This window comes from Thamnophis sirtalis, unplaced genomic scaffold (genome assembly GCF_051295495.1).
Source record: "Thamnophis sirtalis isolate CommonGarterSnake01/CBP01778 unplaced genomic scaffold, rThaSir2_p1.2 scaffold_4, whole genome shotgun sequence".
NCBI lineage: Eukaryota > Metazoa > Chordata > Lepidosauria > Squamata > Natricidae > Thamnophis > Thamnophis sirtalis.
This window is the reverse complement of record NW_028261384.1, coordinates 698,514-769,374: the sequence shown is the minus strand read 5'-3', so window position 1 is coordinate 769,374 and position 70,861 is coordinate 698,514. Positions and strand designations below refer to the sequence as shown.

General features: G+C 46.4%; 3 protein-coding genes and 1 pseudogene across 3 annotated transcripts in view; 2 read left to right on the top strand and 2 right to left on the bottom strand.

Moving 5' to 3' along the window:
* Positions 1–4,740, bottom strand: part of LOC148045692 (uncharacterized) — a 10,001-nt gene extending 5,261 nt beyond the window's left edge. The window contains exons 1-2 of the mRNA XM_087712211.1: positions 4,629–4,740; positions 763–3,983 (exon numbers count right to left, since the gene is read on the bottom strand). Coding sequence (XP_087568337.1) covers positions 763–3,983; positions 4,629–4,725 — 3,318 coding nt within the window. The 5' untranslated portion in view covers positions 4,726–4,740. The remainder of the gene's footprint in view (positions 1–762; positions 3,984–4,628) is intronic.
* Positions 4,741–14,584: 9,844 nt separating this feature from the next.
* Positions 14,585–18,080, top strand: LOC148045691 (GTPase IMAP family member 9-like; annotated as a pseudogene).
* Positions 18,081–41,656: 23,576 nt separating this feature from the next.
* On the top strand, positions 41,657–53,538 carry LOC106554410 (stonustoxin subunit alpha). Its single transcript, XM_087712265.1, is given in 5 exon segments — positions 41,657–41,848; positions 47,759–47,893; positions 50,662–51,469; positions 51,471–53,355; positions 53,357–53,538. Coding segments are annotated over 4 exon segments (2,862 nt in total). The 5' UTR covers positions 41,657–41,848; positions 47,759–47,796; the 3' UTR covers positions 53,429–53,538.
* A 14,071-nt stretch (positions 53,539–67,609) lies between these two features.
* On the bottom strand, positions 67,610–68,389 carry LOC148045690 (GTPase IMAP family member 9-like). The gene is made up of 2 exons (XM_087712210.1): positions 68,359–68,389; positions 67,610–68,223 (listed from the first exon to the last, which is right to left on the bottom strand). The coding sequence occupies exons 1-2, from the start codon at positions 68,387–68,389 to the stop codon at positions 67,610–67,612; spliced, it is 645 nt and encodes a 214-aa protein (XP_087568336.1).
* Positions 68,390–70,861: the final 2,472 nt, after the last annotated feature.

Here is a 70,861-nt window from a genome sequence, read left to right as displayed (position 1 = left end):
CCTCCGAAGACTCCCCTACTTGCATGAATAGGGAAGTTAAGCATGATGATTCCAGGAGGGGAGGGGTCTTATGTAGGTAAAAAAGAGTAACATGCATAACATTCCACCCATTGGTCCAATTTCCAAATGGGAAACAGCTCCCTTTCAAAGAGGGAGTTACCAGGAAGCCAGCTGCTTTTTTTCTCGTGCATCAGACTGAAAATAAAGAGCTGTTTTGGCTATTGACGCAACCTGACTCTTCCCTCAGCCCACTCTTTAACAAATTGGAGGGGGGCTAAGAAGGGCCACCCCTTCCTCAAAGCCCTTGAGGCTGACCCATTGCCACTCTCCTTTCTATGCAGCCCTTCAATTCTTGGGACCCTGCACTTTGGGGGTTTCAGGAACGGGGGGGTTGATGTCAGAAATGGCTGGCAGCTCCCCATAGCCAGCTCCGTGCGTGAAGGGACCCTGTTCTCTTGGACTTTAGCTGCTCCTGTTGCAGTTCCAGATTATCTTTCTCCTGTCGTCGTCCCCCAGCCAACCACTCAGGAACACCCCTGCCCCATGGCTCTTCTCTCTGTGGGGAGTGGGGAACTTTGGGGGTCTTCCCATCTAACCCCCTGCTCAAGGAGGAGACTATATCATTTCAAACAAGTGGCTGTTCAGTCTTTTCTTAAAAAATCTCCAGAGATGAAGCACCTACAACTGGTATCAGGCTATTCTACTCGTACCTCCTCCTCCTTTCCCCTCTTCCTCCCCCTCCTCCTCCCACTCTCAAGTTACCTCAGCAGGCCTCCCTGTGGGACAGATGCAAGTGATTGCCTCGCTCCATTGACCGAGTCCCACTGGAGTCACAGCTGCACATCGGAATTGGTACTGAAGATTTAGGTGGACATCTTCCAGGGTGAATTGATAGTTAGGGTTTTTTGTATCGAGACTTTTCCAATTCTCTTCTGCAATCCGATATTCCACCTGGTAGCTGGAGACTGAAGGCTTCCTGATAGCTGCCGGATCAACACTGATCTGGAAACTATTTGGGTGCACTTGCTCAATCTTAGGAGGGGGAGGTCTTCTGAGAGCAGCTTCCTGCTCCTGTCGTTTCTTGAGCATCTCCATGGTCAAGGTTAAGCTTTTGGTCTCCACCATCTTTAATGAGTCTAAAAAATCCTTCAAGCTGTCAGTGTTCATTTTCCAGAACATTTCAGAAGCAGCATTGTGGCTTCCTCCGTATTCTTGGGGAGCAAAAAGGGCTGAATGGTTGAATCTGAAGTGCAGAGGGATTCCTGACTCATCTTGAGCACACAGCAAGTCAGCCTCCTTGAGGGCCTCCAGGACAGGTGGGGTCCCCCCATCTGAAAAGGTGATCAGGAGTTGGATGTTATCCTTCATGACTTTTCCCAACATGGAGAGCATGGAAGGAAAGATGCCTTTCTGGGCATGAGTTGAATGGGTGAGGAAAGCCTGGGCCACAAAGCAGATGGCATCCACGTGGTCAATTCCCCCTTGGGTGGAGAAAAACTCCAGGAGCTTCTTCTCAACCAGGTTGTCTTGCTCTGCGTCTCTTGGGCCTCCAAATCCTGGAGTGTCAATGATTGTGAGAGAATAGGGAATTCGGAAGCCCTTCTGATGGTTCACCACATAGGCTGTGACTTCAGACGTCCTGCTTCCACTTTCGCTTCTCTGAGTGGTTTCATGAATGAGTTTGAATCTGAAATTATCTTCCCACTGGACACCCAGGATATAATTGATCATCCCATTGATCAGAGTGGTTTTCCCACTCCCTGATGCTCCCATCACCAGGATCACTTTGTTGGGCACTTCCGGGTTCTCCTTTCCAAGTTGGTACAACAGAGAGGAAGTGGAAACATCTGAGGGGACTTTCTCCAGAGGAAGGGCGAACACTAATGGCTGTCTTTCCTCCACTAGGGAGCTTTCCTGAAGGAACTGGTGGGCTATGTGTCCTCCATCTTCCTCCTCCAGTGATGTGGAGACCTCCACCTCCTCACTGGGGACACTCAGAGCTCCATTATCACACACAGCTGACACCCGTATTCTATACGTTGTCTGGGGCTTCAGACCTTCGATGGGATAAAATTCTGTTTCCCTCCTGGTCCTTTTTTCAGTCCATTGGTTCTTCCCAACTCCAGCCTCCACCGTTCTGTACTCCACCTTGTACTCCTTGACCACAACTCCTGAGGCAACGATGCTGGGACTCATCCAGGCCACAGAGATGACAGAAGATGCCGCAGTGACCATTCTCAATTTCTGAGGAGGGCTGGAGGGAAGGGTCTTTATGGGTGGGCTCAGGTCACTGGATTTACTAAGGCCTACCTTGCAACAAGCAGCATACTTGAACTGGTACTCTATGTTTGGAGGCAGATCTTTCAGCAGGAACATCTCCCTGGCGTCCTCTGTCCTCACGGTCTTCCGTTTTTCTTCCCCTGCAATCTTGTACTCTACCACATAGTTAAAGATGGTTGCTCTTCCATATTCTGCTGGCTGAAACTTCAGCTGAATGCTGTCATATCTCAGTTCACTGATCAGGAGAGGGAGAGGTTTTGAGGGCAACTCAAAGTTCTTGCTGACCAGCTCTCCATCTTCGTAAAGGTATATTGAGGGTCCTGGAATGTCCACATCTGGGAGTGAGGCCACAACAAAGCGGACTTTCTCATTGGGTTGGTTGATACTGAAATAGTCCTTGATGGATTTGGCAGCTTGGCGAGCACTGCGGGTCCACTTCTTGTCCTCAAACCAGGCCGTGTCTTCCTCCTGCCCAAGAGTGGATCTTGTGACCTTAGCTGATTCTTGCAGGAATTGCTCCTGAAGCCAGTCCTGTAAGCTCAACAGAAATGGCTCCTTTTTAGATAAAGAAGTGAATATAAAGGCAACCACATATACATTCTGAGGGTCCAAAACTGTTTCTTCCAGCTTGTTCTGAGTTGAGATAACTTCGATATTATTTAGAATAATCAGATAAGATTTGATAAAGTTAATTTCTCTTTTTTTTGTGTTTAGAAATTCATGGAGTTTTTGGCTGTTGAAGGGTGACCGTTTGACGGATATCAAGAGGTCCCCTAGAGTCCCTTCCTCCTTTCTTCCTACCCGGATGGTAGGCAACATTCTGGCCAGCTGTTTCTGGAAAATCTGCCTGTGTTGCTTGCACAAATTTTTGAACTGCTGGATCTTCCTCTTGATCTCAGGGAAGGTCTCAGCAATGGGATTCTTGGCTAGATCATTGCTTTGCATCTGGATTTCATTGAGTTCCTCCAAGATCTTTTCAGCATCAAAGATCAACATTAGGCTGATTTCACGGACTATCTTAGCTGCTCTGGTGTCCAGCTTGGTCAGCGGGTAGAGCCAGACCCTCATAGGCACAGCCTTCTCCCCATGTTCCCCTAACAATTTTGGGAGAGTTTCATAAGCTGTGATGGCATCTTGCAAAGTCACTGGATTTTTCTCCAAAGAAAAGTCTCCGTGGAACTTGCAACTAAACTTCAGAGCATTCTCTTTCTCCTCCTTAGTCAATTTGACCTCTGCTTCTCCTGTGATGGATATCAGCTTCTTAACTGTAAGCTGGAGACTTCCTTGAATATCTTTCACCATCTCCGTTGAAGAAACTTCTCGGTCAAAGACAAAAAAGGCCTGGGCTCCATAGAGGATGGCGGTGACCACATGGGTGGCTGTGCCTTGCTCAAAGACGGCTGGATAAGAGACATTCTGGATTCCCAGGTGGCTCATTGTCAGCTGTTCATACTTGGTGGTAGTTTTGTACTGAACGGTGATTCTGGCCTGTTTTTTGGACTTCTTGGTGTCCTGAAGATACTTGGCTGACCCTCCCACTTCAACCAGCCCTCCCAGGAAACTGGCCTTGAGGGGGGCTGAGATGTCCAGGGCGGAGGCCTTGTCATCTATACTGTCAGATGCAATGATTTCAGATTCTGTCTTGGGCTGAGGCTTGATGGTCAGGTCCTTCTGAAGAGAGCTGTAATCCCAAAGGGTGACACCTGCATGGAACAGAAGAAAACAGAGACATGAATTGAACACCGTCTTCCAAAACATCTGCAGCTGGACAGAGGACTTCCAGCAAAATGGGGCAAAGGAGACATCATTTCCCTTAGAAGGTCCCTTCATTTGTTTTGTCCAGCCATCCCCATAGAAACTTCCCATTTTGCAAAATACAGCAAAGTCCGAAGGCTTTTGACAGAGTAGAGAGGAATGGGAATTGCTCTGCACACCTTGCTCTTGTGGCCTATCTCAACTCCCTGGAGAAACCATGTCCTTCATCAGGGTTTCAGAGGCTTCTTCTCTGTCCAGACCTGCCCCCTTGAGAAAAGCACCAGGACCACAACCTGACAATTACACCCTATCCAGCCCTATGGATTCTCCTTTTTTAAACCATTTTCCAAATCTTTGGTTTGGAAACCTACCCTCTGAATGGTAGTCAAGGCCAGTCCTGCTGTGTGCCTTGCCCACAGCAGTGTTGGTGGGACAGATATGCATTCCCAGTCAAAAGCTTTTACTTAGTTAGCTGCTACTAGTAGGCCAGGTGCCCAGGAACTCAACTCTGTCCCTGGGCTGAGCCTGTGCACCTCTGTCAGTGCCCATCTCCCTCCCTCCTTCCGAGACCCATCAACTTCTCCAGCTCCCACCTGGGATGAGGGCATCCTTGTGACAGTCGTAAAGCATCCCCAGCTGGAAGGGGCGGCCCAGTGCTGGGGTCTCAATGGCATCTTCTCTCTGGGCCATTCTTGGGTCCTGCGTGTCGCTGACTCTTCTACTGACCTGCAAGAGACAAGAACCATCCATAGGAGGCCGTGACTGACCGATGTCTCTATGAGTTGTGCTGGGGACACTACATACTCCTTCTCGAAGTCCCTTCCCCAAGTTTCTCCCCTCCACCTCCAATACTGAAAACAGTTCCAAGAAAGGGCTATTGGGTTCATGGCCTGAAGACCATCCCTGTGAAGAGTTTGGAGAAGGGGATTTCTCTCAAGGAATTGGGCCGCCAGAGTCCAAATGAAGTCAGAGATACTGACACTGAATGTTGTTTCGTGTAAATGAATATCTTGATGGTCAACAAGAGTTGCAAACAGGAGCATTGTTCAGTAAATCAACATAGCAGGAACATCATGAGGTAAATCTCAGAGAGATCTTTTGGGCACCGGGGCCCAGTTTCATGGAAGACAATTTTTCCATGGACCGAGGAAGAGGCGGTAGGAGGATCAGAGGTGGGATTCAGCAGGTTCTGACCAGTCTGGAGAACCGGTAGCAGAAATTTTGTGTAGTTCAAAGAACCAGTAAATACCACCTCTGACTGGCCCTGCCCCCATCTGATTGGGAGAAAATGGGGATTTTGCAGTAACCTTCCCCTGCCATGCCCATCAAGCCATGCCCACAGAACTGGTAGTAAAAAATTTGAATCCCAGAATTGAGAAGGGTGGTTTCACATGCTACATAGTTCCCACAAACGCATAGACGAAACTTTGCTCACAGTTGCTAATAGGCTGCGGACCAGTATCGATACACAGCTGGGGACTGGGGACCACTGTCATACAGGACACACTGGGCATAAAGGCAGGAGGCAAGGAAACTCCCCTTGTTCTGTCCTCACTACACGTTAGTCTGTGCAGCTCGACATGCAGCTAAACCCACCTATCCTCCAATAAAACAGGCCATGTGTGTAGATCTGAATGCTTTATTGGAAGAACAGGATATGGTGAAACTGGGGAAAATAGGGATACATACAATAAGAACCAAGCACAAGATAGACAGTATTGAGTTACTGCTGAACATGACAATTAATAAATACAAGGAATTTAAATCTCACCAGGGATGCTCTGGTGTGGGATGTGGGTTTCTCCTTGGATGACCATGTGCTTCTGCCTTCTCCAAATGCTAAAGGAATGGCTTCCCTACATGCACTTGATTTGAGAGTGTGGGCTCACAGGTAAAAATTGGTTGGATCAGCTTCAAACAATATACTTGGTATTTTGCCTCTCTGGCCACTAGATGGGGATAGAGAGCAACAACAGTGTATAAAGATCATATGTTAGGGCATATTGTCCCTCTGGCCATTAGATGGGGCTAGAGAGCAACAACATTGTATGAAAGTTGTATGTTGGGGCATGACACCTGCTTTTCACACAAGGCAACCAATCATAGCCCAGATTGCCTCATGCAGGAGCCAGCTCCCTTTACTCCAGAGCTCCCCGATTTCTGTTCGCATGGGTCATGCAGGCCCTAGAGATGCCATGTTGTGTTGCCAGGAGCACAACTCTCCAATAGCCTTAGCATTGTGTCATGCCAGCTCTAGTGATGATATGAGAGTTGTGTGGGATCTAGAATCACAGGAGCACACACTCCCCCCTCTTGTGAGCCGAGGTGGCACAGTGGTTAGGGTGCAGTACTGCAGGCCACTTCAGCTGACTGTTATCTGCAGTTCAGCAGTTCTAATCTCACCGGCTCAGGGTTGACTCAGCCTTCCATCCTTCTGAGGTGGGTGAAATGAGGACCCGGATTGTTGTTGGGGGCAATATGCTGACTCTGTAAACCGCTTAGAGAAGGCTGAAAGCCCTATGAAGCGGTATATAAGTCTAACTGCTATTGCTATTGCTATTGTGCCAGTTATCATGGCATCACACGGGCACTTTCATTGTCCCTGTACCCACTCACGCCAGCATCACAATGAAGATGATCAAAGGCCTGGAGACTAAAACATATCAAAAAGAGTTGAAGGATCTGGGCATGGCCAGCCTAGAGCAAAGAAGGACTAGGAGGGACATAGCAGTCTTCCAGTATTGGAGGGGCTGCCCCAAAGAAGAGGGGGGTCCACTTGTTTTCCAAAGCACCCGAGTTGAGAAACAATGGATGGAAACTCATCCAGGAGTGAAGCAACCTGGAATGAAGGAGAAGCTTCCTAACAGGGAGGACAATTAACCAGTGGAACAGCTGGCCACCAGAAGTTCCATCACTGGAGATTTTTAAGAAGAAGAGACTGGACAGTTCTTTGTCTGAACTAGAAGACTGCCAAGGTCCCTTCCGTTGTTCTGTAGTTCTGTAAGTCTCTCCAGCCTGAGAGCAGGGTCCCTCTATTCTGATTGATCGATGCAGTTCCTCTCTTCACCAGAAGAGGGCGAGGCAAGCTTGGGACTCTGCTTCTCCAGGCTGCCTCAGTTCTGGTGTTCAGGATTGTGGGGGGGAGGGCTGGAGAAGGGAGTTCTTCCCTCCCCTAAAATCAAGGCTCCCTACTGAGCATCCCTTAATATTTTTTTAATTGGGGGAATAACTCCCCCCCCTAAAGAATGCACACATGCACAAAGATGTGCACACCTGCAAACTTCTTCCTTTCCCCTTCCTGGATGCCCCCTTCAGCCAAGCCCCACCCTGTCCCCTGTCTGCCCACAAGAGGCTTTCAAGGAAGGAGGGAGGAGAGCGAAGCCCCAATTTCTACCATTCTCCTCTCTCACCCCTTCCCCCTTGCACGGAGGGCAAACCCTGATCCCTCCAGGGGTCTTCCAACAGTTCCTGGGGGAGGGCTTGGGGGGAAGGGGGAGATGGAATTGGGAGTCCTAGGGGTATGGGGGGGGCTTTAGGTCTCCCTTCCCTGCTCCCCGATTCTAGGTCTGCCTGGACAGAACTCCTCAGAAACGTCAGAAAAGGAGCAAGCCCCCTCCCCAAATGACCTGGAATAATCCCCCCCCTAAACAACACAGGTGCTTCTGTGTCACCCTTGTTGCCAAGTCACCTGCTGTTCTCTCCCCCTCCCTCCTTTGCCTTTCCAACAAGGAAGATGTTGATCCTGACGCATCCACCCTGTCCCATTCCTAAAGTTGGGATCTCAGCTGCTCATCTCCTCCGCCCTCCTTTCTCCCTTCTCTGCTTGCCTTTCCTCAAGGAGGGTCTCAGCTCTCCCACCCACCCATTAGCGTCTCCCAGAAAGGAAGGACCACTCGCCCGCAGGTCAAAGGGGCAGCTCTTTAGCCTGCCTCCCACCAGGGGCCCAGAAGAAGCCCTTCCCTCACCCCACTCTACACCTCTGCCCCTAACTTGGGGGGGGGTCTCGTGCTTCCGGGGAGGGCTGTCACCTGGTTGGAAGGATCGGGAATCCCCGGCGGAGGGTAGATCTGCTCCTGCTGCTCTCCTTCGCTGCTTCTCTGCACAATCTCTCCGTCCTTTTAACTGCTGGCAATGGGAACGGAGCCCAAGGGTTGCACGGCTGTGGGAAGCCGCCAAACATTCTTGGCTGCAAGATGGCATTGCTCAAAGTCTGCTGGGGTTTCCTTTCAATCCATCTGCATATCCATCCATCAATCCCTCACGAGCTCCTGAAGAAGGGTCAGTTACAGAATACTGTCTGGTGGGGGGGGGGGGGTGAGTGTGAAATCACACTATCCACAAGGTGTGTGTGTGTGTGTCTGTGTGAGTGAGTGAACCAAAGGGTACTTAGAAACTGTCAGGATGACAAATAGCAACCAAAATTAAACCAGAGTCTGAGCCAAATTATTCCTCAAAGTTCCAACTTATTAACCTCCTGCATTATTATTTTAGGGGACGCACTTTTCTTCTGAGGAGGGGCCACCTGTCAGGCCTGCAAGTTTTATCTGCTTTTGGACCTCCGGCCTCAAACACTTTCTATGATTCTACATTTGCTATTGTAGGAAAATGGGAGAGGACAAAAACTTTATATATGTATAGGTATAGGCATAAGCACAGGAGCGCACACACACACACACACACACACACACACACACACAGCACCTCAGCCAACACTTTATAACCATATAAAGAATTATAGAAAGACAACAGCCAGCCATCAGCCAGCCAGTGTAGACTGGCAACTACTCGGAGGAGAGCCTTCTCGGTGGCTGCTCCGACCCTCTGGAACGAATTCCCCATGGAGATCCGGACCCTCACCACCCTCCAGACCTTCCGCGCCGCACTTAAAATCTGGCTATCCCGGCTGGCCTGGGGTTAAAGATTCTAACCCCTACTCAAATTGTATGACTGTTGAGTTCTTAAATGATGTAATGCTTTTATGTTGTAAATTGTTTGTCCTTCCCCCACCCCTTTTGAACTGTGAGCCACCCTGAGTCCCCCCAGGGAAAAGGGCGGCATACAAATAAAGTGAACTGAACTGAACTGAACTGAACAGCTCCGACTATGCCTTACTTGCACAAGCACGAAGCTGAAAACAGCAGCCTGAAGATGGCGAGTGGGACCTTGCCAAAACGTTGCCAAGACAATCTCAATCTTACATGGGAAAAGACCCGAATACTACAAGACCAGCATGTGTGTGTCTGTGTTTGTGTTTGTGTGTGTGTGTGTGTGTGTGTGTGTGTGTGTGTGTGTGTGTGACGTCAAAGCACCTGGTATGCCCAAATATGGGAGGCAGCATACTGCTTCCCTTTTGCCTTTCCCTCCCATATTTGGGTATATCAGGTGCTTTGACATAACACTTAACTATTTCCTTGGCTCAGCTGATAAGGGAGGAGAGCTTGTGGCTTAGAGGCTAATACAACTGCCTAACATGTAAAAACAGCCCAGGTTCGAATCCCGGTAAGGCTATGGCTAGCTGATGAGAGCTAAATAGTTTTAAATAGATCTATACTAGTCTCCCTTTATTCATTTATCAGCACAAATGCAACGTGTGTGTGTGTGTGTGTGTGTGCATGCATGCATGCGCGTGCGCCTGTGCCTATGCCTATGCCTATACATATATAAAGTTTTTGTCCTCTCCCATTTTCCCACAATAGCAAATATAGAATCATAGAAAGTGTGGGAGGCCGGAGGTCCAAAAGCAGGTAAGACTTGCAGGCCTGACAGGTGGCCCCTCCTCAGAAGAAAAGTGCGTCCTCTAAAGGAATAATGCAGGGGGTTAATAAATTGGAACTTTGAGGAATAATTTGGCTCAGACTCTGATTTAATTTTGGCTGCTATTTGTCATTCTGACAGTTTCTAAGTACCCTTTGGCTCACTCACTCACACAGACACACACACACAGAAACACACACAGAGACACACACACACCTTGTGGACAGTGTGATTTCACACTCCCCCCCCCCACCAGACAGTATTCTGTAACTGACCCTTCTTCAGGAGCTCGTGAGGGATTGATGGATGGATATGCAGATGGATTGAAAGGAAACCCCAGCAGATTTTGAGCAATGCAATCAAGAGCCGAGGTGGCACAGTGGTTAAATGCAGCACTGCAGGCTACTTCAGCTGACTGCAGTTCTGCAGTTCGGCTGTTCAAATCTCACCGGCTCAGGGTAGACTCAGCCTTCCATCCTTCTGAGGTGGGTAAAATGAGGACCCAGATTGTTGTTGGGGGCGATATGCTGACTCTGTAAACCGCTTAGAGAGGGCTGAAAGCCCTATGAAGCGGTATATATGTCTAACGGCTATTGCTATTGCTAATGCCATCTTGCAGCCAAGAATGTTTGGCGGCTTCCCACAGCCGTGCAACCATTGGGCTCCGTTCCCATTGCCAGCAGTTAAAAGGACGGAGAGATGACTCTTGTGTGTTTTAAATTATGTATTGTTGCATGTCGTTTTAATTTTTGTCTGCATCCCTCTCCCTTGGTTGAGTTGTGAGCCGCCCTGAGTCCCCTTCGGGGGAAAAGGGCGGCATATAAATAAAATAAACATTCATTCAAACACATTCAAACATTGTGCAGAGAAGCACCAATCAGCACAAATCTACCAATCATAATACATCCACACAGCCAATCAATCCACTTACTGAAACAAAGCCAGCACTCCACACAACCCCACCAAGATTTATAGAAAGACGGCAGCTCCGACCACGCTTTAAGCCGAAAACATCAGCCTGAAAATGGTGAGTGAGACCTCACCGATAGTTCCTTCAGTTTTCTTGGCAAAATATTTGGTTTGCCATTGGCTCCTTTCTAGGACAAATGTGCACACCATCATCCTGTGACACCCAGCTGCTTGGCGGAGGTCGCACAGGCACTGCAATGGGCCGGTCGCATTATAAACAGTCATGGAACGCAGGCAGGCGGGTGGGGCAAATGAGTTACCATATTGGTACAGTGGCTGCTGCTCCCGGTTACTACAGGTACAGCCGTACCAGGCGGTACCACCCGGAACCCCCCACTGCCCCCACCCCCAGGACAATGTTCCCTCTAATTTTTTTTCAGTGTGAGCAGAAAAGTATAGTGTTTGAGCGGCATATTTTCATCCCTGAGCACCTGAATTTTTTTCACAGGTGTTACCTAAGACAACAACGAAATCAGTATTATTTGAAACTCAAAGTTATGTTTATTCAAGGTACCTGCTTAATTAAAAATGTTATATAATATCAGTATCACTTAACAACAGTCCTGCTTAGCAACCAAAATGTTGGCTCAGAAAGTCTGGCATTTGAAGCACGCAAGTCTTAAAGCTATCAAGTTACAAGACCCTTGCACCACTAACCCTTTAGGGAAAAAAACCCCCAGGGGTCTTCAAACCTGACAGCTTTAAGCCTTGTGGACTTCAACTCCCAGAATTCCTCCTCCAGTCATGTTGCAGCAACGTCATCTACGTTGATCTGCTCCATCTTCGGGTTTTTTCACAGGGGGCAGGGCTGCCGCTGAAGATGCCAATGAGCCCCCGCCGCCACTAGAATAGCTGCTGCTGCCTCCTCCTCCTCCTCCAACAGCACCAACATATTTGCTGCCCAGCGCTGCAGCTGAGGTGAAGCCTCCAAAGCTCCCACAGGTTTCCCCGCCCATGGCAGCGGCGGCAGTGGTCCCCCTTGGGTCGGAGCACCTCAGCTGGGTTCTGGGTTACCCCTGCCCCCGCCTCGTGCTTTTGAGAAGCCATGAGGCCTTTATTTCCTGCTCCCGCCCCCTCCGCTGCCTTCCTACTAGCTCCCACGGCCAAACAGCTTCTCAAAAGCACAGCGGAGGAGGAAGGGGGAGGGATAACATGGGGGACAGCTCAGGTGCTCTGCATGGAGCCTTTGTGCTCCACAAATGTTCTTGCTCACTAGCTCAAAAGGCACCACTGCCACGGGCGGGGGTGCTGATGGAAGCTTTGGCAGCTTCACCTCAGCTGCAGCCTTGGCGGCAAATCCGGCAGGGCTGTTGGAGGAGGAGGAGGAGGAGGCAGCAGATTTTCCCCTCAGTTTCCGGAGCCTGTGACAGAAATCACTGTGCACAGTTAGAAACGGCTGCGCGGTGTTTTCTTGCCACGTGTGCAGCCGCGCAGCCGTGCACCTTAGAGGGAACAGTGCCCCAGGAACACTCTAAGAGCTTCCCAAAGCTCTGCATGCCCCCCCTTTTTTGTTAAAAACCGAGCCCTGCAGAGTGCAAAAACATTTTTTAAAATTTACCTTTTCAAAATTATGCTGCCTCTTATATTCCAGTGTGTCTTATAGTCCAAAAAAATACGGTAGATGAAAAACGTGGGAACCTTCAAAGTTGTTTTTCACCAGAACTGGGCCAATATGATATGCCTAATAAAGCTATTCTTTGAGGAAAGCACCTGCCTCGGAGTTTTGCCTGCTATGGGTATATTAGTTGGAATCCTGACAGCTGGCTTCGGACCTAAAGTGGAACTACAACCTCTGAGTTCCTGGACTGGTGCTTTAACCACTAGACCAAACTGGTTCTCTCAAGAATAAAAGTTGCAGAGTCAAAAAAGAACATGTCAAACTGGGTACTCAGCTTTGCCAGCTCTGAGGACGTTCAGGGTCCAAGCTCTCGGAGAAGTTCAGAAGGTCCAAAAAAGAGCAAATATCTAATTTTATGGAACCGCAGGACTCCTCAAGGCTGACCCCTTTCTCTGACTGCCCCATGGCTGGGAAAACATGTTTATCCCACAGAGCTAGCACCTGTTTGCTGACCCCTGGATCAAGCTACCTTCCTAGTATAACATCCAGCTCTGATTTCGCTTTCCCGGATCAGCGGAGATTTCTCAGAAACGCTTCAGCTGAACCGGAGCTTTCACTTTCGTTTTCAACTTTCCCATTCTGGGTTCCCCTCACGGGAGGAGAGAGGCAGGTGCTCCGGCTGACCTTAGAAAGAAACAAGGCCGAGACACATGAAGGCTGACAGAGGAGTACAAATACAGAGTAGGCCAAAGGTGACTCAAAAACAGGAGCTGGGAGATGGGCCTCGGAGTCCATGGGGACGATCCCTTAAACACAAACCAGCCGTAAAAGCCAAGACGATCTTTGGTTGTATCAAAAGAGGCATAGAACCAAAATCACAGGAAGGGTTAGTACTGCTTTCTAAATCTTTAGTAAGGGCACTGGGACCCTGCATCCCGTTGTGGTCACCGCATTACAGAAAAAAGATGTTGAAACATTGGAAAAAGCGCAGAGAAGAGCAACTAAGATGATCAAAGGCCCAGAGACTAAAATATATGAAGAACGGCTGCAGGAACTGGGTATGTCTAGTTTAATGAAAAGAAGAATGATAGCAGTCTTCCGATATCTCAAGGGCTGCCCCAAAGAAGAGAGGGTCAGCCTATTCTCCAAAGCACCAGAAGGCAGGACAAGAAACAATGGATGGAGACTAATCAAGGAGAGAAGCAACCTGGAACTCAGGAGAAGCTTCTGAACTGGCAGAATAACCAACCAGTGGAACAATTATTAATAGTTCCATTAATTAGTTATTAATTTTAACAATGAAGTAATGTCATTAATTATTAACTGCTAATAATTAATATTCATCCCAAAGGTACTTTTTCAAGAGGCAACTGGACTTTCTGGTTTTTCTTTGAAAGTGTTTCTCTTCTAACCCAAAAAGCTTCTTCAGTTCTCTTAATTAATATCAATAAATAAATAATCATTAGGTCACGAGGCGAGGGCTGGATTAGAACACAGAACAGAAGGGGGGTGGAATGCAGAGCTGTGGCCCTTAGCAGATTTGCCACCTTGGAAAAGAAGCTCAGTTGGAAAAACTCTTTGAAAGAGGAAGACAACAAGGAGGAGGCATTTTAATTTTCTTGGTTCTTTCAATCTGCTTTTAACATCTCTTCTGTGTAATAAGGAGCATCCTCATTCTTATGCACCAGCTCATCAATCATGGTCATCAGTTGGCCACCTGAGCCTCACGTTCGTCTCCTTCGGCCTTTTTGTTGAAAGCAAGGATTCCCATAGTGGGACACTTGATCCCTAAGGAATCTCCCTCAGAGAGGAATCTCTCAACAGCCTTCCCTTTCAGCTCCTCTTTGTGAGCAATAGCAATAGCAGTTAGATTTATATACCGCTTCATGGGGCTTTCAGCCCTCTCTAAGCGGTTTACAGAGTCAGCATATCGCCCCCAACAACAATCCGGGTCCTCATTTTACCCACCTCGGAAGGATGGAAGGCTGAGTCAACCCTGAGCCGGTGAGATTTGAACAGCTGAACTGCAGAACTGCAATCAGCTGAAGTAGCCTGCAGTGCTGCATTTAACCACTGCGCCACCTCGGCTCCTGACGAGAACAAGACGATCGTATAATTATTGCCTTTAAGGCAGGGGTGAAATCAACCTACCTCCGCTACCCGTTTGCAAAGGGGAGCTCGTGCATGCATATGTTTTGCTTGCATGTGCCACTTCCGTGCATGTGCAGGACCTACCACACATGTGCAGAGAGTCAAAAACAGGGCATGATGACATCCGGGTGGTTGGGCGGAGCTTCCCGCCACCAGCGCTACCGATTCACCCGAACCGGTGAGAACCGGCTGAATTTCACCACCACCGCTTTAAAGTTGAAAACCTCTTTGATCAGCTTAGCCGCTGCCTGGTCCTTCTGGGTGGAAGAGCCAAGACGAACGGACGACAGAATAAGGTGGGGACCTGGGCAGCAAAGGTTGACAAAGTCCGTAATTTGGTTTGTCGAATAGAAGTAGTAAAACGCTGAGGACCAAAAGCTAGAGATATTGACAATGCCGGGTGTATTGAGAACCATAATCTGCCTGCCCTTCAGTCACGTTGCCTCCTTTTGGCACATTTTGGTGGCCGAGCCTCATTTAAAGTCTTTGCGTCCCAGAATTGTGTTTCCCATTGCACTTTTCCCACGTCCACTTTTTCCCTTCAGGACGATCCTAAAATAAGAAGAGACCCACAGGTAGGGGACAGACAAGCAGAGCAGAAGAGCTCCTGGTGGTCAAATTGAGGACTCTCAGAATGGGAAGTGTCTCTTGAGGCCATCTAGTCCAGCCCCTGCTCAGATCAAATCCCCATGCTAGAGTCTTGCAGGCTGTCCGACCTTCTCAAGGTCAATGGTCCTCCTGCTCTCCAGCATCTTTTAAGTTTAGGAATCACTCCAAAGAGTTGGGACTACTTTCAAAATCCAAGAAACACGGTTGGTTGCCCACCTGGCTGGGCAAATTGGCTCCCTTTGGGAGAGGGGGGATCTCCCTGGCCTCAAAAGCCTGCAGATCCACTGCCCAAGTCAGCTGTCAATGACCCCATTGGGATAGAGCTCAAAAAGACCTTTCAGGTCTTCTAGTCCAACCCCCTGCCCAAGCAGGAGGTCCTATACATAAGGGTCCCTTCAGATGCAAGTATCCTGTCTGAGGGGGCCCCTGTGGCCCAGCAGACCCTTTCAGAGATCAGGTGTGGCCATGAGGGAAGACATCGGAAGCCCCCCTCCCTCAATGACTGGATCAGGGGCCACTGTTGCTCTATGTCAGGGGTGTCAAACGCAAGGCCCGCAGGCTGGATCTGGCCCATGGGGTGCTTAAATCTGGCCCATGGGGCAGGCTTAGAAATATCAAAGCCCCCCTGGTGCCTCTGGTGGTTAAAATGGGCCATGTATGGTCCCCCCTGTACCTCATTTTCACCCTCCATGGCCTCCTGCAGCGCTCTGCTGGCTGAAAACATGCTGTGAAACAATGCCAAAAACAGGTGGAAAACAGGCCAAAAATGGGCCTCAAAATGAGTAGAAAATGGGCCCCAAAACAAACTGAAAATTGGCCCAAAATGGACTAAAAATGGCTCAAAAACGTGCTGCAGGAGGCCATGGAGGGCCAAAACAAGGGGCAGGGGGACTGTGCATGGACTCCCACACCCCATTTTGGCCTGCAGGGTGCTGCAAGAGGCACCGGTCACTCCCACTCCAGTGCCCCCTCCCGCCACCCTTGTGGAGAACTACAATGCTGATGCAGCCCTCAAAGAAATCCAATTTAACACCCCTGCTCTATGTAGAGTGGGGCAGAAGCCGCTGCAGTCCTGACGGGATGAGGAGGGGTATGCTATGACCTAGCTCACCCTGCCCCCACCTTAACTTTTATCATCATGGCACACCTCAAGAAGGGATACGTGGTCCACTCAATTTGGGGAGAGGGCTGTGGGATGAATAGCTAGGGAAGAAAATTAAGGACTTGGGAGTTCATTTATCCTTCCAACAAAAGGCCAACATCCAGCATTTCAGGGTTTCAGAAACAAACCACTGGCTTAAAAATTGGCCATCCAGGGAACTTTGGTTTCCTAGACCTGGGTCTGGTCTTAAATAAAATTTAAATTTTCTCCAGTAAAAAGTCCCAAAGTGGCCTCCAGGTAGAAATGAAACAGTCAATTTTGTCAAAACATTCAATTTGGCCATCTCTGCCAGTTTCATCCAATTCACCATATATTCTGCAATGTTAGTATTTTTAAGTCCTTTTGCTTTTGTTCATATAATAGATGCTGCTGTATCTCATATATAAAATCCAACTTTTAGAAGATCTCTCAATCTGCTGATTAACCCCTGGATGGTGGCGCAGGCTGTCCAGAACACTAGTTTATTTTGCTAGCACTCTGCCAGTGAAAACTGAGATTGGGAGGTGCACTCCATTTTCAGCTGCAATGACCTCCTGTGGCACTCTGCCTATGAAAACGGCCGCCACCAGGTTGCAGATCAGCACCTGTCGGGCTGGGCTGGGCCAGGGCACTGCTGGCCAGCCCTTTGCTGTTTCCAGGGCAGCCCCGTGGGCCAGATTTAAGCATCCCATGGGCCGGCCCCAGCCCTGGGCCTTGAGTTTGACACCCCTGGTTTAGACAGAAAAGTTCTATGTATCACAGTTCACACCTTTAAATTTGTAACCCCCCAAAGTGCAGGATCCAGAGAGTTGAAGAGATGCATGAAAGGGGGTTGGGTAGGGAGCAGGATCAAGATGGGCCAGCCTCCAGGGCAGTGAGGAGGGGGTGTCCCTCTTTTCGGGCCTCTCCAATTCCTCCCTGTGTCTTCTGGGGAAAGGGAGTTCCTGGCAATCTCTGAGCGAGGCTGCCTTTTCATTGGCTGATTCTGTTTCGCTTTTTATCCAGAAATCCCGAGTTTTGTGCTGTGCGATGTGTCTGGAAATGGCTGGAGGCATCCGAGGTAAAGTCTAAAGGGCCCTGGAAGGGTGGCAGTGTGGGGTGGAAGCAACTGTCCTGGGTGGAGGGACTGGCTGTGATGGCCGTAGGCTGCTGACCTGGTCCCCTTCTTTGTCTCCCCTCACATTTTTGGTTGTAGGGCCTGAACGGAGGATCATCCTGATGGGAGAAAGCAACACGGGAAAAGTGCAACAGGAAACACAATCCTGGGAAGCTAGGATTTGAATACCGTTCGGCCAACAAAGTTTGCCAAAAGGAGGAGACGTGGTTGAAGGGCAGGAAGATTGTGGTCGTTGATACACCTGGCTTGGCTGATACGCCTTTTCCTGTGTTCGATCTTTGGAATTCACTGCTTTACCATAATTATATTACAACTGAAATTACAGAGTTTGTCATCTTCTGCTCCCCAGATCCCCACGTTATTCTCTGGGCCATTCGTCCTTTTTGTTTCATCCACAAGGAAGCAGCTCAGGTGATCAAAGAGATTTCGAGCCCTAAAGGCAAGAATTATGTGATCCTCTTGATCACTCACAAAGAGGACCTGGGACGGAAGGCACTGGGGGAATTCATATCCGAGGGAGATCCCTCTTTTAGGGATCAAGTGCCCCAGAGTGGGAGCCGGGTGCTTGTTTTTGACAACTGGGCCGAAGGAGAAGAACGAGAGGCTCAGGTGGCCCAACTGATGACCATAATTGATGAGCTGGTGCAGAAGAACAGAGATGCTCCTTATCACACAGAAGAGATTTAAAATCAGATTTAAAGAACCAACTAAATAAAAAGCCATCTCCTTCTTGCTTTCCTCTTTGAAATAGAGACCGGAAAAGCTTTCTAACTGAGCTTCTTTCCAAGGTGGCAAATCTGTCAAGGTCAACATCTCTGCGTTTCACTCTTTCTGTTCTGTGTTATAATCCAGCCCTCACCATGTGACCTCCAAAGAACCCAAGTCAGAGATTCGTGGCTGAGCCAATTCCTTCTTCCAGAAACATGGTTTTTCACCTTGGGGTTATAGGACTTTCTTTAAGGCCACCTGAAGATCCCCCACTCCCACCCAAGGATCAGTAATTCTTTTAGAGTCAGGTCCCTTTGGAAGCTCTTTTGGGCTTCCCACCCATCAGTCCTTTGAGGTAGACCAGGCTGGGAAGCCACCAACACAAGAAATACTAGAACTTTATGTTACAGAGGATTATACTAGCAGAATCGTGAAAAGATTCACTCCCTCTGATATCAAAGAGCATCAAGAGATGGCGGTCTTGAGGTATTTTCTCACCCATTCCTGTTTTCCTGGGGCAACTTCATGTTTTCTTAATAGCTGCCACAATTTTCTGCAATGCAGTCCCTGTAGTCCTTCCAGGGGTCAATGTGGACTCACTAGAGGGAGAGCATTGGTGTTTCAACCAGAGGTCTTCTTATTAAATCTCCTCCTTTCTTACAAAAGAGGTTGTGTCTTTTTTTCTGCCTGTGGGGGAGGTCTGGTGTGGTTGGTCCATTCAGCTGAATTTATACCATTCTATAATGTACTCATAAGGCAGAGGTAGTCGAACTCTTAGAATGGGTGTCAGTGTTCCAAATATCATCCAGAAATAAATCCAAGGCAGAACTATCCTTAAACTTCCAATTTAATAAGAGAGACATGTTGGCACATCTGTAGCAATCCCGAATCTGAAACCTCCTGGGTTCCCACCCAGTTGAAAGTTCAATATCTTGCTCCCACACCCACAAGTTCATCACACGGTCCAATCTTCGTCTGCCACACTGGCATTTCCACCCATCTCGTTCTGGTCAGGTGCAAGGGAGCAGAGACAAAGGATGACCTTGGGCTTCTAGAAAGGAATGACAACAACACATTCTACAATTCTACTCCTTACTATTCCCCCTCTCATTTACTACACTAATGAAACAGCATAGAGAAATAATACAGAATGTGGCGGGCCAAAAATCCTAAAATGAATACAACTGCAGGCCTGACAATGGGTTCCTAACCTGAAAAGATGTTGGAGAGCAGGAGGAATGTGGATCTTGAAAAGATCTGACAGCCTGCAAGGATCTGGGTGGGGGGGAGGTAGTTGCTCTGAGCAGGGGATAGACTAGATGGCCTCAAGAGACCCTTCCAGTTCTGAGATTCCCCAATTCATCCACCAGGAGCTCTTCTGCTCTCCTTGTCTGTCCCCAGGGTCCCCATTAACAGTAACAGGGTAGGAAGGGACCTTGAAGGTCATCTAGTCCAATCCCCTGCTTATGCAGGAGACCTGTACTAGGGATTCAAACCACCGAACTGATGACCTTTATAATCAACAAGCTCAGTGATTAAGCCAGTCTGTCCCCTGCTTGTTCGGCGCCCAATCTGCAATCGATCAATTGATCAATCAATCGATCAATCAGAGTAGAGCCGGAGGGGACCTGGGAGGTCTTCTAGTCCAGCCCCCTGCTCAAGCAAGAGATCCTATTCCATTTCAGACAAGTGATTGTCCAGTCTCTCCTTAAAAACCTCCAATGAAAAACTCAAAAACCATAAGGCCTCCCTGCACCTTCCCCTCCCCTCTACAATCCAAGGAACTGAGGAAGCAAAAGCATCTAAACCAGGGATCCTCAACCTCCGGTCCGTGGACTGGAACCAGTCCTCAGTATGCTAGAAACTGGGCTGCACAAACGAGTGAAGCCCCATCCATGGGATACAGGCAGCCCTTGAAACCACGGTCCCTCCAGTCCAGGATAAACCTCTCTCCACAAAACTGGTCTCTGGTGCCCCAAAGGTTGTGGGGCACTGATCTAAACAGCAGGAAAGCGAAAGTGGACTCGTGTGCCTGCACTGCCAGGAGACCAAGTGATTGAGGGGTGGGGGAGAAACTGAAAAAGCCCCCGCCTCATTCAGCCTCAGTAAACAGGCAGGGTGCTCAATGCAAAATGGAGCATTTCTCCCCTTGGTTTTTAAGTCACAAAGGGTGTTTCGGGCTGAGGTCTCCCAGCCCTCCGTCTACAAAAGCCGGCTGCGCTTCTGCTTCTCTCTTCCCCATGCTTTGCAAAGGGCTCCCCCTGCTCCCCCTCCCAGCAATCAAAAAGAGGGGGAGGAAAAGCTGCATTATTAGTAGTGGGTGATGACTGGATACTCCAGGACTCCCCTTTGAAACCCCCACCTGCTGAAACAGGGGCTCTGCTTAAAGCAGCCATGGATTCCCGACAAGGGTCAGGCAAATGGGCTGTGGAGTGTTACCCTTTTTTCCCGAAAATAAGCCCTCACTGAAAATATTGCAACACAGCAGCAGCCATGAGGTGACCCTGCTCACCGCTTCCTGCACCTCAAAACTAATAAGACCTCCCCGAAAATAAGGCCTATTTCAGGAGTCAAAAAAAATAAGACCCTGTCTTATTTTTGGAGAAATAAGGTACCATTATTATCAGGGTTAATAATCATTCATTTTAATTACTAGTAATAATGATTAAGTACTAATATAATTAACTCATTATAAATTAATAATCATTATCAGTATCAACCAAGTGGAAAGAAGTGACTTCTGGTTTGATCGAAGGGTCGTTTTTTTGTCCTCTGGAGTATTCAGGGAAGCTTCCTGAAGGTCCCTGAAGGCTCTGGAGGACTAAAACCAGCCCTACAAGCAAACCGGAAGCCAAACTTCCGGTTTGCCCAAAGGGCCTGTTATTTTCACTCCTGAGGCTTCAGGGAGGATCCTGAAGCCTCCGGAGGGCCTCTGGGGGAGCGGGGTAGACTGTTTTCGCCCTCCCATGCTCCTATAAAGCCTCTGGAGCCTGGGGAGACTGAAAAAAACGTTGGCTTTTCCAGCAAGCCAGCCTGGCCTGAACAAAACAAAATAAATTATTGCTCACTGTTAATTTTAATTTGAATTTTTTTTAAAAAAAAATCTCATTGTCAATTTTAATTGGGTTCTATTTAATTTTTTAAAAATTGTATTTGTATTTCCCTTTATTTGTATGCCGCCCTTTTCCCTGGGGGGACTCAGGGCGGCTCACAGTTCAAAAAACGGGGGGGGGGGAGGACAAACAATTTCTAACATACAGACAATACATCATTATTAAAAACGCAACAGTCACACAATTCGAGTGGGGTTAGAATCTTAACTCCAGGCCAGCCGGGACAGCCAGATCTTTAGAGCGGCGCGGAAGGACTGGAGGGTGGTGAGGGTCCGAATCTCCATGGGGAGTTCGTTCCAGAGGGTCAGAGCAGCCACAGAGAAGGCTCTCCTCCGGGTAGTTGCCAGTCTACACTGGCTAGATGATGGAATTCGGAGGAGGCATAATCTATGCGATCGTATCGGTCTAGTGGAGGTAATTGGCAGTAGGCGGTCTCTCAAGTACCCAGGTCCAATACCATGAAGGGCTTTATAGGTGATAAGTAGCACCTTGAATCGCACCCGGAGATCAACAGGCAGCCAGTGCAGCTCATGGAGGATAGGTGTTACGTGGGTGAAGCGAGGTGCACCCACGATCGCTCGCGCGGCCGCATTCTGGACTAGCTGAAGTCGCCGAATGCTCTTCAAGGGCAGCCCCATGTAGAGCACATTGCAGTATTCCAGCCTAGAGGTCACAAGGGCACGAGTGACTGTTGTGAGGGCCTCCCGGTTCAGGTAGGGACGCAACTGGTGCACCAGGCGAACTTGGGCAAATGCCCCCCTGGTCACAGCTGACAAGTGATGTTCAAAGGTCAGCTGTGGGTCCAGGAGGACTCCCAAGTTGCGAACCCTGTCTGAGGGGCGTACAGTTTGACCCCCCCCAGCCTGAGAGATGGAACACTTGTCCAATTCGTGGGAGGGAAACACAACAGCCACTCGGTCTTTTCTGGATTGAGCACAAGTTTGTTGACCCCCATCCAGTCTTTAACAGCCTCAAGACCCTGGCTCATCACATCCATCGCTTCGTTGAGTTGGCACGGGGTGGACAGATACAACTGAGTATCGTCCGCATACTGGTGGTATTTTATCCCGTGCCATCGAATGATCTCACCCAGCGGTTTCATGTAGATGTTGAAAAGAAGAGGGGACAGGACCAAACCCTGCGGCACCCCATACGTTAGGGGCCTAGGGGTCGATCTCTGCCCCCCAACTAACACCGACTGCGACCTGTCCGAGAGGTAAGAGGAGAACCACTGTAAAACAGCGCCTCCCACCCCCACCTCCCACAGTCATCGCAGAAGGATACCATGGTCGATGGTATCGAAAGCCGCCGAGAGGTCAAGGAGCACCAGGATGGAGGCATGGCCTCCATCCCTGGCTCTCCAGAGATCATCGGTCAACGCGACAAAAACTTTTGTATTATGTGTTTCTTTTAATGTTGTACGCCGCCCTGAGTCCTTGGAGAAGGGCGGCATATAAATCTAATAAACCTGAAACCTGAAACCTGAGAGAGAGGCATGAGGGGAAAGAATGAAGAGGGGCTGAGGGGGAGGGAGAGAGAGAGGCTGAGGGACAGGTAGAGAGAGGCCTGAATGAAAGGTAAAGAGAGGCAGCCACAAGGGAAAGGTTGAGAAGCCTGAGGGAATGGAAGAGAAAGGTAGAGAGAGGCCTGAAGGAAAGGGAGAGAAAGAGGCTGATGGAAAGTTAGAGAGAGAGGCCTGAGGCAGTGGTGGGTTACAAACGGTATGCTTCGTTACGGGTGTACCGGTGCCTGCCGGAAGCATCAGGTACCATTCCGGTACGGTGCTCTGGAGGGCCCACCTGCCCTCCCATGCTCCTTACCGGTATTTGAGCTCTTTGGAGCTTCCGTACGGAACCTACAGCACCAGTGCAATGCTCTGCCAAGCCGCTGGAGTGTCACGGAGGTGTCGCAGAGCATCGCAGGTGGTAAGTACATATGTGCGCTGTGTATGTGTGCGAGTGTGCTGCATGCTTTCATGTGGTGGATGCCGGGCACCATTGCACTGTACCGGTTGCAACGGGATCCAGAATCCACCAATGGCCTGAGGGAATTGGAGAGAGAGGCCTTAGAGAAACGTAGAGAGAGAGGGGCCTGAGGGAACAGGAGAGAGAGAGAGAGCCCTGCAGGAATGGCAGTCAGAGATAGTGGCCTTTTGGAAAGGGAGGGAGAGACGATGAGGAAAACATAGAGAGAGAGAGACAGAAAGAGAGGCCTGAGGGAAAGGTAGAGAGAGACTGAGGACAAGGTAGAGAGAAAGGCCTAAGGGAAAAGTAGAGAGAGAGGCCCAAGAGAAAGACAGAGAGGCCTCAGAGAAAGGCTGAGAGAGAGAGAGCCCTGAGGGAAATGTAGAGAGAAAGACCTGTGGGAACAGTAAAGAGAGGACTGAGGGAAATGGAGAGACATCTTGAGCCACACGTGCCATAGGTCGCACATGGAACCATACCTGCCAGCATGCAAGCCATCAGCTCCAATGCGCATGTAGGCACCAGACAGTTGAATTTCGGCCTTCTGGAAGGCCAGGAAAACCACTGGAGCCTGGGGAAGGAAAAACAATGGGCGCAATGGGCCAACCTGAAGTTTGGAAACAATCTATTTCCGGCTTCTGGAGAGGCTCCAGTGTGGGCCATTTTCACCCTCCCCAGAGTCCAGGAAAGCCTCCAGAACCTGGTGGGGCAAAAAATGGGTCCAATGGGCCAACCAGAAGTTCATAAACATGGGGTTGCTTTGCATTACGAGTTCCAGCACACCCGGGCACTATCGCGTGCGTGCCCTCACTTTTTTGGCACCCAACAACAAAACGGTTAGCCATCACTGATCTAGACTGTTGGCTATTCCTTCCAACTGAATGTCATCCGCAAATTTGAGACTTTGGTAAACAATGTTTGTATCTGTTGCAAACTGACGGGCGGTTGCTTGCAACACGTTTTCTCTAGAATGTTAGTACATCAGGGGGAAGCTCTGATTGGATTTTTGAGGAAAATCTTATGTCATTTTCCTTCTGCTTTAGAGGCTGTTTTAGTTCTCCGAAAGCAAATGTTTTGTATCATTTGTTTTCTCTGCATTATTTGGTGGAGTAAGGGAAGGTCTTCTCAGCTATCCTCTCGTTTTCTTGCTATGCTGCTCCCAGGAGTGTTCGGTTTATCTTCTGCCTAAAACAAAAGTTATCCTGAAATGTTGCCTCACTGCTGGTCAGTGAAGCCTGTGTGCGTTGTCGTTTAAAATCCTGAATGTATCGGGTTTATCATTACATTTTATATGCCTTAACATGGCATTTGATGAGGGTGAAAGAGAGGTTGGTGGGAAAGTATAAGTAGATAATTTTGATAGAGCCTCCATGAATAAGGTGACCAGATTTCAGCAGGACAATCACACTTAACAATTTGTCCCGTGTCCCAGGCCATTTTTAAAAAGTTCCAATTTTCTGGCTTCATGTTGAAAGCCCAGTGGATTTGCTTAAGAAATCCTAACCGGGGCAAGACAAAAGACACCCTGTTTAATCCCTCTCTCAGTCTCAGTACTTTCATTGAAGATATTAAAACGTTAAAGCAACAAAACAGACCTTCCCGCGCCCATTTTACCTCATTTTTAAAAAATGACCAAGTACCATAGAGCTCCAGGAAACACTTGGCTAGAGAGGTCACGAGTGTTACTTCCTGGATTTTCCGGAGGGGAGATTTCTTTGAAAAATATTTCCCTGACTAATTTCACCATTTCAATTTGCTCAGTTCTTTGTATTAACATCTACATCATTCTGGGTTTACTTGGAGTGCAAGCCTGCTGGTAAGTGAGCTGGGTTTTTTTCTTTATTTTTTTTAATGTATTTTAAAATAATATTTTATTTATTGTGCATAGGATTTTAAAATTCTTTGTGGATTCTTTTTTCAAATTGTCTTAGACTATTTAAAAAAACATTCTATCCAAAATAAATTGAAGTGAAACCATGTTTAAAAATTCTATGCACAATACTTTGAAATATATTGTGCATAGAAAGAATAGTTTGAAATGTTTTACTTCAATTTATTCTGTGTGAATTCTTTTTTTAAATTGTCTTAGGCTATTTAAAAAAAGATTCTATCCAAAATACAAAATACCAACTGCAGTTACTCACTTAAGAACTGTGGCAAGAAAGGTGGTATAGTGACCAAAGTTACAATGACATTGAAAAAACTGACTGATGACCATTTTTCACACTTAGTGACCATTTTCACACTTAGTGACCGTTGCAGCATCCTCATGGTCATGCGATCAAAATTTTGATGTTTGGCAACAGATTCGTATTTATGATGGTTTCAGTGTCCTGGGGTCATATAATCACCTTTTGACAAAGTCAAATGGGGAAACCAGATTCCCCGTTACTAACTTATCAGCTGCAGTTATTCACTTAAGAACTGTGGCAAGAAAGGTGGTATAGTGACCAAAGTTATAATGGCATTGAAAAAAGTGACTGATGACCATTTTTCACACTTAGCAACCATTTTCACACTTAGCGACCATTGCAGCATCCTCATGGTCACGTGATCAAAATTTTGATGTTTGGCAACAGTTACAATTTATATTTGTAAATTGTAGTTATGTTGAAATTAAAAAAAAATTACAATACTATTTTTGCGTTGTATGAAAATTTTTGTTGCTCCATATAAAATTTTTAATCAACACCCCCCACCCCCGGTCAAAGGTGTCCCTCTTTACCAATCTGAAAACCTGGTCACCTTATCCATGAACAAATATAGTCTTTGTAACACGCAACAAATTATTTCTTTTTTCTTTCTTTCTTTAAACTTTTGCTATGGAAGCAATCCAGAAAAGGTTACAGAGAGAGGCCGGGGGAATGGAAGAGAAACCTAGGGGAAAGCGGGAGAGAGAGGCCTTAGAGAAAGGTAGAGAGAGAGAAAGCCCTGAGGGAAAGGGAGGGACGTCTGAGGGAAAGGGGGAGAGAGAGGCTGAAAAAATGGTAGAGAGAGAGGCTGAGGTAGAGAGCAAGGCTGAGGTAAACTTAGAGAGGCCTGGGGAAAGATAGAGAGAGAAAGGCCCAAAGGAATGGGAGGGAGGGGGAGGCCTGAGGAAAAGGTAGAGAGGCCTGAAGAAAAGATAGATAGCCCTGAGGGAAAGGAAGAGAAAGAGGCTGAGGAAAATTGTAGTATGAGGGAAAGTTAGAGAGAGGGGCTGAGCAGAAGATAGAGAGAGCCCTGAGTGAATGGTAAAGAGAAAGCACCCAAAGGGATAGAACCCTGAGGGAAAGGGAGAGAGCACGGTTGAGGAAAAAGTAAACAGAGAGGCATGAGGGAAAGGTAGAGAGAGGCTTGAGCGAACGGTAGAGGTAGAGACTAAAGGAAAAGTAGAGAGAGAGGCTAAGGGAAAGGTAAAGAGAAAGAGACTTTTGGGAAAGGGAGAAAGAGAGCCTGAGGGAATGGTAGACAGAGGTTGGGCCTGCGATAAAGTGGGAGAGAGAGGATGAGGGAGAGGCCTGTTTGAAAGGTGGAGAGAGGCTGAAGGCAAGGTAGACAGAAAGGCCTAAGGGAAATGTAGAGAGAGACATGCTAGAAATGTAGAGAGAGAGGCTGAGATACAGAGAGAGGCTGAGGAGGAGGTAGAGAGAGAGGCCTGAGGAAAAGGTAGAGACCTTCTAGAAATGTAGAGAGAGAGGGTGAGGGAAAGGTAGAGAGATAGGCTGATGGGGGGAGAGAGGCTCAGGGAAAGTTAGAGATGCCTGAGGGAAAGGTATAGGGAGAGGCTGAAGAGGAGGTAGAGAGAGAGGCTGTGGGAAATGTAGGGGCTGAGGGCAAGATAGAGAGAAAGGCCTGAGGAAAAGATATAGAGAAAGGCCTTAAAGAAAGGTAGAGAGAGACCTTCTAGAAACATAGAGAGAGAGGCAGAGGGGGAGGGGGGAGGAGACTCAGGGAAAGTTAGAGAGGCCTGAGGAAAAGGGAGAGAGAGAAGGGACTTAAAGAAAGGTAGAGAGAGAGAGAGAGGCCTGAGCAGAAGATAAAGAGAAAGCCCCAAGAGAAAGTGAGAGAGACCTTTGAGAAAGGTGGCCTGAGGGAAATGTAGAGAGAAAGACCTGTGGGAATGGTAAAGAGAGTAACAAGGGAAATGGAGAGACCTTGAGCCTCATGTGCCATAGGTCGCACATTGAACCATATCTGCCAGCACACAAGCCATCAGCTCCAATGCGCATGTAGGCACCAGACAGCTGAATTTCGGCCTTCTGGAAGGCCAGGAAAGCCACTGGAGCCTGGGGAAGGAGAAAAATGGGCCCAATGGGCCAACCTGAAGTTTGGAAACAATCTATTTCCGGCTTCTGGAGAGGCTCCAGTGTGGGCCATTTTCACCCTCCCTGGACTCCAGGAAAGCCTCCAGACCTGGCGGGGCAAAAAACGGGTCCAATGAGCCAAGCAGAAGTTCAGAAACATGGGGTTGCTTTGCATTACGAGTTCTGGAACGCACGGGCACTGTCAGCCTCTGCTTTGCTGCTGCTTCGGCTGCCATTGAAATGGGGAGGGAGGAGGCATGGTATTTGGGAGGGGAATCATTATGTGCTGGAGGAATATTCTAGACGCTGTCCTGACCATCTCATTGCGCATGTGGAGGAAGGGAGTTTCCCTCCAAGGTTAACTGTCCAGCATTCCACCCTGATGATGTTTTTTGAAGATATCTCCCACCTGACAGTTGGATGAATTATAATTGGACCATGGACTGGGGTGCTAAGGGGAGGGGATTGACCTACACATAATATTCTTTGCTTTCGCGCCTAATTAACCAGACTCAGCTTAGCTTTGCTACTATTCATTTGTAATTAGTAAAAGTACACTTAATTTCAAACAAATGGAGTTGAGTGGTTTCTTTCCTGATTATTAAATGAAGCAGTACCTGACAGGCATTATCGCATGCGTGCCCTCACTTTTTTGGCACCCAACAGCAAAACAGTTAGCCATCACTAATCTAGACTGTTGGCTATTCTTTCCAACTGAATGTCATCCGCAAATGTGAGACTTTGGTAAACAATGTTTGTATTTGTTGCAAACTGATGGTGTCACCTAGGTGGTTGCTTGCAACACGTTTTCTCTAGAATGTTAGTACATCAGGGGGAAGCTCTGATTGGATTTTTGAGGAAAATCCTATGTCATTTTCCTTCTGCTTTAGAGGCTGTTTTAGTTCTCCAAAAGCAAATGTTTTGTATCATTTGTTTTCTCTGCATTATTTGGTGGAGTAAGGAAAGGTCTTCTCAGCTATCCTCCCGTTTTCTTGCTATGCTGCTCCCAGGAGTGATCGGTTTATCTTCTGCCTAAAACAAAAGTTATCCTGAAATGTTGCCTCACTGCTGGTCAGTGAAGCCTGTGTGCGTTATTGTTTAAAATCCTGAATGTATCAGGTTTATCATTATATTTTAAATGCCTTAACATGGCATTTGATGAGGGTGAAAGGGAGGTTGGTGGGAAAGTATAAGTTGACAATTTTGATAGGGCCTCCATTAACAAGTATAGTCTTTGTAACACGCAACAAATTAGTTCTTTCTTTTTTTTTCTTTCTTCAACCTTTCGCTATGGAAGCAATCCAGAAAATGTTACAGAGAGAGGCCTGAAGGAGTGGAAGAGAAACCTGGGGGAAAGGGAGAGAGGGCGGCCCTAGAGAAAGGTATAGAGAGAGAGAGCCCTGAGGGAAAGGTAGAGAGAAAGCTCTGAGGGAAAGGGAGGGACGTCTGAGGGAAAGAGAGAGAGGCTGAGGGACAGAGAGAGAGAGAGCCCTGAGGGAAAGGTAGAGAGAGTCATGAGCGAATGGTAGGGGTAGAGGCTAAGGGAAAAGTAGACAAAGAAGCTGAGAGAGGCGTCTGAGGGAAAGTTAAAGAGAAAGAAACCTTTGGGAAAGGGAGACAGAGCCCTGCGGGAAAGGTAGAGAGGTTGGGCCTGCGGTAAAGTGGAGAGAGAGGATGAGGGAGAGGGAGAGGCCTGACTAAAAGGTCAAGAGAGGCTGAAGGCAAGGTAGAGAGAAAGGCCTAAGGGAAATGTAGAGAGAGAGAGGCCCGAGTGAAAGATAGAGAGACAGAGCCCTGAGGGAAAGGTACAGAGGCCTGGTCAAAAGGTAGAGAGGGAGGCGCGAGAGAAAGAGAGAGGCTGAGGTAACTGGCAAAAGAGGCCTGAGGGAAAGGGATGGAGAGGGCCTGTGGGAGATGTAGAGAGAGACATGCTAGAAACAGAGAGAGAGGCTGAGGTACAGAGAGAGGCTGGGGAAAGATAGAGAGAGAGAGGCCTGAGGAAAAGATAGAGAGAGACCTAGAAATTTAGAGAGAGATGCTCAGGGAAGGTTAGAGAGGCCTGAGGGAAAGGGAGAGAGAGAGCCCTAAGGAAAAGATACAGAGGCATGGGGGAAAGTTAGAGAGGGAGAAAGGCCTGATGGAATGTTAGAGAAAAAGACCTCCGGGAACGGTAAAGAGAGGACCGGGGGGGAATGGAGACACATCTTGAGTAGGGTGACCAGACGTCCCGCATTTGGCGGGACAGCCACGCTTTTTCATAAATTTTCCCGCGTCCCGCACGGTTCTTTATTATTATTATTTTGTATTTTTTAAAAAAATCTTTTTTTTTTGAGTTTCAAATATATTTTATTCATTTTCACATTCCATTTTACAGTCACTTATATACTGGATATTTGCTATAAGAAAAGAAATAAAACAAAATAAAAAAGAAAACACAACTCATCATCATTCACAACCCCACCTGACATTTCCATCCTCCATACACCCCATCTTCCCCCTCCAACTTTCCTTTCCTCCCTCTAACACTCCCCTCCTACTTCCCTTTCCCCTCAAACCTTCCTTCTCCCCTTGCTCCCCTTACACCCTCCTTACATTCCCCTTACTCCTTCCTACTCCTCCCTCTTCTTTCCCTCTACCTCTCCCCTTGGTGTGTTCCTTTATTCAACTGTTGTTTATTAATATAATATGATAAAAAAAAATAAACCAAGGAAAAAAAATATAAAGAAAGAAAAAAAAAGAAAGAAAGAACAACCGTATACAAGTGCATTCTTTTTCTTATTGAAACTATATTAACACCCACCCACCCACCCCCCATAAATCCCCATCCCTAATCCCCCCGACTTCCCAGGGCCCACACCTGGCACTGCCCTCTGTCAAACCCCTTCTAAAGTATCTTATGATCGTATGAATTAAAAATAAAAGTAATATATAAAAAAAATAGATAGAAAGAAAATACAAATTATAAAAAGGAAAAGAAAAGAAAAAAAAGAAAAAGAACTCTTTGTATTAAGCTCAGCCCCCCATCTTTATTTATGTTTAAATAGTATAAATCATTCTATATGTATTTTATTCTCGTCTCTTGCTTCTTTGTTATTTACCCCAACCTCCTGTAGACTCTCCAGTTCATCTTCCTTAACCTTATATTCAGATAAACATTCTTTAAAAAACACCCTTTTTTTGGCTCTCACAGCTCCCTCGCTCCCCCACCCATCAGCTGCTAGCTCGCTGGGCTGGCTCATCGTTCCATTCTATCCTACAAATTTAAGCCAGCCCAGCCTGCTGCTCACGGATTGGATTGGCCTGGACTCCAGCCAATCAGTGAGCTGGCTGGGATGGGAAATTTTCAGCATGCCACATGCTGAAAATTTTCCATCCCAACCAGCTCACTGATTGGCTGGACTCCGCTTAGCTGAACACGCCTGCGCGAGTCTCCATTTCATTTCGTCTTTTGGGGTTGCAGCTGCGCTTACTCACTGGTGAGTAATCATGTTATGAATTGGTACCGGTGGGAATCGGGAGGCACTGGGGGGAGGAGACAGCCCTCCTCTCCTCCTTCTCCCCCTTTGCGGAGTTCATTTCACCTCCTCGTGCCCTCCTCTCCTCCTTCTCCCCCTTTGCGGAGTTCATTTCACCTCCTCGCGCCCTCCTCTCCTCCTTCTCCCCCTTTGCGGAGTTCATTTCACCACCTTGCGTCACAGCCAGCCCCTGTGCTGCGCCGCCACGGGCGGCAGAAGCTCCAGAACCGAGTGGAAGTTCTCTGCGCGAGTGAAACAGCTGCCGCCGCTCGCACAGAGAACTTCCACTCGGTCACGGACTCACAGAGATTCTGCTGGCGTGGCGGTGCCTGTGCTGCGTGGTTCCCAGCGACCACACTGCGAGTCCGCGAGGCGTGATCACGTCCCACCGCCCTCCCCTGCGGCTCTCCTGCCGCGGCATCCGTTTCAGTCATGCAGAGAACTTCCACTCGCTTCCGGGGCTTGTGCCACCCAGCAGAAGCCCCAGGACCGAGTGGAAGTTCTCTGCGCGAGGTGAAATGGCACGCCACCGCCCCACTCTCCTGCCGCGGCGTCTGTTTCAGTTGCACAGAGAACTTCCACTTGCTTCCAGGCTTTATTGGATTTATTGGATCAAGATTAAGAGATCTTAATCTTAACAGCATTGTTGGGATCTGCGGGTGAAATTACTTTAATCAGTGGGGTAAAGTTCTTTCTTTCGCTCGCTCGAGCTCTGATGAGGGGGAAAGAGAGGACTTTCCTTACGCCCGCATCAGAGCTGGGGGGGGGAGAAAGGACTTTACCCCATTGATTAAAGTAATTTCACCCGCAGATAGCAACAACGCTGTCAAGATTAAGATCTCTTGAATTAGATTCCACTGATGAGGCGGGCAGTGCGGATTGTAGCAGGGATGACCACCGATTGCAGCCTGGCTACGCTGGCGGGGACAGGCGGGGTGGGATGGGACTCCCCACTCGCCAAGATCATAGGACTCCAAGTCCCATCCCCTCCGCCCGTCCCCGCCAGCGCAGCCCCTGCCGCATCAGCCGGAATCTAATTCAAGAGATCTTAATCTTGACAGCGTTGTTGGGATCTGCAGGTGAAATTACTTTAATCAGTGGGGTAAAGTCCTTTCTCCCCCCCCCCCAGCTCCGATGCGGGCGTAAGAAAAGTCCTCTCCCCCTCATCAGAGCTCGGGCGAGCGAAAGAAAGAACTTTACCCCACTGATTAAAGTAATTTCTTCACCGCAGATCCCAACAACGCTGTCAAGATTAAGATCTCTTGAATTAGATTCCGCAGATGCGGCAGGCGGTGCGGATCGCAGCCCAATTGTGCCAGGGGGTTCCGCTGGTTGGAAGAAAGTCCTTCGCGCCAAGCGTTTTTCCCTCCCAACCGCACCCCTCTCGCGTTCTTCGGCCCGCTGAACCAATGGGGGCCTGCGGTAGGCGGAGCCCAGCAAGCCTCCCGGGCCGAGAAACTGGAAGGAGCAAAGTTGCGAACGCTCCGAGGAGTGAGTAAAGCGCCGCGCTCGGAGGAAGTAGCGGCACATGATTGGAGCGGGAAGAGGGCTGAGCTGGGGCATCCTCGGCATCCCCCGGGTGATCTCCGGGCTCCCGGCTTCCCCATCTCCTCTGCTATGGGGAGACGTGCATCATAATGTTGTAAGCCGCCCGGAGTTACCTGTGTGTGAGGTAGGCTGCCCTATGCATTTGTATGTGTGCGCTGGAGAGAGAGTGAAAAAGAGAGGGAGAAATAATTATATTAATTAGATAGATCAGTGTTTCTCCACCTTGGAGACTTGAAAGTGTGTGGACTTCAACTCCCAGAGTTCTGGGAGTTGAAGTCCACATACTTTCAAGTCTTCAAGGTGGAGAAACACTGAGATAGATGATAATGAGATGAGGGAGGGAGAGGGAGAGAGAGAAAGCGAGACCATAACTAGATAGACAGATAGGCAGGCAGATAGACGGATGGATAGAGAGAAAGAGAGATATATAGGTAGGCAGGCAGAAAGACAGACGGATGGATGGATGGATAGAGAGAGAGAGGATGTGTATAATTAAGGTGACCAGACATCCCTAGCGAGGCCACGGGCTGGGAGTAACCAACGCGGCCAGCTCCCTCTCCCCCCCCCCCGTCAAAGGTGTCCCTCTTTACCAATCTGAAAATCTGGTCACCTTAATCTTGAGCCACACGTGCCATAGGCCGCACATGGAACCATATTTGCCAGCACACGAGCCATTAGCTCCTGTGTGCATGTAGGCACCAGACAGCTGAATTTCGGCCTTCTGGAAGGCCAGGAAAGCCACCGGAGCCTTGGGAAGGAGAAAAATGGGCCCAATGGGCCAACCTGAAATTTGGAAACAATCTATTTCCGGCTTCTGGAGAGGCTCCAGTGTGGGTCATTTTCACTCTCCCCGGACTCCAGGAAAGCCTCCAGAACCTGGCGGGGCAAAAAACGGGTCCAATGAGCCAACCAGAAGTTAAGAAACATGGGGTTGCTTTGCATTATGAATTCCGGCACGCGGGGGCACTATCGCGTGCGCGCCCTCACTTTTTTGGCACCCAACAACAAAACGGTTAGCCATCACTAATCTAGACTCTTGGCTATTCCTTCCAACTGAATGTCATCCGCAAATTTGAGACTTTGGTAAACAATGTTTGTATCTGTTGCAAACTGATGGTGTCACCTAGGCGGTTGCTTGCAACATGTTTTCTCTAGAATGTTAGTACATCAGGGGGAAGCTCTGATTGGATTTTTGAGAAAAATCATGTTATTTCCCTTCTGCTTTAGAGGCTGTTTTAGTTCTCCGAAAGCAAATGTTTTGTATCATTTGTTTTCCCTGCATTATTTGGTGGAGTAAGGAAAGGTCTTCTCAGCTATCCTCTCGTTTTCTTGCTATGCTGCTCCCAGGAGTGATAGGTTTATCTTCTGCCTAAAACAAAAGTTATCCTGAAATGTTGCTTCACTGCTGGCCAGTGAAGCCTGTGTGCGTTGACGTTTAAAATCCTGAATGGAGCAGGTTTATCATTACATTTTTAACCCCTTAACATGGCATTTGATGAGGGTGAAAGGGAGGTCTAATAGTCTAAGACAATTTAAAAAAAGATTCTATCCAAAATACAAAATACCAGCTGCAGTTATTCACTTAAGAACTGAGGCAAGAAAAGTGGTATAATGGGCTTAGTGACCAAAGTTACAATGGAATTGAAAAAAGTGACTGATGACCATTTTTCACACTTAGTGACTATTTTCACACTTAGAGACTGTTGCAACATCCTCATGGTCACACGATCAAAATTTTGATGTTTGGCAACAGATTCGTATTTATGATGGTTTCAGTGTCCTGGGGTCATATAATCACCTTTTGACAAAGTCAAATGGGGAAACCAGATTCACTTATGTTACTAACTTATCAGCTTCAGTTATTCACTTAAGAACTGAGGCAAGAAACGTGGTATAATGGGCTTAGTGACCAAAGTTACAATGGAATTGAAAAAAGTGACTGATGACCATTTTTCACGCTTAGCGACCGTTTTCACACTTAGCGACCATTGCAGCATCTTCATGGTCACGTGAGCAAAATTTTGATGTTTGGCAACAGTTACAATTTATATTTGTAAATTGTTGTTATGTTGAAATAAAAAAAATATTACAATACTATTTTTGCGTTGTATGAAAATTTTTGTTGCTCAGTATAAAAATTTTAATCAAGTCCCCACCCCCAGTCAAATGTGTCCCTCTTTACTGAAAATCTGGTCACCTTGCTTTTTAGGAAGCTGTCTAGATTTGCCATAGCTTTCCTCCCCAGGAGTAAGCGTCTTTTAATTCCTTGGAATTGGGTATGTCTAGTTTAATGAAAAGAAGGACCGAGGTATTGTATTGTGGTTGCTGCAATTAATATACTTAATAACTCCATTTTTATTCTTTATTTTTTAATAATAATTTTCATAACAGTTGCTCCTGTTTTTGTAATTACTGTTTTATATTATTATTTTAGTGGATTGTTGTCACCCCTGAGAGTCATTTCTATTGAAATATACACATTTGAACAATAAATGTATTTATTTTCATATTTAAGGAAAGGCATCATCTATAAACTAAGCAAAGGTGTAGCTTCCAAGATGTGCCCTTGGGATCTTGAAGTTGGTGGGAATCTACTCAGAGATTAATTGAAGAAAGCTTAATAACAGGGAGTTCTTAACTTAAATCCACACAGAATAAAACTATTTTAATAAATCCTATGCACAATAAATAAAATATTATTTTAAAATAAATAAAAAATAAAAGGAAAAAAAAACCACTTACCAGCAGGCTTGCACTCCAAGTAAACCCAGAATGATGTAGTTGTTAATACAAAGAACTGAGCAAATTGAAATGGTGAAATTAGTCAGGGGAAAATGCCACCATTTTTCAGAGCAGTCCTCCAACCTCCGTGCCCCTCCCCTCCGGAAAATCCAGGAAGTAACCTCTCTAGCCATTTCCTGCAGCTCTATGGTACTAGATCATTTTTTTCTTATAAAATAAGGTAAAAAGCGGCGCGGGGGGGGAGGTCTATTTTGTTGCTTTAACGTTTTAATATCTTCAATGAAAGTACTGAGACAGAGAGAGAGAGGGAATTTAGACAGGGTGTCTTTTGTCTTGCCCCAATTAGGATTTCTTAAGCAAATCCACTGGGCTTTCAACATGAAGCCAGAAAATGATCGGGACTGTTTAAAAATGCGGCAGGAAATGGGAAAAATTGTTATAAAGCGTGATTGTCACGCTGAAATCGGGACATCTGGTCACCTTAGGAAGAGAGGCTGAAAAAAAGATACAGAGAGAGAAGCTGAGGTGGAGAGCCAGGCTGAGGGAAACTTAGAGAGGCCTGGGAGAAAGGGAGAGAGAGAGGGGGGTTAATTGAAATAAATAGGGCGAGCCCTGAGGGAAAGGGAGAAAAAGGCCCAAAGGAAAGGGAGGGAGGGGAGGGCCTGAGGAAAAGGTAGAGATGCCTGAAGAAAGATAGAGAGCCCTGAGGGAAAGCGGGAGGGGGGGTTATGTGGAAAAGAGAGAGAGCCCTGAGGAAAAGTTAGAGAGAGAAGCTGAGGGGGAGATAGAGAGAGAGCCCTGCTGGAAAGGTAAAGAGAAGGGGTTATGTGAAAAAGAGAGAGAGAGTCCTGAGGAAAAGGTGGAGAAAGAGGCTGAGGAAAAATGTAGTATGAGGCCTGAGGGAAAGGTAGAGAGAGGGGCTGAGTAGAAGTTAGAGAGGCTGAAGTGAATGGTAAAGAGAGAGCGCCCAAACGGATAGAACCCTGAGGGAAAGGGAGATAGCACGGTTGAGGAAAAAGTAGACAGAGAGGCCTGAGGGAAAGGTAGAGAGAGGCTTGAGTGAATGGTAGAGGTAGAGGCTAACGGAAAAGTAGAGAGAGAGGCTGAGGAATAGGAAGAGAGAGGCGTCTGAGGGAAAGGTAAAGAGAAAGAGACTTTTGGGAAAGGGAGAAAGAGAGCCTGAGGGAATGGTAGACAGAGGTTGGGCCTGCAATAAAGTGGGAGAGAGAGGATGAGGGAGAGGCCTGTTTGAAAGGTGGAGAGAGGCTGAAGGCAAGGTAGAGAGAAAGGCTTAAGGGAAATGTAGAGAAAGACATGCTAGAAATGTAGAGAGAGAGGCTGAGATACAGAGAGAGGCTGAGGAGGAGGTAGAGAGAGAGGCCTGAGGAAAAGGTAGAGACCTTCAAGAAATGTAGAGAGAGAGGGTGAGGGAAAGGCAGAGAGATAGGCTGAGGGGGAAAGAGAGGCTCAGGGAAAGTTAGAGATGCCTGAGGGAAAGTTATAGGGAGAGGCTGAGGCGGAGGTAGAGAGAGAGGCTGAGGGAAATGTAGGGGCGGAGTGCAAGATAGAGAGAGGGGCCTTAAAGAAAGGTAGAGAGAGTCCTTCTAGAAACATAGAGAGAGAGGCAGAGGGGGAGGGGGAAGGAGACTCAGGGAAAGTTAGAGAGGCCTGAGGGAAAGGGAGAGATAGAAGGGCCTTGAAGAAAGGTAGAGAGAGAGAGAGATGCCTGAGCAGAAGATAAAGAGAAAGCCCCAAGAGAAAGTGAGAGAGGCCTTGGGGAAAGGTGGCCTGAGGGAAATGTAGAGAGAAAGACCTGTGGGAACGGTAAAGAGAGGACTGAGGGAAATGGAGAGACATCTTGAGCCACATGTGCCATAGGTCACACATGGAACCATATCTGCCACGCAAGCCATCAGTTCCAATGCGCATGTAGGCACCAGACAGCTGAATTTCCGCCTTCTGAAAGGGATGGAGAGGGCCTGTGGGAAATGTAGAGAGAGACCTTCTAGAAACATAGAGAGAGAGGCTGAGGTACAGAGAGAGGCTGGGGGAAAGGTAGAGAGAGACCTTCTAGAAACGTAGAGAGGGGGGCTGAGGGGGAGGGGGGAGAGAGTCCTGAGGAAAAGGGAGAGAGGCCTCAGGGAAAGGGAGAGAGAGAAGGGCCTTAAAGAAAGGGAGAGAGAGAGAGAGAGAGAGAGAGAGAGAGAGAGAGAGAGAGAGAGAGAGAGAGAGAGGCCTGAGCAGAAGATACAGAGAAAGCCCCAAGAGAAAGTGAGAGGGGCCTTAGGGAAAGGTGGCCTGAGGGAAAGGGAGAGAGAGAGCCCTGAGGGAAAGATAGAGGCATGGGGGAAAGTTAGAGAGGGAGAAAGACCTGATGGAATGTTAGAGAGAGATCCCTGGGAAATGTAGAGAGAAAGACCTGAAGGGAACGGTAAAGAGAGGACTGAGGGAAATGGAGAGACATATTGAGCCACACGTGCCATAGGTCGCACATGGAACCATATCTGCCAGCATGCGAGTCATCAGCTGCAGTGCGCATGTGCGCAAGAGCCAGCTGAATTTCGGCCTTCTGGAAGGCCAGGAAAGCCACTGGAGCCTGGGGAAGGAAAAACAATGGGCCCAATGGGCCAACCTGAAGTTTGGAAACAATCTATTTCCGGCTTCTGGAGAGGCTCCAGTGTGGGCCATTTTCACCCTCCTCGGACTCCAGGAAAGCCTCCAGAACCTGGTGGGGCAAAAAACGGGTCCAATGAGCCAAGCAGAAGTTCAGAAATATGGGGTTGCTTTGCATTACGAGTTCCGGCATGCAGAGGCACTATCACGTACATGTGTGCCCTCACTTTTTTGGCACCCAACAACAAAACGGTTAGCCATCACTGATCTAGACTGTTGGCTATTCCTTCCAACTGAATGTCATCCGCAAATTTGAGACTTTGGTAAACAATGTTTGTATTTGTTGCAAACTGATGGTGTCACCTAGGCAGTTGCTTGCAACACGTTTTCTCTAGAATGTTAGTACATCAGGGGGAAGCTCTGATTGGATTTTTGAGAAAAATCATGTCATTTTCCTCCTGCTTTAGAGGCTGTTTTAGTTCTCCGAAAGCAAATGTTTTGTATCATTTGTTTTCTCTGCATTATTTGGTGGAGTAAGGGAAGGTCTTCTCAGCTATCCTTTCGTTTTCTTGCTATGCTGCTCCCAGGAGTGATTGGTTTATCTTCAGCCTAAAACAAAAGTTATCCTGAAATGTTGCCTCACTGCTGGTCAGTGAGGTGTGTTATTGTTTAAAATCCTGAATATATCAGGTTTATCATTACATTTTATATGCCTTAACATGGCATTTGATGAGGGTGAAAGAGAGGTTGGTGGGAAAGTATAAGTTGACAATGTTGATAGAGCCCCCATTAACAAGTATAGTCTTTGTAACACGCAACAAATTAGTTCTTTCTTCTTTCTTTCTTTCTTTCTTTCTTTCTTTCTTTCTTTCTTTCTTTCTTTCTTTCTTCAACCTTTCGCTATGGAAGCAATCCAGAAAATGTTACAAAGAGAGGCCTGGGGGAATGGAAGACTGAGGGAAAGGGGGTGAGAGAGAGTTTTTAGAGTTTAGAGTTTTATTTGGCATTTATAGACCGCCCTTTTCCCTGAGGGGACTCAGGGCGGTTTACAACTCGTAGGAGGGAGTGCAAGAGAAAACATAAATGTGAATAAAATAAAACAAAACAGTAAAACACAACATTCATTCAACATTCGGGCGGGGTGGATTGAAATCTTATCCCCAGGCCTGACGGGCTAGCCAGGTCTTAAGGGCTGTGCGGAAGGTCTGGACGGTGGTGAGGGTACGAATCTCCACGGGGAGATCGTTCCAAAGGGTCGGAGCTGCTACTGAGAAGGCTCTCCTCCGCGTGGTCGCCAGTCGGCACTGACTGGAGGATGGAATTCGGAGGAGGCCCAATCTGTGCGATCTGATGGGACGGAGGGAGGTAATCGGCAGAAGGCGGTCTCTCAAGTATTCAGATCCACTACCATGGAGGGCTTTATGGATTGTAAGTAGCACCCTGAAGCGCACCTGGAGATCAACAGGTAGCCAGCGCAGCTCGCGGAGGATAGGTGTTATGTGGGCGAACCGCAGTGCGCCCACGATCACTCGCGCGGCCGCATTCTGGACTAGCTGCAGTCGCCGGATGCTCTTCAAGGGCAGCCCCATGTAGAGCACATTACAGTATTCCAGCCTAGAGATCACAAGGGCTCGGGTGACTGTTGTGAGGGCCTCCCGATTCAGGTAGGGCCGCAACTGGCGCACCAGGCGAACCTGGGCAAATGCCCCCCTGGTCACAGCTGACAAATGATGGTCGAAAGTCAGCTGTGGGTCCAGGAGGACTCCCAAGTTGTGAACCCTGTCTATGGGGTGTAAAATTTGACCCCCCAGCCTGAGTGATTGAACATTGGCCAAATTGTTGGGAGGGAAACACAACAGCCACTCGGTCTTGTCTGGGCTGAGTACCAGTTTGTTAGCTCTCATCCAGTTCTTAACGGCCTCAAGACCCCGGTTCATCACATCCACCGCTTCATTGAGTTGGCACGGGGCGGACAGATACAACTGTGTATCGTCTGCGTATTGAAGGCTGAGGGAAAGGGAGAGGGGGGGCTGTGAGACCTGAGGGGAAGGGAGAGGGAGCTTGAGCCAATCATTAGGCTCAAGATCTAACTCCAACTCTCTCCGAGGGAAAGGTTGAGAGAGTGGCTTGAGGGAAACGGAATGAGAGAGCGAGAGACCAGAGGGTACTAAAGGTGCTTTTCCAGGGGTAACTGTACTTTCTGATTTTTCTTTGTATATGTTTCGCTTCCCACCCAAGAAGCTTCTTCAGCTCTCATGTCAGTTCTTGAATGAGAAGCTACATGTTTTCAAAGAATAATCAAAAAATCCAGTTGCCTCTTGAAAAAACAAGAGTGAACCATGACTTGGATGACGGAGAATCTCCATAGACAGAGAGACCTGAGAGAAAGGTAGAGAAAGGAGAAGGGGCAAAGGAAGAGATTCAGAGAAGTGAGGCTGACGGGGGTATTAACAAAGGAAGAACCAGCAAGCAACAGGTGAAGACAAGGAGAGAGGAAGAAGGATTGCAGAACTCCGTTTCTGAGAAAACATTGCCCAATTTCCCTAGGAGTAGAGCCAACCCTATGGAGCAGGGGGTCTGCAAGTTGGCAAGTTGAAGACTTGTGGATCTGGGAGTCTTAGTGGACAACCAATTAAATATCAGCCAACATTGTTCAGCGGCAGCCAAAAAAAGCCAATGCAATCCTAAATTGCATTAAAAGAGGGATGCAATCAAGACAAATAACGTTAGTAGTAAGACCACACCTAGGATATTGCATCTAGTTTTGGTCACCAAACTATAGAAGAGATCTTGAGACTCTAGAAAAAGTGCAGAGAAGAGCAACTGGGATGATTAGGGGACTGGGGACTGAAACATACAATGAACAATTTCAGGAACTGGGCATGGCTAGTCTAGTGAAGATAAGGACCAGGGGAGACATGATAGCAGCCTTCCAATATTTGAGGTGCTGCCACAGAGACGAGGGGTCAAACTATTTTCCAAAGGACCTGAAGGCTAGACAAGGAATAATGGATGGTAAACTGATCAAAGACAGATTCAACTTAAATATAAGGAGACATTTTATAACAGTGAGAGCAATCAGTTAATGGAATAGAAGTTGCCTTCAGAAGTTGTGGGAGCTTCATCCTTGCAAGCTTTCAAGAAGAGACTGGACTGCCATCTGTCAGAAACAGTGGAGGATTTCTTGGTTGGGTGGTGGGTTGGACTAGATGACCTACAAGATCCCTTCCAACTCTGTTAATCTGTTAAACTCCTAGAAATCCCCAGCCAGCCATGCTACCTAAGGAATCCTGGGAGTTGAAGTCCACAAGTCTTACAAAGACGCCCAGCTTGGAAACGTCCGCATAGGGGACTGAAGGCCCGAAAAGGGGTATTTGCTCCTTTCTGCTGGATGGTTGTGAAGGTCATTGCTGAAAAACACCCCTTGTTTCTCTCCTTGCAAAGCAAACAGACTTAAATGTGAATAATTAAACAGTCAGGCGGTTTCAGAAGGGGAGATGAGAGTTTATTCCCTGGTCCTTCCTCTTTTCTTTTCGGAGTGCACTGAAGAGAAAGCAGAAGACAAGGCTTTCCTTAATCATTCCCTTGGACTGGGGGCTGGACAAGCAGAGTGGGGGGCTCCAACCATTGGAGGAAGTGAGCTGCAGCTCTCCATCCTCCGCTTGCAAAGCTGCAGAGGGTCGGGCACCTGAGGGTTTCCCAGGGGCTTTCCACTTTGAAGAAGATCCTCTGCTTCCTCCCTTCTCTCCTCCACCCCCCCAGACGCCCAAGAAGACCTTAAAGGATGGGGAGGAAATCCCCTCCCCTTGTGTTTCATGGACCCTTTTTAAGATAGGAAACCCAGAAGACCGGATGAGATGCAATCTTGTGGCAGGAAACGCTGATTGCTTCAAAGGGTTTTATAAACCCCTGTTTCCATCACAAACTCCACCAGCGGTTCCAAGGACCAGGAGATCCAGCAGAGAAGAAGCAAGGGAGACCAGCAGATCCACCCTCCACCAGGGATTCCAGATCTTTCCAACCAGGTGAGCCCCCCAGAAGTGTCAAGAACACCCACCCCCCCAAATTAGCAGCGGAGTGGAACTGAGCGAGGACAAGGCTTCACCTGAACCTCTGAATAGAATAGAGCTGGAAGGGACTTTGGAGGTCTTCTAATCCAGCCCCCAGCTCAAGCTGGAGAACCTGTAGCATTTCAGATAAGTGACTGTCAAGTCTCTTCTTAGAAACCTCCAGTGATGGAGCCGCCCACAACCTCTAGTGGCAAGCTGTTCCACTGGTTAATTGTCCTCCCTGTTAGGAAGTTTCTCCTTAATTCCAGATTGCTTCTCTCTTTGGTTAGTTTCCATCCATTGTTTCTTGCCCTGCCGTCCCATGCTTTGGAGAATAATTTGACCCCCTCTTCTTTGGGGCAGCCCATCAAATACTGGAATCCTGCTTTTTTTTCATATTTAATATTTTTTTATTTTAAACAGATAAGCACATCAACAAAAACAAACACATAACTTAAAAACAACATAGGAAAAATAAGTTCCATTGTATATCATACCGCAGTTCCAAATCGGTTTCTTTGCAATTAGTGTTTTCCCTACTATACATTTCTATCTTTCATTCATAATCTCCTTATTCGTTATCCATTTTTATGTACATTTCTTTATTTATTTAAACTTAGCTACTTATGACCAAATATTATTTACCTATATTATGCTTTATATTTTTACTGTCATTTATTCTCTTACATACAGATTATAGATACACATTCACATAATTATTCTTTTTCTTTGCCATTCTTATATTATTATTATTCCATTTGAAAAGTTATAAGGTATAGTTTTAAATGCTTTGTTTACCATCCTTCGCGCCTGCTAAGACACCACCTCGTTTTCTCTTTCTTTTCTTTTCTCCCTCCCTTCCTTCTCTACTTCCTTCCTTCCTCCTCTCCATCCCCTTCTTCCTTCCCTTACCTCTTCCCTACTCCTACCCTTTTTCTTCTCCTTCCTACCTTCTCTCCTTCTCTTTCTTTCTCTTCCTCCCTCCTCTTCTTCTTTTTGTAAGAGCCAAGGTGGCGCAGTGGTTAAATGCAGCACTGCAGGCTACTGCTAGATCAGCAGGTCAGCGGTTCAAATCTCACCGGCTCAGGGTTGACTCAGCCTTCCATCCTTCCGAGGTGGGTAAAATGAGGACCCAGATTGTTGGGGGCAATATGCTGACTCTCTGTAAACCGCTTAGAGAGGCCTGAAAGGCCTATGAAGCGGTATATAAGTCTACTGCTATTGCTATTGCTTTTTCTCTCCCTTCCACCCACCTTCCCTTACCTCCTTCTTCTTCCCTTACCTCTCCTCCACACTTCTTCCTCTCCTACTATCTCTCCTTCTCTTCCTCTCTCTTCTACCCTCCACTCCTTTCCTTTCCTTCGTCCCTCCACTCTCTACTTCCTTCCTCCCCTCCTTTCCTTCCTTCTTCCCTTCCTTTCTTTTTCTATTGTTATAGGTGTCTCTTTCAGATCCCAGTTCATGTTTTCTTGGGGATGGTATTTCCACACACTCAACTTTGTTTCATATCCTTTCCTTTTTTCTTTAGGATTCTACAGTCTATTTTCCAGCTATCGTCCTGATTTGAATTCACAAATCTTGGCCCCCTTGTTTTACTCATAATTATTATTTTTGAGTGTTATTCTATTTTTTCGTTGCTTTTTTTTTATTCCTTTGCTCCATCCAAATATACCAATTATCCCATATCCGGTAGAATTCTGATTCTTCCTTTCTCTGTATTTCTTTCGTTAATTTATCCATTTCGGCACAGTCCATAATTTTTCTCATTATTTCATCTTCATTTGAGGAATACTGTGGAATCCTGCTATTATGTTGCCCCTAATTCTTCTTTTTCATTAGACTAGCCAAAACCAAATCCGGTAGCCGTTCTTCATATGTTTTGGTCTCCAGATCTTTGATCATCTTAGTTGCTCTTCTCTGAACTTTTTCCAAAGTCTCAACATCTTTTTTTTTTCGTAGTATGGTAACCAAAATTGGTTGCAGTATTCCAGATGTGGTCTCTGACTAGGGTTTTATAAAGCAGCAGTAATACTTCACATCATCTTGATTCTGTGCCTCTAGGTTTTTTTTGGCTGCTGAGGCACACGGCTGGCTCATATTTAAGTTTTTTAAGTGATCGTCCACTAGGACTCCAAGGTCCCTCTTACTGTTTTTGTGCCGGATCTCACCCAATCTGTACACCCAATCTGTACTTATACCTTGGATTTTTCCTGCCTAAATGTAAAACTTTCCTTGTCTCCATATTAAAATTCATGTTGTTGAAGAGGGCCCATTGATCAAATCTGTCAAGATCATTTTTTGATCCTGAGTTTGTCTTCTGGAGTGTTGGCTATTCCTGCCAGTTTAGTGTCATCTGCAAATTTGATGAGTTCCCCTTCTATTCCTTCATCTAAGTCATTGACGAAGTTATTGAAGAGCACCTGAGTCGGAGCCTTGTGGTTCCCCACTGCTTATTTCTTTCCAGGTGGTGGATGTAGTACCATTAAGAATTACTCGTTGAGTACGGATTGTCAGCCAGTTACAATTTCCTCTGGGGTGATTCTGTCTATTCCACATTTTCCTAGCTGATCAAGAAGATGGTTGTGGTCTACTTTGTCAAATGCATCTAAGTATACTATGTCCACAGTATTTCACCCGTCTATAATTTAGTCACTTTGTCAAAGAATGAGATAAGATTGGTTTGGCATGATCGGTTTTTAACAAAGTTATGCCGGCTACTAGTTTTAACTTTCTTTGCTTCTAGTTACTCGCATATCTGTTTTTTTATTATCTTTTCCAGGATCTTCCCAGGTTTTGATGTTAGACTGATTGGTTTGTAGTTTCCTGGGTCTATTTTTCTTTTTCCCCCCACTTTTCTGAAGATGGGAATCACCCTTTTCCAATCTTCAGGTACTTTCCCTGTGCTTCAGGATTTTTGAAAGATTTGGTGCAGTGGCTCTGACTGCCGGCTCCTTCAGAACTCTGGGATGTCATCTGTCAGTTCCCAGTGATTTTTATTCCTCAAGGCCAGATAGGCGTTCTCTTATCATTTTCTTGCTTATTTTTTTTATTTTATTTCTAGTTTGTCTTTTGCAGTAGGTTTTTTGGGGTATGTTGGGCTATAATTTATTTTTGTGCAAAGATTGATGCAAAGAATGACTTAAGCAGCTGTTTTCTCCCTACTAGCTGCTACCTCCTTGCCACTTTCTCTCTTTAGTGGACCTAAATTCCTTGATTTTTCTCTTGTTATTTGTATGTTGAAAGAAACTTTTTAAAATTATCTTTGACTTTTGTTGCAAGTCTTTCTTCATTTGAGCCTTTGCTTTCCTGACTTCATCTTTGCAGTTTCTGGCTGTCTGCTGATAATTAGCCTTAGTTATGTGTCCTTCTTTCCATTTTTTTAATTGTATTTTTTATCTTTTAGTTTGTCAGAGAGACCTTTGTGCAGCCATGCTGGTTTCTTCTTGAATTTCTTTTTTTAATTATTTTTCATTATGCAATTTCCTTTGTTATATATAAATTTTTCATATCCACAATGGCAGTGTAATGTCTGGGTACAATCCCTTTTAAATACAAATAACAAACCTTATGCACACTTTGATTATAACCATTGTTCACTAAATCTATTCACCATAATTTTCACTTATCCTCATTAAACGGTTTTCATTATTTAATTAAACACTGTTCAGTTTTATCATATAATTAGTTAATATCAAACCTTATAAATATCACATTTATCACCATAATCCTCCAAATCAAATAATATTTCCTTATCCTACTTATTCAACATTCATTATTTAGTTACACACTTACTTCATTTTTATTTACATATCCTCCTTAATTTTAATTTTCTAGTTTCTGCTTCTGCTTCTATTTTCTTTCTTGAATGTCTTGTTTTTCTTTTTCAGTGGTATTGTGCTGGTCTGGGCTTTTACGGTGGCATTTTTCAGAGTTTCCCACGCTTCTTGACTTGTTTTCCTCTTTAGGCTTTTCATCCGTGAAATCTTTCCTAGGCTCTCTCTGAGTTTGTTAAGACCAGCTCTTTTAAAGTTTAAGACATTGGTTGGATTATTTTCTATTTCTTGTGTTTGCATTATATTGAATTCCAGGATGACGTGCTCATTTTCACCCAAGGTTCCGGTAACTTCAACTCCCTCCATCACTTCTTCTCTATTAGTATGAATGAAGTCCAGTATATATTTCTACTTTGAGTTCCCCCCTCCTCCTCGTCTTTTTGGATGATAAAGTTGCCGGCTAGGTTAGATAGGAATCTGTTTGATCTCCCACTCGCTCTAGAGTTTGCCTCCCCTTTGATATCTGGATAGTTAGAGTCTCCCATTACTACTGTGATGTGCTTCCCACATACGTTTGTTAACGGGTTGGCAAAGAGTTTGTCTATTTCTTCTGATTGATTGGGTGGCCTGTCACTTGGTCCTCCAAAAAGGATCCATCCATGTATGTTTGTGTGTGTGTGAGAATGGGAGGGGCTTGGTGCCTGGAGACAAACCTGTCTTTGCTCTTCTTCCTCCTTCCCTGAAAGCCTCTAATGGGAGGGAGACCTTGGCTGAAGCCTCTGCGCTGAGGAGAAAAGGAGGAAGTGGGCAGGTGTGTGAATTTGAGTGTGTGAATGTGTGAATGTGTGTTCTTCTTGGCTGACTTTATTCCCCCCCCCCAATATAAACAACTTGGAGATGTTACCTGATTCTCACCAGGGACCCTATTTTTAGGAGACAGAAGGAAGGTCTCTGCATCACCCCCCCAGACTCCACCCCAAAAGAATCCCCAATTTTAACACCAAGGCATCCCTTTTCCCTCTGGGGAAAGAGAGTCATGACCCTGCATCGCCCTCTACTGGTGCAGAGGGGAATTGCAACCATCGTGTTTATGTAGTGTCAAACTTGATTTCATTGAGGGGATGGGTTAGGGGTGGGCGTGGCCAGGGTTAGTGTGGCCAGTTCAACATCGCTTGTGTCAGGGGTGTCCCGAACACTCTGCCAGCAAAAACGGTCTCCCGAGCTTTGTTTCGGCTGCGACGGCCTCCCGAGTTCCATTTTCCCTGGCAGAGGCCCCGTGGACCAGTCCTTCAGTGTTTCCAGGTGGGCCCATTGGGCCAGATCTAAGCACCCCGAGGATTGTATCCGGCCTGCTGGCCTTGAGTTTGACACTCCCAATGTAGTGAATATCGGAGGCCTTGAGCCTTTGAGAGGTAGCATGCGATGAAATTTCATTTCAATTTATGCCAATTAGTATACATTGAAAGCGACAATAAAGTTATTCTAGGTTCTAAGTCTAAGTTCCAGAAGTGGGTTCTGGCTTCTGTTACTGCTGGTTCGCTCAGGGATGTGCTTCGGGCGCTTTGCGCGCATGAGCAGTATTTTAAAAAATGTTGCTGTGCATGTGTAGAAGCAAAAAACAATACACTGATAGAACCGGTTTGGCGCCGTGGCTGGCCGAGTTACTACCTACTCAGCCGAACCGGTCTGAACCGGTGGGAACCCACCTCTGCTAAGTTGCACCTAAAACAATATGACTGGAAGGACAAGGTTATGTTATTCAAAGGAATACCATTCAAACCCTAACCATCATTTAAAGGAAAAAGGGGTCACAGTCCACTTTGGCAGCATGCCAACCAAGCCCAGGGGGAGTTTTCACTCAAAGGGTGTGTTGCTCCTCTGCCCCCAAAAATGCCTGTCCCGCTGTACCCCATCCTTGCCTGAGGATCTGACCATTTGGGACCCCAGGAGGTTTCGGTGGAGCCACCAGCTGTCCACTGCCCCACTGCCCTGGGCAGAGGAGCCCTTGTTCATCCCTCTCTAACCGAAACCTCAGCGCTCACATCCTGCAGCCCCTTAAAAGAGAGTCGTGGGTCAGACGCGGCCTCCTCCAGAAGGTTCTTCTCTCGTGCAGGGCCCCAGAATCGTCAGCAACACACACCCAACCTGAGCATGGTGCATGCAGAGGAGACCGTTGTGACCCCAGCCCTGGGACGCCCCTTCCAGCTGGGCATGCTGTACGATTGTCGCAAGGATGAACTGATCCCAGGTAAGAACTGGAAGAGAGACGGAGGGGTCTCGGGAGGGAGGCAGGCAGGCAGTGCCATCAATGCTCAGGAACACTTCAGTTTTTTAAAAAAAAATGAATTGCATTAGTTCACAGTATAAGATAGAGCCGAGGTGGCGCAGTGGTTAAAAGCAGCACTGCAGGCTACTTCAGCTGACTGCAGTTCTGCAGTTCGGCTGTTCAAATCTCACCGGCTCAAGGTTGACTCAGCCTTCCATCCTTCCGAAGTGGGTAAAATGAGGACCCGGATTGTTGTTGGGGGCAATATGCTGACTCTGTAAACCGCTTAGAGAGGGCTGAAAGCCCTATGAAGCGGTATATAAGTCTAACTGCTAAGATACAAAGGAAAAACAAAAGTGAAGAGTAGGAAAATTAGGGAAGGAAAACGTGGGGGAAAGCAAGGTGGGGAAGAAAAGAAAAGCCATTGACTTCCAACTCCCATTGGTGCAGTAGAATTGAACATGAACATCAAAGCTCAACTTTTTTTACTTTTACATAATTGTATAAACTAGCCAATTCACTATTTTTTATTTCTTCAGTCAATGTAGCTGTCCCTGATAGTTCCATCCGTTTTGGAAGCCATTCGGCCAGTCTGGGGATCGAGGTGATCTTCCATTGCTGCCCAATACATGCAGAACAAAGTCGATTTCATTGAGGGCTGCATCCGGGTTGTGTTTGACCTCAAGGGGCTGGGTGGGCGTGGCCAAAGTGGGTGTGGTGTCAGCAGGCAGAAGCACAGGGTGGGGGAGGTAGGGGATCCCGACATCCTGTGCGGTTGCCTGACCCAGCGCAACGAGAGATGGTGGGACAGAATGGGTAGTACATTGGGACTGCCTGCCCCCCCCCCCTCCTCATGCCTCTCCCTGTCTCTGCTGCACACTCTTCACGCAGAGGGAGAATACTTGCAAATGGGGCACTTTGAAATGGAGCTAATAGCTGGTCATGTGACCGGGTGGGCATGGCCAATTAAGCAGTCCATTAGGCAATAGACACAAATTAAACTTTGTTTTCTCCTTGGGAGTGTTTTATTTCTTCCTTTTTTCTTTTAAATTTTTTTTTATTGAAGGTTATAAAAAAAGGCAAGATTTACAAAATACAAAAAAAAATAAAAATAAAACTCGTTACATATTTACAGCGCAGACGGCACTGTTCATCTCACATAGTTCATCTCACCTTGCCTAGTATAAGACTAGGTTACTAATTCTATGCAGGTATTTATAACGGATTTTTCCTATCAGATCATCAAAGTTTTTCCAACACTGTAGTCTATTGATATTACTTGTAGGTGAATTCTCACCTCTAATACATTTCTTATCTCATTTGTCACTTAGTCTTTGTGTATTGTATATTTAAATTGTTACTTAAGTCATTTTAAGTTAATCAGCTATCTCATTTTATATCTTAATTCTCATTGTCTTTCTTATCAAACCATTTGTATAATTTCTCCCAGACTTGTAGAAGTCTGTGTTTTCTTTTTCGTTAATCAGCATTGTTTTATTTATTTCTGTTTGCAGCCTGTTTTTGGCCTCCCAGGACATCTGCACAGCCCGGTTTTGGCTTCCCCATCCTCCAAAAAGTGGGCGGGGAGGGCAATGTGGACGGGGCAATCTCTTGGTCCCGCATGGGCCTGATTAATGGCTTCAGCAGGCCACATGTGGCCCGCGGGCCATAGTTTGAAGACCCCTGTGCTAGACCAATCAAAAGAAAAGAAACCAAAACTCCCCCCCCCCTTTCCAGCCAAAGCAAAGCACCGTTCAAGGAAGCTTTGGGTTAAAAGTAAGAGTTCAGCAGAATCGGGTGAAGCTTATTAATTTGGCCTCCTGAAGCCTCAGAAATGATGATATTCCACAAAAAGGAAAAAGCAGGCTGCCGCCAGGGGAAGCCTCTTTTAAGAAGAAAAGATAAACATCTAAAAATGAGTGTCTATGAAGCAGTGACGGAATGTACTGTCCATTTAAATGGCGGGTTCCTACACGATGAACTGCCCCTATCCGCGGGGACGTTTCTTCTGCCTTGGAAAGCTTTCTAGAGCAGTGTTTCTCAACCTTGGCGACTTTAAGTCCTGTGGACTTCAACTCCCAGAATCCCCTAGCCAGCTGTGCAGCTGGGAGTTGAAGTCCACAGGACTTAAAGTCGCCAAGGTTGAGAAACACTGTTCTAGAGCATATGACGGTGGGGGAGTCCGAAACAATCTAAAAAGATTATAACCAGCAAGTCCGCTGATTTCTGCCAGACATTAGTCTAGGCCCGTGATGGCGAACCTATTGGCACGCGTGCCAAAGGTGGCACGCAGAGCCCTTTTTTGAGGGCACGTGAGGCATCACCCTGTCAGCTCCAGTGCGCATGCGCGCACTGGCAAGATGATTTTCGGCCTTGAGTTTGGGCTGTTTTTCGCCCTCCGGAGGCTTCAGGAGGATTCCCTGAAACCTGCAGAGGGCAAAATAATGCCCAAGGCACAAAGCGGAAGTCCAGAGGCTTCAGTGAGGCCTGCGTGCATATGCGGGGGTGGGGGGTGAGGGGGGTTGTGCCAGCATGTGTGGGGGGAGAGCACTGCATTATGGGTGTGGACATGCACCTGACCTTTGCTGTTGGCACGCCTTCACCAAAAGGCCTAGGCACACTTCAGAGTTGAGTTCCTGGGCCTATGGCCTACTGGTAGAGGCATCTGCCTGGGAATGAGTATGCTTCCTTTGGCCAGGCACATAACAGGGCAGCCTGGATTGTCCACTGTTTTCTTCTGTTTCATGCAGGAGTCACCCTTTGGGACTACAGTTCTCTTCAGAAGGACCTGACCATCAAGCCTCAGCCCAGCATAGCATCGGAAATCATTACGTCTGACAGCATTGATGACAAGGCCTCTACCCTGGATGTCGACGCAAACATCAAAGCCAGCTTCATGGGGGGGCTGATTGAAGTGGGAGGGTCAGCCAAGTATCTTCACAATTCCAAAAAGTCCAAGAAACAGGCCAGAGTCACCCTTCAATACAAAGCCACCACCAAGTATGAACAGCTGACAATGAGCCAGCTAGGAATCCAGAATATCTCTTACCGAGACGTCTTTGAGCAGGGCACAGCCACCCACGTGGTCACTGCCATCCTCTATGGAGCCCAAGCTTTCTTTGTCTTTGACCAAGAGATTTCTTCAGAGGAGAAAGTACAAGATATTCAAGGAAGTCTCCAGTTATCAATCAAAGAGATGATATCTGTCTCGGGAGAAGGAAAGGCCAAAGTGAAAGAAGAAATGAAAAAGAATGATTCAAAACTTAATTGCAAGTTCCACGGGGATTTTTCTTTGGATAAAAGTCCAGTGACTTTCATAGATGCCATGCAAGTTTATGAAAAGCTCCCAGAATTCTTAGGGAAAGATGGGGAGAAGGCTGTGCCTATGAGAGTCTGGCTCTATCCTTTGACCAAGCTGGACACAAAAGCAGCTAAGATGGTCCGTGAGATCAGCCTATCTTTGATCTTCGATGCTGGAAAGATCTTGGAGGAACTCAATGAAATCCAGATGCAAAGCAATGATCTAGCCAGGAACGACACTTCTCAGGCCATCCCGGCAGTTCAAGGATCTCTGCAAGCAACACCGGCAGACTTTCCAGAAACAGCTGGCTAAAATATTGCCTTCCATCCGAGGAGGAGGAACGGAGGAACAGAAACTGGAGGACATCTTGACAGAGGTAAACCAGTCTCCCTTCAACAGCGAAAGACTCCGTGAATTTCTGGACACCAAAAAAAAAGAAATTAACTTTATCAAATCTTATCAGACCATTCTAAATATTAAAAACGTGATCTCATCTCAGAACAAGATGGAAGAATTAGTTCTTGACCCCGGGAATGTATATGTTGTCTCCTTCATATTTACTTCTCTGCATGAAGAGGAGTCATTTCTCTTGAGCTTACAGAAGGAATTATCGCCAAAATCAGATAAGTCCACAAACTCCCCTCCTGAGGGGAAGAAAGGTCTGGCCTGGTTTGAGGACAAGGAGGGGACCCGCAATGCTCGCCGAGCAGCCAAATCCGTCCGAGACTTTTTCAGTGTCAACCAATGCAATGAGAAGGTCTGCTTTGTTGTGGCCTCTCTCCCAGATGTGGACAACCCAGGAGCCTCAGTATATCTTTATGAAGATGGAGAGCTGGTCAGCAAGAACTTTGAGTTGCCCTCAAAACCTCTCCCTTTCCTGGTCAGTGAACTGAGACATGACAGCATTCAGCTGAAGTTTCAGCCAGTGGAATATGGAAAGGCTACAATCTCCAGCTATCTGGTAGAGTACAAGGTTGCAGGGGAAGAAAACTGGAAGACCATGAGGACAGAAGACACCAGGGAGATGTTCCTGCTGAAAGACCTGCCTCCAAACACAGAATACCAGTTCAAATACGCTGCTTGTTGCAAGGTAGGCCTTAGTAAATCCAGTGACCTGAGCCCACCCATAAAGACCCTTCCCACCAGCCCTCCTGAAAAATTGAGAATGGTCACTGCAGCATCTTCTGTCATCTCTGTGGTCTGGATGAGTCCCAGCATCGTTGCCTCAGGAGTTGTGGTCAAGGAGTACAAGGTGGAATACAGAATAGTGGAGGCTGGAGTTGGGAAGGACCAATGGACTGAAAAAAGGACTGGGAGGAAAACAGAATTTTATCCCGTTGAAGGTTTGAAGCCCCAGACAACGTATGGAATACGGGTGTCAGCCATGTGTGATAATGGGGCTCTGGGTGTCCCGAGCGAGGAGGTAGAGGTCTCCACATCACTGAAGGGAGAAAGTGAAGACACTGTAGCCTACCAGTTCCTTCAGAAAAGCTCCCTGGTGGAGGAAAGTCAGCCGTTAGTGTTCGCCCTTCCTCTGGAGAAAGTCTCCTCAGATGCCTCCACTTCCTGTCTCATGTACCAGCTTGGAAATGAGAACCCAGAAGTGCTCAACAAAGTGATTCTGATGATGGGGGCAACAGGGAGTGGGAAAACCACTCTGATCAACGGGATGATGAATTATATTCTGGGTGTCCAGTGGGAAGATAATTTCAGATTCAAACTCATTCATGAAACCACCCAGAGAACCAAAGCTGGAAGCAGGACGTCTGAAGTCACAGCCTATGTGGTGAACCATCAGAAGGGCTTCCGAATTCCCTATTCTCTCACAATCATTGACACTCCAGGATTTGGAGGCCCAAGAGACGCAGAGCAAGACAAACTGGTTGAGAAGCAACTCCTGGAGTTTTTCTCCACCCCAGAGGGCATTGACCATATTGATGCCATCTGCTTTGTGGCCCATTCAACTCACGCCCAGAAACCCATCTTTGATTCCATGATCTCCATGTTGGGAAGAGACGTGATGGATAACGTTCTGATCACCTTTGCAGATGGGGGCCCCACATCTGATCTGGAGGAAGGCAAAGTGCTTGATTTGCCAGGTGCTCAGAATGAGTCAGAAATCCATCGGTACTTCAGATTCAACAATTCAGCTTTCTTTGCTCCCCAAGAATACAGAGGAAGCCGTAATGTTGCTGCTGAAAAGTCCTGGAAAATGAGCACTGAGAGCATGAAGGATTTATTTGACTCATTACCGAAGCTGAAAACCAAAAGTTTAACCATGACCATGGATGTCCTCAAGGAACGTCAGGATCTGGAAGCTGCTCGTAGAAGACCTCCACCTCCTAAGGTTGAACAACTGCACCCAAATAGTTTCCAGATCAGTATTGATCCAGCAGCCATTGGGAAGCCTTCAGTCTCCAATTACCAGGTGGAGTATCGGGTTACAGAAGAGAATTGGAAAAGTCTCCAGGGAAAAGGCCCTAAGGATCAATTCATCCTGGAAGATGTCCACCTAAATCTTCAGTACCAATTCCGATGTGCAGCTGTGACTCCAGGAGGGCTCGGTCAATGGAGCGAGGCAATCACTTGCATCTTTCCCACGGGGAGGCCTGCTGAGGTAACTAGAAGGGGAGGAGGAGGAGGAGGAGGAGGAGGAGGAGGAGGAGGAGGAGGAGGAGGAGGAGGAGGAGGAGGAGGAGGAGGGGATGGAGGAACGAGTAGAATAGTCTGACAGCTCCTGCAGGATTTTACATGAATTGAGGGGACCTTCCCAAAATGTGTGTGCAAGGGTCCTTGCCCCCCACTCCCTGCTCAGGGAGAAATTCCATGGGACAGAGGAGGTTCCCAAAGGGTAAAATGAGGTGGTGGGGAGGAAAGGCACGGGTTCAAGTCCATATTCTCAGCACAGGCTGCTTGCCCAGGATTGCAGGGGATGCAGGAAAGAGCCCCCACCAAAGCCTCCTTCCCCCCCAGGAAGGATTCAATTTAGACCACCTTGGAGGGGCAGCTGGGAGGTCAAGGAGCGATTGGCTGGAGGGAACCTAGAGGAAGTCCACTTGGGGCAATCCCGGGGTGACCCTCGGAGATGATTTGGAGCTGCAGCAGGAGCAGCTGGAGCCCCAGAGAACAAGGTCCCTTCCGTGGAACCAGCTTTGGGAAGCTGACAGCCACTCTGGACATCAACATCCACCCACCCTCGTTCTGAAAACCCTCAAAGTGCAGGATCTCAAGGAAAGGGGGCATTGGGGGAAGGATCAAATGGGTCAGCCTCAAGGCCTGTGAGGAGGGGGGTGCTTTTTTAACCCTCCAATTCATGCTTGTGACTTCTGGGGAAGGAGAATTCCTGGCAACCTCCGAACAAGGCAGCCTCTCCTTTGGCTGATTCTGTTTTGCTTTTCACACAGAACTCCCGAGTTGTGTGCTGTGCGATGTGTCTGGAAATGGCTGGAGGCATCCGAGGTAAAGTCTTGGGCCCTGTGGGGGTGGGGTGGTAGGGTGGGGTGGAAGCAATTTTCCTGGTTGGAGGGACAGGCTAGGATGGCTTTACGCTGCTGACCGTGTCCCCTTCTCCTCTCCTCTCCCCTTTGGCTTGCAGGGCCTGAACGGAGGATCGTCCTGGTGGGCAAAAGCAGAAACGGGATAAGTGCGACGGGAAACACAATTCTGGGGAGCGAAGTCTTTGAGTGTGGGGAGTCATCTGAGTCTGTAACACAAGCATGCCAAAAGGAGGAGACGCACCTGAAAGGCAGGAAGGTTGTGGTTGTGGATACGCCTGGCTTTTCCCATTCCTCTCTTGCAGCGGAGGATATCAATAAGGAAGTGAGAAAGTCCGTGAAGATTTGTTCCCTGGGTCCTCACGTCATTCTGCAGGTGATGCGTCCTGTTCCTTTAACCCCGGAGCAGAAGGACAAGCTGGATCGGCAGATCAATGAGATTTTTGGCCCTAATGCCAAGACTTACATGATCCTCTTGTTCACCCATAAAGATTTCCCGGAAGGAAAATCCCTTGAAAACATCATAACTTCTGATGAAAACTTACGGAATTATGTTGCTGAATGTGGGAACCGGTTCCTAACTTTCGACAACAAGGCCAAAGGGGCAGAAAGAAAGGCTCAGGTGGACCAACTGATGTCCAAGATTGATGATCTGGTGTCAGAGAACAGAGATGCTCCTCATTACACAGAAGACATGATGAATGTCAACAAATGAAACATATGGGAAAAGTAACAAAACTTAACAGACAGGAAGCGGCGGGTGAAGCTAAGCAAAATCACATCAGATCCCTGCACAATTAGCACAGGACCCCCCACCTCCTCTCCCAGGGCTGTCTGCTCTCTCCACTTCTCTCCCACTTCTCTTCTCTCTAAATACCCACAACTGCATCTCGTGTTAATGGACTGACGTTTGCACATGATACAACAGCAATTGGTCTCCTTCGAGATGATCAATCTGCATACTGGCAGGTTAAAATGGACACCTATCATTAAAACTGTCATCAAGAAAGCACAACAAAAATGTTCTTCCTTTGCCAACTCAGAAAGCTCCGGCTGCCCAAGGAGCTGCTGATTCAGTTCTACAAAGGAATGATTGAGTCTGCCATCTGCATCTCTATCATTGTCTGGTTTGGCTCTGCAACCCAACAGGACAGACACGGACTTCAACGGATAATTAGAACTGCAGAAAAAACGATGGCTATCAACCTGCCTTCCATGGAGGACCTGTACACTGCCCGAGTCAAAAAGAGGGCTGTGAAAATATCTACAGACTCCTCACATCCACGGCATAAATTGTTTCAACTGCTGCCCTCAAAACAATGCTGTAGGGCACTGCACATCAGAACCACTAGGCCCAGGAGCAGTTCTCCCCCCATGCCATCACTCTGCTAAACAACTAATTTCCACAGCATTGTTGAACTACTAAGACTGTATGACTATTATTCTTCTCATCTTTCCTATCCTTTTCTACTTATGAGTAGAACTTTGTTGCTTGTATCTTTACGATTTATATTGTTTTATTTAGTTTCCTAGTATGATTTATGTGGATAGTTTATTTAGTATCCTATGACTATCACTGAGTGTTGACTCTTACGATTTATGATGTAGTTTTATTATGACTGTGATCATGATTTATCACTTATAACTTTTTATGTACCCTGAGAGCTTATGCACCGGAGACAAATTCCTTGTGTGTCATATCACATTTAGCCAATAAAGAATTCTATTCTATTCGGATCTATTCTATTCTAAAAGACACAACTTATCATTGTTTCCCTTTCCAACGGAGACCAAAATCTCTCTCTCATTGAGCCTCTGCTCCCACGGTGGCAACTCTGCCAAAGGCCACAGGCCTTCTGTTCTAATCCAGCCCTCTGCCATGTGACCTCTGAAGAACCCCCATCAGAGGTTCGTGGCTGAGGGCTTCCAAGGAGGGGTTGCCGCCGCCGCCAGCTTACTTGAGCTGCCTCCAGAGTTCTGGTTCATTATCTATTTAATACCTTAGATATCTCTTTTTTCAGGCTAGAAAAAAGCAGAGAGCAGTCGACTCAGTCGGTGAGAATCTTCTTTGAAGTTTGCAGTTTGTTTTTTTGGTGTGAACGGAGGAAGAGATTCTGCCAAGGCTGAGTCATTCAACTCCGGTCAGATCTTCTCAGCTGTTTTTTACAGTACAAGGCAAGTGACCCCCCCCCTCAGAACAATCTTTTGAAATTAGACTATAGAAAATTAACACGAGCGGAGACCTAACCTGAAAACTTTTTTTTGTTTTCTCTATCAAAAATACCAGCTTCAATGTTATAAAAAACTCTTTTGTTTAATTGTTTTCAAAATGGCGATTTTATAGCTTCCGTATTTGTTATAATGATATATCTCCAACTTCCTGGCACAGAATCAAAGGAATAACGCTCCCTTGAAGCTTTCAAAGACTCTTTGTTGATATAGAGACATTGTTGATATAGAGACAAAGGTTTTCCTTTGTTTTTTACTTAAAGCAAAGATATAATGGCATCCAAATCAACCTCTGCGAAATTACCTCCGAGATCCACGTCTCCCATACCTGGCACAAAGTTGCAGCCCCCACCTTCTATGTCCCCTAGTGGAGATGTACTAACGAAAGAATTTTTTTGGGAAATGTTCAGAGAATCCAGAGAACAGAACTTAGAAATGTTTAGAGAATCCAGAGAACAGAATTTAGAAATGCTTAGAGAGTTCAAAGATGAAATAAGGAATGAGATGGAAGTTTTATATGATAAATTTGATAGTAAGGTCACCAAAATGAATGAGGATATGATGGGAATTGTAAATGTAATGACGGAATATATTTCTGGAATGGAAGACAACTTAGAGATTCTCAATGAAGCTAAGACTAATTTAACATCTAAAACTGAAGTGGTGGAACAAAAAATTGAAAATGCTGAAAAACAAATTATTATGATACAGTTTAAGCAGATGGAGCTTGCATTAAGAGTCAGGGGGCTGCGTGAAGAGAAACAGGAGAACTTAAAGCAAATGTTTTCTGAGGCTTTTCACTGCCTGGTGGGAAGACCGGGATCCAATTATGATTGGCAGATTGACAAAAATTTCCGCGTTAATTCTTGGGCGGCAAAACAAAGGCAACTCCCCCGAGATGTGGTAATATACTTTGTTACAAGAGAATCTAGAAATATGATATTACAAGAGTCCTATAATACCAAGCTTCAAATTGGCGGACAGGATCTGATTGTTTTGAAAGAAATACCACCTCAAATGCTAAGAGCCAGAAGAGATTATGCTTTTCTGGTGGAAGAGCTCAGAAAGCGTCAGATACAGTACAGATGGGATGCCCCATTCGGTATCATAGTTACAATGGACAAGCAAAGATATCGTCTCAGCTCTGTATGGAAAGCTCGGGATTTCTATCATAAGATTCTGAAGATGGGACACCCTGAACCTTCCGGATATGGAGAAAAACCACGAGACGAACAAGATAAACAGCAAACCATACAACCATCAGATAAAATGCACCATCTCCCCCTCCCGGAAAGGCAAGGGGTCAAGGAAAGAAGACCTAACCGTATGACCACCAGACAAACGGATAAACAAGCTACAATGCAACAACCTCAACAATCGTCGGCCATTGATCAAGGAGATACAGCAACAAGCTCAGAAGCTGTGGGAGGAGCCAGACCAAAGGCGAGACAGGCCTTGCGGGAGGCTCTAAAAAAGCTTCAGGCAACCAAAAATGACAACTAAGATTTTGACATGGAATGTTAATGGACTGAACTCTCCACAGAAAAGAAAGAAAATATTTCATTATCTCAAACAGTTTAAGAATGATATAATTTGTTTGCAAGAAACCCATATCAAATCAACTGATCAAAAATTTTTGTTTAACCCCAAACTTGGTCAACATTTTGCGACCTCAGCCACAGAAAAGAAAAACGGCATAGTAGTATACTTAAGAAAAGACATTAAAGCCGAGCTAATCGAAGCAGATCCTTTTGGAAGATATATTGCATTAGATTTAATCTTAGAAGGGAAAAGGACATTACTTTTGGGAATTTATGCACCTAATCAACAACAAGATGGATTTTATAGAAATCTCCATGCTAAATTAGTACAGTGGGACTTCAAGTCTTGTATACTATTAGGTGACTGGAATGGCGTGATTGATACCAAAAGAGATAAGAAGACTCATTTTTTTTGACTCATTTTATTGAGATTTATAGGCCGCCCTTCTCCCTGAGGGGACTCAGGGCGGCTTACAATCACAAGGGGAGGGGGTGCAGTACCAAGAGACAAACAATAGTGAACAAAATAAAATGGTAAACCACAACATGCATTCAACAGTCAACACTCGGGCGGGTAAATTGGAAACCTATCCCCAGGCCTGCTGGGAGAGCCAGTTCTTGAGGGCTGTGCGGAAGGTCTGGATGGTGGTGAGGGTACGAATCTCAACGGGGAGCTCGTTCCACAGGGTCGGAGCTGCAACAGAAAAGGCTCTCCTCCGTGTAGTCGCCAGTCGACATTGACTGGCGGATGGAATTCGGAGGAGGCCCAGCCTGTGCGATCTCGCCCGAACACCAAACTTCGAGCTAAGTTACCCAAATCCTTTTTTGACATGATGGACGACTTCGAATTGCGAGATGTTTGGTGTGAAAGGCATGCAGAAGAATATGACTTTACCTTCTTTTCCGATAGACATCAATCTCTTTCAAGGATTGATTTTATACTAACTACTAATGATTTACTTTCTAGGGTGAAGAAGACAAAGATTATGGCGAGCGTTCTTTCGGATCATAATCCAGTTTGGATGGAATTGGGAAGGGTAGTCCAGACAAGAATGTCTTGGAGGTTGAATGAAAATTTATTTAGATATGAAAAGTATATTAAGGATTGTAAAAAATTGTTATCTGAATATTTTGTTCTTAATATGAATAAGGGTACATCTATGGAATATGTATGGGATGCAAGCAAAGCGTATATGAGAGGAGTACTAATGAACATAAACAGAATACATAGACATAAACAAGGGCAAAAATGAAAAGAATTGGAAGAGGAAATTAAAGGGAAAGAGTTGGAATTAACATTGAACCCAAGTGACATAAAGATTAAGGAAGCAATCTCTATATTAAAATCCCAGTTTGATATGCTGATCTCTGACCAGGTAGCCACCAGTTTATTATATGCCAAACATAATACTTTTTGCAACGCAAATAAACCCGGTAGGTGGTTGGCTTACCAGATTAGAAAAAAAAGGAAAGCTCGAAATGTATCCAAATTGTGTTATAGAGGGAAGGAAGTTTTTCAACAGGAAGAGATCCAAAAGGCATTTCGAGAATTTTTTACAGAATTGTACAAAGGGGATAAAATTAGGGACGTAGACATAGATAAATACTTAGATAAAGAGAAAATCCCCCTAGTTAGAGAAGAACATAGTCACAAGCAGAATCAACTAATAACCTCTGAGGAAATCCTGCAGGCAATTAAACAATTAAAGTTAGGGAAAGCACCAGGTACAGATGGTTTAACAGCTGTTTACTATAAAAACCTACAGTTAGAAATGGTAGAACCTCTCAGAGAATTATTCAATAAAATTCAAGCGGGAGGGAAAGTGCCCCCTTCGTGGAAGGCAGCGTTTATATCGTTGATACCCAAAGAAGACCAAGATCTTACTCAGCCCAAAAATTATAGACCCATTTCACTACTCAATGTAGATTATAAAATTTTCACTAAAATATTAGCAAATAGGCTAATGGTGGTTATTCAACAATTGATACATAGCGATCAAACTGGTTTTATACAGGGTAGACAGATGAAGAGCAATGTTAGATTAATCATTAATGCTTTAGAATACCTGGGGAAGAACAATCAAATCCCGGCTACATTTATATTTTTGGATGCTGAGAAAGCCTTTGATCGAGTTAATTGGCAATTCCTGCTGAAAATATTGCAAAAAATGCAGATAGGAGATGGCTTTTTACGGTCAATTGGTGCAATATATCAGCAGCAAACAGCCCAGATTATAGTCAATGGAAGTCTAACAGACTCCTTTCAAATTGAAAAAGGTACAAGACAGGGCTGCCCTCTGTCTCCATTATTGTTTATTATAACCTTGGAAGTATTGTTGAATAAGATACGGGGCTTGAGCGGTCTAAAAGGGATTAAGATTAGACAGCAAGAATACAGAGTCCGCGCATTTGCGGATGACCTGGTTATAATATTGGAACAACCGCAGGAATCCAGTAGGGTCTTAATGAATACGATCAATCAATATGGTAAGGTTTCGGGATTTAAAATAAATTTAGGAAAAACAAAAATATTAGCTATAAATATGAATATCAAGCAGAAGGAAGAACTGGGAGCGATGTTAAGATGTGAGGTAGTTAAAAAAGTCAAATATCTTGGAGTTAATATCTTAACCTCAAATGGGAAATTATATAAGCATAATTATGAACCACTTTGGCATAGTATACAGTTGGAGTTGAAAAGGTGGGAGAAACTGCATTTGTCTTTGCTGGGTAGGATAGCGGCAGTGAAAATGAACATTTTACCAAAATTTTTATTTCTTTTTCAAATGTTGCCAATACTTAAAAGAGATGTGAATCTTTTAGAATGGCAGAAGGGTTTCAACAAATTTGTATGGGCAGGAAAGAAGCCGAGGGTAAAGATGAAAATAATGCAAGATACACGTGAAAGAGGAGGATTGAAATTACCTAACTTAAAATTATACTATGATGCAGTGGCATTATCTGCAATTAGTGATTGGACTCATTTAACCAATGATAGAATATTGAATATCGAGGGACACGACTTGGTATATGGTTGGCATGCTTACTTGTTATTTAACAAAAAACTGGATAAGAATTTTAAAAATCATATTTTAAAAAATGCTTTATTGCGGGTCTGGAAAAAATACCAACACAAACTAAATGATAAATTGCCCATGTGGGCAATTCCTAGACATGCAATTGAAAATATGAATACAGAACAAAAACACGATAGAACCACCTATAGACAACTTCTTATTTTAGAAAGAGGGGTGTTGCAATTAAAATCTTTAGAAGTACTTAAAGAAGAGAAGGTAGTTCAAACGTGGTTTCAGTATGGTCAACTACAGGCCAGGTGGAAAACAGATAAAAAAATTGGCTTTGTAAAAGTTGAGGATAATTTGTTTAAACAAATAAGAGATCAAAGCTCAATGCATATAAAGAGGATATACAATGTATTAATACAGATGGATTCTGAAACGGAACTGATTAAGGATTGTATGATAAAATGGGCTCAGAATATTGAGGAACCAATAATGCTGGACACATGGGAAAGAATTTGGGTAAGAAATGTGAAATTTACACAAGCACAAAATCTGAGAGAAAATTTTTATAAGATGTTTTATAGATGGCACTTAGATCCCAAAAAGCTTGCTTCTATGTATCCGAATGTTCAACCCAAATGTTGGAGATGTGGTTCTCTTGATGCTACATATTTTCATATATGGTGGACATGTCGTAATGTTAAGGCATTTTGGATAAAAATATGGTGGATTCTGCAAAATATCTTCAAAAGAAGGATAAAATTCACCCCTCAGCTGTTTTTACTAGGTATATGTATTGACTTTACGGCAGCAGAGATTAATTTGGTTCTGTACTTAATAACGGCAGCAAGACTCTTGGTGGCGCAATATTGGAAGAAGAAAGATTTGCCTACAATTCAAGAATGGACTTTAAAAGTTATAAACTTAGCCGAAATGGCAAAAATTTCAGCATATCTCAAAGAACATTCAAACGAGAGATATAAACGAGACTGGAAAAAATGGATTGATTATATACAAAGTAAACATGGGATTAAGAAACTCCAGATAGCTTATGCTTAGCATCAGTAAGAACTCAAACTGTTTAAAATTTGGGTAACAGTAAGAAGCTGAGATCAATGTAGAGATATTCTAGACTGTGATTGTTAAAAAGTTATACCATGTATGGTCTCTGGGAAGTCGGGGGGAGGGAAGGGAGGTGGGGATCTAGGGGGAGGGGGGGAGGGGGGAAACATAATATGTGTTAAACTTTAAGGTACATGATTGCACTTGTATACTGTGGCTTTTTAATGTTAGTGTTAAAACAGAACAAACTGAATATATTGGAAGGTAATAGAAGTATACCGAAGGGAGGAGCTGAGTGAAAGAAGAAGGAGGGTGGAGAGAGTGAGAGAGAGGAGGAGGAGAAGGAAGGGAGGGAATGGATTAAGAGAGGGAGTGATAGGGTTAGGGTTAGATAGAGGGGGAGGGGAAGTAGGCGTAGAGGGGTATGTGAGAAGGGAGAATGAAAGTTGGAGGGGGTTGAAAGAGCGTGTATGGTGGGTCAAGGTGGTATATTCGGTTTGTATTGTAGGGGACACTTTCTATATAAGTGAGGGTTGTGGTTATTACTCAATGTTATATGCCCTGGTTATGCACAGTAAACATGTGATTGTATAGAATGAAACGGAAATAAAAATATTATGCACAAGAGATTCGTGGCTGAGTTCGACTCAGCCAATTCCTTCTCCCAGAAACCGGTTGTTCTCCTCAGATGACCCAACACAACTTTCTTCAAGGGCACATGAAGATTATGCCCCCCCCCCCTATTATCAACTGGCTCCACAGCCTAATTTTCTCTTTGGAACTTCCCCATCTGTTAGTCCTCTGAGGTAGACCAGGCCACGAAGCTGCCAACACAAGAAATAGTAAGAGATCAACTTTATTGATATAGATGAGAGCAACAGAATCCTCCACAGAACCGTTCCCTGGTGCCCAAAAGATTGGGGGCAGCTGTTCTATACTATCTTCAAGGGGCAGCACTTGGACTACAAAGGAAGGGCATCTCTGTTTCAATCGGAGATCTCCTTATTAAATCTCCTTTTTTACAAAGGAAGTTGTTTCTTTTGGGGGGGGGGTCAGGGGGCCTGGTTAGGCTCAGCATAACCAGATCTCTGCCACAATGCACTCAAAAAGCAGAGGAGGGCTGTGCTATCATCCCGAGGAGAGGAGCATAGAATTCAGTAGCTTTTACTCCAAGGATGGGTCAGTTCTTCCCCAAGGTTTCACTCTGGGTCCAGGAAGGGGGTCCTTCTGGGTGGAAATTAGTATCCTGCTGAGTCCATCCCATTCCTTAATGTCCTTCAACTCCATTTCAGAGTTAACCAACTCTCTTCGGATCTCCTGATTAAGAAGAGGAAGAAGGACACCTGTCCAGCTGCCAAATTTGCATCAGGGAGTTCAGGGCTCTCTGTCTCCTGAACAAATTTGGGGAAAATGATGCGCCACCCAGTTGGAGATGATGGACCACATCTTCTTTGGCCATGCCTCTTCCATGTCCTCCCCCATTTCCTCCCCAATGTGGACACCTCCCCTCTTTGTGTCCTTAGGAGCTATTCTCCAACCTCCCAGGCATCCGAGCAACTGAGTCATGTTTCTAGGTAATCCCAGAACTTCCTTCTGACACCCCAATATCCCTTCAAAAGGCAAGGCTTTGCTAACATCTGATTTCGGGGGTGTGGTGTCTATTTTCTGGAACCCCTACCAAAGAAAATTGAAACTTTTCTCAGCTGAGCCCTCCTACCCACTCCCCTCTTGTAAAAGTGGGAAAAGTAGAGAAATTAGCCTGAGGGAAAGGTAGAGGGGGGGAGGTCGTAGGAAAAGATAGAGAAATTAAACTAAGATAGAGAGACAGGCCTGAGAGAAAGTTAGAGAAATTAGCCTGAGAGGAAAGATAAGGAAATTAAGCTGAGGGAATGATAGAGAAAGTAGCCTGAGGAAAAGATAGAGAAATTAACCTAAGGGAAAGGTAGAGAAATTAACCTAAGGGAAAGGTAGAGAAATTAACCTAAGGGAAAGGTAGAGAAATTAACCTGAGGAAAATATAGAGAAATTAGCCTGAGGGAAAGGCAGAGAAATTAAGTTGAGGGAATGATAGAGAAATTAACCTAAGAGAAAGGTAGAGAAATTAACCTGAGGAAATATAGAGAAATTAGCCTGAGGGAAAGGTAGAGAAATTAACCTAAGATAGAGAGAGAGGCCTGAGAGAAAGTTAGAGAAATTAGCCTGAGAGGAAAGATAAGGAAATTCGTGGCACGACATAACCGCGGTAGACTAAAGCGCGCCGACAACACCGCGGGGCTAAAACCGCGATGTCAAAAGCGCGCCGACAACAGCGTGCCGACAGAAGCGCGATTTAACTTAAGGCAAGGTTTAGGGTTAGGGTTAGGTTTAGGGTTAGGTTTAGGGTTAGGTTTAGGGTTAGGTTTAGGGTAGGTTTAGGGTAGGTTTAGCATTAGGTTTAGGGTTAGGTTTAGGGTTATTTTTAGGGTTATGTTACAGCGCGCTTCTGTCGGCGCGCTGTTGTCGGCGCACTGTTGTCGCGCGGTTTTGACGGTGCGGTTTTGTCACCGCGCTTTAGTCACACGCGCTTTAGTCTACCGCGGTTTTGTGGTGGAACCAAGGAAATTAAGCTGAGGGAATGATAGAGAAAGTAGCCTGAGGAAAAGATAGAGAAATTAACCTGAGGGAAATGTAGAGAAATTAACCTGAGGGAAATATAGAGAAATTAGCCTGAGGGAAAGGTAGAGAAATTAAACTAAGATAGAGAGAGAGCCCTGAGAGAAAGTTGGAGAAATTAGCCTGAGAGGAAAGATAAGGAAATTAAGCTGAGGGAGTGATAGAGAAATTAGCCTGAGGAAAAGATAGAGAAAAGGACTATATATTTTGATAGACACAAACAAGACACAACAAACACCATAAAAACATATTCCATTACAAATTATAAAAAGTGTGCCAATTGGTTACAAAGAATGTTCGTGCATCCCTTCCAGAGTCATCACCTATATCCATATCAAATTATATATTTTACATCAAATACATACATAACAAAATTTCTAAACTTCCTTTCATGGTCACCATTTAAAAATTTATACCAAATTTTCTCTTGTCAAACCAATACATATGTATACATTATATCATTATCAATTATCTATCTAGCTATATCCATTATCACTTCATTTTAACATAATGTTCTTATTTTAACTATTTAGCTAGTATTTTGTTAATAGTTTTCATATCTCAACCTGTGTCTTTCCAGTAGTAGTATAGTCTTATTTCTTTTGCCTTATGTGGGACTAATCTTCTGATTATTTCCTTAATCAACTTTGTGTGGACTTCTCTTCGCACCGTGTTGCTTTTTGCATGTCTTATAAATTCTTGAAACCCTCAATCAGCTTCTTCTTTTTTTGAGAAATTTTTTTATTGTTTTAATTAAACAGAAAGAAAAAATAATAATATTTCGTTACATCTTGTTGAAAGCATATCGATTGGTTACAAATATATTCCGTGTGTTTCTTCCACAGTCCTTACATATATTCCATTTAAATCATGTTGTACATTTTAAATCAAGAAAGAAAAGTTATACATTTTACATAACACGGGGGCCAGCTCAGGTGCTCTGCGTGGAGGCTAAGTCAAGGACTGGCTGTATTGCAGAGGAGCTGGGAGCCACCCAAGGATTTCACGGTGCTAGGAGGAGGAGAGCGAGCCTCTGAGCAGCTGCGGGGAGCCTGCCTGGCCAGGAGCGACCTTCGGCTGGACGGAGGGGCGAGGGCTGCCTGGAGAAACTTGAGAGACCGCCTACTGCCAATTACCTCCACTAGACCGATACGATCACATAGATTAGGCCTCCTCCGAATTCCATCATCCAGCCAGTGTAGACTGGCAACTACCCGGAGGAGAGCCTTCTCGGTGGCTACTCCGACCCTCTGGAACGAACTCCCCGTGGAGATTCGGTCCCTCATCACCCTCCAGTCCTTCCGCGCCGCCCTAAAGATCTGGCTGTCCCGGCTGGCCTGGGGTTAAGATTCGAACCCCACTCGAATTGTGTGACTGTTGTGTTTTTTTTAATATGATGTATTTTCTTTATGTTGGAAATTGTTTGTCCTTCCCCCCCCCCCCTTTTTGAACTGTGAGCCGCCCTGAGTCCCACCAGGGAAAAGGGCGGCATACAAATAAAGGGAAAATGAAATGAAAAAAAAATGAAAAAGAAACAGCGAGGGCCCTTTTGAGCTAGTGAGCAGGAACGTTTGTGGAGGACACCGGTTGTGTGTGGAGGCTCCACGCAGAGCACCTGAGCTGGCCCCTGTGTTATCCCTCCCCCTTCCTCCTCCGCCGTACTTTTGAGGAGCCATTTGGCCGTGGGAGCTAGTAGGAAGGCGGCGGAGGGGGGGAGCAGGGAAAAAGGCCTCATGGCTTCTGAAAAACCGCGGTGGAGGCGGCGGCAGGGGTAACCTAGAGCCCAGCTGAGGCGCTCCGAGCGGAGGGGGAGGCACCGCTGCTGCTGCCATGGGCGGGGGCGCCTGCGGGAGCTTTGGAGGCTTCACCTCGGCTGCAGCGCTGGGCAGCAAATATGTTGGTGCTGTTGGAGGAGGAGGAGGAGGAGGAGGAGGCAGCAGCAGCTATTTAGTGGCAGCGGGGGCTCGTTTTTCCAACTGAGCTTCTTTTCCAAGGTGGCAAATCTGCCAAGGGGCACAGCTCTGCATCCACACCCCCTTCTGTTCTGTGTTCTAATCCAGCCCTCGTTTAAATTTACCCTCATTTCTACAATGTTGAGTATGTTTAGTTCAAGATTGTTATGGTCGTACCACAAGTTGTTCAACCTCCCGTCGGTATGCAGATTCATCGTCTCGAAGGAGACCAATCGCTGTTGTATCATGTGCAAACGGCAGTCCATTAACACGAGATGCAGTCGTGGGTATATAGAGAGAAGTGGGAGAGTAGTGGAGAGAGCAGACAGCCCTGGGAGAGGAGGTGGGGGGTCCTGTGCTAATTGTACAGGGATCTGATGTGATTTTGCCTAGCTTCACCCGCCGCTTCCTGTCTGTTAAGTTTTGTTACTTTTCCCATATGTTTCATTTGAGCATGTATATCATGTCTTCTGTGTAATGAGGAGCATCTCTGTTCTCTGACACCAGATCATCAATCTTGGACATCAGTTGGTCCACCTGAGCCTTTCTTTCTGCCCCTTTGGCCTTGTTGTCGAAAGTTAGGAACCGGTTCCCACATTCAGCAACATAATTCCGCAGGTTTTCATCAGAACTTATGATGTTTTCAAGAGATTTTCCTTCTGGGAAATCTTTACGGGTGAACAAGAGGATCATGTAAGTCTTGGCATTAGGGCCAAAAATCTCATTGATCTGCTGATCCAGCTTGTCCTTCTGCTCCGGGGTTAAAGGAACAGGACGCATCACCTGCAGAATGACGTGAGGACCCGGGGAACAAATCTTCACGCACTTTCTCACTTCCTTATTGATATCCTCTGCTGCAAGATTGGAATGGGAAAAGCCAGGCGTATCCACAACCACAACCTTCCTGCCTTTCAGGTGCGTCTCCTCCTTTTGGCATACTTGTGTTACAGACTCAGATGACTCCCCACACTCAAAGACTTCGCTCCCCAGAATTGTGTTTCCTGTCGCACTTATCCCGTTTCTGCTCTTGCCCACCAGGACGATCCTCCGTTCAGGCCCTGCAAGCCAAAGGGGAGAGGAGAGAAGAAGGGGACACGGTCAGCAGCGTAAAGCCATCCTAGCCTGTCCCTCCACCCAGGACAATTGCTTCCACCCCACCCTGCCACCCCACCCCCCAGGGCCCAAGACTTTACCTCGGATGCCTCCAGCCATTTCCAGACACATCGCACAGCACACAACTCGGGAATTCTGTGTGAAAAGCAAACCAGAATCAGCCAAAGGAGAGGCTGCCTTGTTCGGAGGTTGCAAGGAATTCTCTTTCCCCAGAAGTCACAAGCATGAATTGGAGGGTTATAAAAGCACCCTGTCTCCTCACTGGCCTTGAGGCTGACCCATTTGATCCTTCCCCCAATGCCCCCTTTCCTTGAGATGCTGCACTTTGAGGGTTTTCAGAACGAGGGTGGGTGGATGTTGATGTCCAGAGTGGCTGTCAGCTTCCCAAAGCTGGTTCCACGGAAGGGGCCTTGTTCTCTGGGGCTTCAGCTGCTCCTGCTGCAACTCCAAATCATCTCCGAGGGTCGCCCCCGGGGTTGCCCCAATTGGACTTCCTCTAGGTTCCCTCCAGCCAATCGCTCCTTGACCTCCCATCTGCCCCGTGGAGGCTAAGTCAAGGACTGGCTGCATTGCAGAGGAGCTGGGAGCCACCCAAGGATTTCACGGTGCTAGGAGGAGGAGAGCGAGCCTCTGAGCAGCTGCGGGGAGCCTGCCTGGCCAGGAGCGACCTTCGGCTGGACGGAGGGGCGAGGGCTGCCTGGAGAAACAGCGAGGGCCCTTTTGAGCTAGTGAGCAAGAACATTTGTGGAGCACAAAGGCTCCACGCAGAGCACCTGAGCTGGCCCCCGTGTTATCCCTCCCCCTTCCTCCTCCGCCGTGCTTTTGAGGAGCCATTTGGCCGCGGGAGCTAGTAGGAAGGCGGCGGAGGGGGGGAGCAGGGAAAAAGGCCTCATGGCTTCTGAAAAACCGTGGAGGTGGAGGCGGCGGCAGGGGTAACCCAGAGCCCAGCTGAGGTGCTTCGAGTGGAGAGGGAGGCACCGCCGCCACTGCCATGGGCAGGGGCACCTGTGGGAGCTTTGGAGGCTTCACCTCGGCTGCAGCGTTGGCGGCAAATCCGGCAGTGCTGTTGGAGGAGGAGGAGGAGGCGGCAGCAGCTATTCTAGTGGCGGCGGGGGCTCGTTGGCATCTTCAGCGGCAGCCCTGCCCCCTGTGAAAAAAACCGAAGATAGAGCAGATCCACGTGGATGACGTTGCTGCAACATGACTGGAGGAGGAATTCTGGGAGTTGAAGTCCACAAGGCTTAAACCTGTCAGGTTTGAAGACCCCTGGGTTTTTTTTTCCTAAAGGGTGTGAAAAGGTCTTGTAACTTGACAGCTTTAAGACTTGCGTGCTTCAATGCCAGAGTTTCTGAGCCAACATTTTGGTTGCTAAGCAGGAGCATTGTTAAGTGATACTGATATTATATAACACTTTTAATTAAGTGGGTACCTTGAATAAACATAACTTTGAGTTTAAAATAATACTCATTTTGTTGTTGTCTTAGGTGACATCTGTGAAAATAATTCAGGTGCTCAGGCATGAAAATATGCCGCTCAAACACTATACTTTTCTGCTCACACTGAAAAAAAATTAGAGGGAACATTGCCTGAAAGGTCTTTTCGAGCTCTATCACAATACAGTCATTGACAGCTGACTTGGGCAGCAGATCTGCAGGCTTTTGAGGCCAGGGAGATCCCCCCTCTCCCAAAGAGAGCCAATTCGCCTGGCCAGGTGGGCAACCAACCGTGTTTCTTGGATTTTGAAAGTAGTCCCAACTCTTTGGAGTGATTCCTAAGCTTAAAAGATGCTGGAGAGCAGGAGGACCATTGACCTTGAGAAGGTCGGACAGCCTGCGAGACTCTAGCCTGGGTACTTGATCTGAGCAGGGGCTGGACTAGATGGCCTCAAGAGACACTTCCCATTCTGAGAGTCCTGAATTCTACCACCAGGAGCTCTTCTGCTTTGCTTGTCAGTCCCCTACCTGTGGGTCTCTTCTCATTTTAGGATCGTCCTGATGGGAAAAAGTGGACATGGGAAAAGTGCAATGGGAAACACAATTCTGGGAAGCAAAGTCTTTAAATGAGGCTCGGCCACCAAAATGTGCCAAAAGGAGGCGACGTGACTGAAGGGCAGGCAGATTATAGTTCTCAGTACACCCGGCATTGTTGATATCTCTAGCTTTTGTTCCTCAGCGTTTTGCTACTTCTATTCGACAACCCAAATTACGGACTCTGTCAACCTTTGCTGCCCAGGTCCCCACCTTATTCTGTCGTCCGTTCGTCTTGGCTCTTCCACCCAGAAGGACCAGGCAGTGGCTAAGCTGATCAAAGAGGTTTTCAACTTTAAAGCAGTGGTGGTGAAATTCAGCCGGTTCTCACCGGTTCGGGTGAATCGATAGCGCTTGGGGCGGGAAGCTCCGCCCAACCACCCAGACGTCATCATGCCTTGTTTTTGACCCTCTGCACATGTGTGGTAGGTCCTGCACATGCACAGAAGTGGCGCATGCAAGCAAAACATATGCATGCGCGAGCTGCCCTTTGCAAACGGGTAGCGGAGGTAGGTTGATTTCACCCCTGCCTTAAAGGCAATAATTATACGACCGT

Excerpts from the sequence above, each read along its gene's own strand:
- LOC148045690 (XM_087712210.1), bottom strand. The coding sequence starts at position 68,389 with ATGTGTCTGGAAATGGCTGGAGGCATCCGAG. Across the intron at positions 68,224-68,358 it reads AATGGCTGGAGGCATCCGAG|GGCCTGAACGGAGGATCGTC; the intron begins GTAAAGTCTTGG and ends TTTGGCTTGCAG.